Below are 72089 nucleotides of genomic sequence, written 5' to 3'. Positions count from 1 at the left end.
ACAGCTTTAGGAGGCAAAATTAACAAATGGATCTCTTTGATTTAGCATTTAATTAAAATTCTACATTTTTTTGGTATTTGTCTTTTTACAACCCCAATTCCAGTTAACTTGGGACGTTGTTTAAAACATAAATAAAAACAGAATACGATGATTTGCAAATCCTTTTCAACCTATATTCAATTGCATACACTACAAAGACAAGATATTTAATGTTCAAATGGATAAACTTTATTGTTTTTTGCAAATATTCACTCATTTTGAATTTGATGCCTGCAACACGTTCCAAAGAAGTTGGGACAGGAGCAACAAAAGACTTTCTACAACAAACATTCTACAGGTGAACAGTTTAACTGGAAACAGGTGAGTGTCATGATTGGGTATAAAGGGAGCATCCCTGAAAGGCTCAGTCGTTCACAAGCAAGGATGGGGCGAGGTTCACCACTTTGTGAACAACTGCGTGAGCAAATAGTCCAACAGTTTAAGAACAACGTTTCCCAATGTGCAATTCCAAGGAATTTAGGAATTTCATCATCTACAGTTCATAATATCATCAAAAGATTCAGAGAATCTGGAGAAATCTCTGCAAATAAGTGGCAAGGCAGAAAACCAACATTGAACGCCCGTGACCTTCGATCCCTCAGGCGGCACTGCATTAAAAACCGACATCATTCTGTAACAGATATTACCACATGGGCTCAGGAACACGTCAGAAAACCATTGTCAGTGAACACAGTTCGTCGCTCCATCTACAAGTGCAAGTTAAAACTCTGCCTTGCAAAGTGAAAGCCATATATCAACAACACACAGAAACACCGCTGGCTTCTCTGGGCCTGAGCGAATCTGAGATGGAGTGGAAAGTGTCCTGTGGTCTGACGAGTCCACATTTTAAATTGTTTTTGGAAATCATGGACGTCGTGTCCTCTGGGCCAAAGAGGAAAAGGACTGTCTGGATTGTTATCAGCGCAAAGTTCAAAAGCCAGCATCTCTGATGGTATGGGGGTGTGTTAGTGCCCATGGCGTGGGTAACCGGCACATCTGTGAAGGCACCATTAATGCTGAAAGGTATATGCAGGTTTTGGAGCAACATATGCTGCCATCCAAGCAACGTCTTTTTCAGGAACGTCCCTGCTTATTTCAGCAAGACAATGCCAAGCCACATTCTGCACGTTACAACAGCGTGGCTTCATAGTAAAAGAGTGCAGGTACTAGACTGGCCTGCCTGCAGTCCAGACCTGTCTCCCATTGAAAGTGTGTGGCGCATTATGAAGTGCAAAATATGACAACGGAGACCCCGGACTGTTGAGCAACTGAAGTTGTACATCAAGTAAGAATGGGAAAGAATTCCATGCCCCTGTCCCAACTTCTTTGGAACGTGTTGCAGGCATCAAATTCAAAATGAGTGAATATTTGCAAAAAACAATTGAACATTAAATATCTTGTCTTTGTAGTGTATTCAATTGAATATAGGTTGAAAAGGATTTGAAAATCATTGTATTCCATTTTTATTTATGTTTTACACAACGTCCCAACTTCATTGGAATTGGGGTTGTAATTTGATCTGTGCTATTGCCTTAAGTGATTTTAAATTAATACTGTTTCATCTATTACTGTTAAGATTTATCACCTGTACTCTGAGCTGCAACTGGTATGAGAAGTGTTCTATAAATAAAGATATTACTATTATCATTATTATTAGTAACAGAAGTATATTGTCACTGTCGCGCAACAACCTTGTATTTCCATTTTGGGCATTTTTTACTGTTTTGCATAATTTGAAAATGTCAAACATTTATCATTATCACACATTCATTCATGTTAAGAATGTTTCTTCTGCAAGGTTACAGTTTTGGAGGTTTTGTTCTGACAGTGACAATATGTATATGCACTCGATGTGACATTTTCAAGGCAATCACTAATCAAGGGAGAGAGCTATCATGTTTCAGAATAAACCAAATGTTGTGCTAAGACTTTCTCCCACGGCAGCCAAAGGCTTTACTGCTTGACCAGGGATTTGAACCTGAATGTACAGTGTATAAAGCTATAACATTACATATTGTGTAATCTAATGACTGTGAACTGGTGGGTTTTAACTTTAATAGCTCAGCAGAGCCTGACATAAATCCCCATTTTTTACAACAACATAAACTTGATTTAGCAGGTTATTAAGGTTGCTTGATGTTGACATTTTATCTGGATGCTAAACTCAACCACATAATGCAATGTGGCAGAATGTCCAGTACTGTGGTAACCCAGACTGACATATAACGTATAGTCATTAGGGGTGGGAATCTCTAGGCACCTCATGATTCAGTTCAATTACAATTCAGAGGGCTAATTCGATTCTAAAATGATTTTTGATGCATCTCGATGCATCTTTTTTTTTCTATACAGGATTTCTATTTTCTCACTGTGTAGTTTTAAAGCAAAGTATTTGTAATGATCCATTTTGAATTTACTTCCAATATATTTTATTAATAAATCAAATGTAAGTGATGTGGCAAGTGAACTAGAAGGCTCTCATTCACTACTATTGCTTGAAACACATGAGACTGCTGCTGCACATCTACGATAATGTGTGCAGTTATGGTGAAATAAGACCCAGTGGCGGTGGATGTCCACGCAGCACGTTATAGCCATCCTGCACATTTCCTTTTGTGACTTTGTAGCTTAGGTTTTGGTTGTAGAGAGTGGGGGAATCGCTGTGTCAGTGAAATGCATTCAAAACGGGACGTGTGCAACATAGCGCGAAAGCCCTGTTTTGCAATGACTGAGACTGAGATTGCAGTGGTTTCCTGGCAATTTAAATCTGCAATGAGAGACTGTCAAACACTAAAAAGTTGCGAAGAGGAAGTCAGCTTCTCTTTCAAATGGTCCTGTTCCATCTTAAATGGTGCTGCATTTACATTCAGCGCCTCAGTCAGAATTTAAGTTGGAGCGGGAAAATTCGAACAAGAAGCTGGAGAAACTACAGCCTCATAAAACAGTCAAAAGTTGAGAGACATTTTACAAGAAACTGTTCTACTTTAGAGGAAAAGTTTTCTGGTGGAGACAGGAGGAAAGCGGCTATAGCTAAAACTTAAACATTAGCACCAACTGAGACATACTGGACATAAATGTTGTGGATGCCAAGGTGATTTGATTTTTGTTCAAAAGGACAAAATGGCACTTCTTAACATTTAGGTTGTGGCTCCTGACCGAACGTGGCTTTAATGCAGAGGCTGCCAGTCGGATTTCTCACTCATCCAGTGGTGTTGTTGTTATGTGCATCTCACAAAGTGTCCGGGCGCTGCACTTTCGTACTTCCAGGTTCCGTCTTTTGTGTTTTGTCAACATTACGTTATAAATTAAATATTTAGAAAATCGATTTTTGACATTTGTGAATCAATTCAGAATCGTTCAGGTCCGCATCACGATGCATCTAAGAATCAAGCTTTTCTTGCACCCCTAATGGCCACATATGCCCATAAATCATAAATGAATAGACATATATTGTAAAATATATATGTATTGAATATGCATGTATGTTTTAAATATTCAATTGTTTAAACATGAAACGAAATAATAAATAAATAAATAAATAATAATAAATGACACAATAATTGCCTGGCCTGGAATGTACATGTTTTTAGAATTAGTAGTAGTAGGAAGTATGTGGGAAAACCAAAGAAGTGGCATAAAAGCTTATATTATAGAAGTAACAAATGCCATCCATATATGAATAATATTTTCTATCATATATTGTTAAACATATGCTTTACACATACATGCTTGTACATGCTGATATGACTGCAACATTTGCCCCATATTTAAAAAGGGGTGATTTTAAGTAAGTTGGAATATACAGTATTTCACATAGATGTCTATATGGAAATATAAACTGGATATAAGGGGAATCCATATATGCTTCCATACATGCTAATATAGGACATAGAGTTAAAGTCCATATATTGTCATATATCAGATTTCCTTATGGGGATCCTTGCACTGGTGTCAGGTTGGAGTTGACACAGGCAGTCAGTACCAAACCAGTGGAGGAGCCAAAGAACAATAAAACTTTTGGACCCCAAGCTGGCCAACCAGCTCTCTGTTCTTGGGATGGGATTGAGCTGATCCTCACAGAAACAGACCTTGAAGAATGACGACATAAAACAGAATTATTATAAAAGCTGACTGAGCTGGCACTACAGTCTGCTGGCACAAGATCAGAGGCTCAAGGACCCCCTGGATGCCTGATTGTGATATTACAAAAACATTCCATTTAGAATTTTCCCAATGTGGAGTGGGCAATAGAAACTTTAGCAGTGTTTACATTCTATATCAACCTCTCAGTATAAAATGAATGGAAATCCTGTTTTTTCATGATATGGGCCAATTAAAAGGGACTTCAATTGATACTTTAAACATTTCTGCATACCAACTGCAACATTTCTGTTGGTATGTAAATAAAAGGTTTGATGTGAAATAGTTAATTCTAGAGAAACTTAGCAACTCTGATTTATTTACAGTGGTCACTGAAACCAGAGGTCACACTGAATACATTGCTAATATAGCCACTGTACTTACATTCTCTAGAATGGAGCATTTCACATTAAACCAACTCTGAATGACTTTTTTACATCTTAACTATTAATTTTGCAGATATTTTGGAAAAACAAACAAAAAAAGATAAGAATTCCCCTTTAACTTCACAGATAAAAACCTTTTTACTTAGCTTTTACTACAAGTAAATGTCTGTAGAGGCGGAATTTGGCAGAGCTACACTGGTTGTGAATGAATTCATGTCACCTCTGTCTGTATACCCTTCTATTACACTGTGCTGTTTGATTAGCCGTAAGGAAAATATCTGGTTGTAACTGTGATTGTTGGAAGCTCTTGCTGAGAGAGGCTAATTACACTGCCAAACCAGGCGGCATAGAGAGTAATCATCTCCAGTTTTCACTTGACTGAGTGGGCCTCTATGATTTTCGGGCGGAACATGAGCCACGCTCTATTCGTGTGTTTTTCTCTCGGGAGCCCCAGTAAAGCCGTCAGCCGCCCGCAGTGAGGGAGAGTTTGACTCGGGCTCAGACATGCTACGTTGCACTGGTGACACTTCAGCACTCTTCTCGCTCATGCATATGGACACCTGAGGCAGGCACACTTCAACTGAAATGAGTCACAGGGTTTTAGGAAGATTTTTACCCTAATGCCATTTTTACTGCTATCCAGTAGTTCTAAACCTTCCAGTTTGAAGTTGCAACTAGAGACGTCTATGTTGTAGCTACTTTCTTTGGCCATTTTATCTGAAACACCTACCATAGAGGCTCACAATGACAGACTTTAGCACATTTGTTGCTGCACATTTTATCAGCCCACCCCCCCTTTGTCAATGGAAAGGCATCACAACAGGACCACCACTGAGTATATATATATATATATATATATATATATATATATATATATATATATATATTTGGTGCCTGTGCATTGTCATCACAGCAGTGACTCCAACTTGGTAGCAGTGCAGCTTTTATAATAATGACAAAAGAAAAAGTATTTTTCCCACCTGAAAATGAGATGAATGGATGAAAATAGATCACAGACTCACACTTTACTCTGGCTTCAATCCCACTGCCTGTTTTCTTTTTTTTAAGGCTGTGATGGCTCATTTTTCTCTTCTTTCACATTAGGATTGATTTTATCTAGTTAGAGTGACAGCGAGCATTCATTTCAATAGTAGCTGTCTGTTTAATTAGGTTTCTCCTTCAGCCTTGGCTCTGGCATGGCGGCTCAGCTGAATGTAATGATTTATATACTTCCTGTTGGAAAGGAGCAAGATTAGCACATGATGATGGGTCAGCACAGATAGTTAGGGTGAGTCACTTATTTGCACCATATTTCACTTGAAAATATGGCCAAAGAAGAATTCAGTAACCCATAGTATAGAGATATTACAGTAATGTTGCTATTCTATTTAAATGTAAAACATTTACAAAGTGTGTGAAATTATGAATTACATTTACTTTCATTATCTTCTTCTCCTTCTACCTGGCAGCTCCATCTCTAACATTCTTTGCCCAATATATCCACTATTCCTCCTCAACACATGTCCAAATCATCTCAGCCTGGCCTCTCTGGCTTTATCTCCAAACTGCTCCACCTTCACTGTCCCTCTGATCTGCTCATTTCTAATCTTGTCCATCCTTGTCACTCCCAACAAAAATCTCCGCCACCTCCAGCTCAGCCTCCTGTCTTTTATACAGAGCCACAGTCTCCAAACCATACATCATAGCAGGACGCACTACTGTCTTGTAAACCTTCCCTTTCACTCTTGCTGCTATCCTACTGTCACACATCAGCCCTGATACCCCTCTCCACCCACTCCATCCTGCCTGCATCCTCTTCTTCACCTCTTTTCTACACTGTCCATTGCTCTGGATGGTTGACCCAAGATATTTGAAGTCATCCACATTTACAACCTCTACTCCTTGCATCTTCCCCTTTCCACCTGCCTCCCTCTCATTCACACACATGTATTCCATCTTGTCTCTACTGACCTTCATTCCTCTCCTCTCCAGTGCAAACCTTCCACCTGCTCTCTACTCTCACCACAGATTACAATGTCATCTACAAACATCATGGTCCATGGAGCCTCCTGCCTGACCTCATCTGTCAACCTATCCATCACCATTGCAAACAAGAATGGGCTCAAAGCTGATCCCTGATGTAACCCTACATTCACCTTGAAACCATTTCTCACTCCAACTGCACACCTCACCACTATCTCACTATCCTCATACATGTCCTGCACCACCCTAACATACTTTTCAGCTACACCTGACTTCCTAATGCAGTACCACAGTTCCTCTCTTGGCACCCTATCATATGCCTTCTCTAGATCCACAAAGACACAATGTAGCTCCTTCTGACCTTCTCTGTACTTCTCTACCAACACTCTCAATGCAAAAATTGTATCTGTGGTACTCTTTCTGGGCATGAAACCAAACTGCTGCTCACTGATCTGAACCTCTCGCCTTAGCCTTGCTTCAACAACTCTTTCCCATACCTTCATGGTGTGGCTCATCAACTTTATACCTCTGTAGTTACTGCAGCTCTGCACATCACCCTTGTTCTTAAAAATGGGGACCAGTACACTACTTCTCCACTCATCAGGCGTCCTCTCACTCTCCAGGATTTGTTAAACAACCTGGTTAAAAAGTCCACTGCCTTCTCTCCTAAACATCTCCATACCTCCACAGGTATGTCATCTGGACCAACTGCCTTCATCCTTTTTAAAGCTGCTCTCACTTCCACCTTACCAATTCTCTGCCCTTCCTGATCCACTATCTCTCCCTCCATTGTCCTCCTCTCTCTCTCGTTTTCCTCATTCACTAGTTCTTCAAAGTACTCCTTCCATCTACTCAACACTCTCTGTTCACTCACTAGTACATTTCCCTCTCTATCCTTTATCAGCCTAACCTGCTGTAGGCTGATAAAGGATAGAGAGGGAAATGTACTAGTGAGTGAACAGAGTCACTAATTTGTACAAATTAATTTAAATTTGTTGTAAATTAATAAACACTAATTTACAAACAATTAACTGGTTTACCATTTGGTAAAAACTGTCCTAAAATCTGACTGGCTGTGCTTAAAGTCTTAGCAAAATATTGATATACATACACACACCTACTGCACCAAGTCATAAGAAATCCCTAATGCCTATGCTGTCAATGGAATAATGTTTGACTGTAATGCTGCTTACATGGTTCACTGAGTGTATTGCTTAAGTAAGAAATTAAGAGGGTCTGACAAGTTATTTAATTAACTAGAACTTGGCTAACAGGCTAAATAACACAGGCTTTAAAATTATTTCAATATGATTCATTGAAAAACTGCAATATGAAAGATTAACAAATATTTCACTTAAATACACTGCTCAAAAAAATAAAGGGAACACTTAAACAGCACAATATAACTCCAAGTAAATCAAACTTCTGTGAAATCAAACTGTCCACTTAGCAAGTAAAACTGACAATCAATTTCACATGCTGTTGCGCAAATGGAATAGACATTATTGGCAATTAGCAAGACACACTCAATAAAGGAGTGGTTCTGCAGGTGGGGACCACAGACCACTTCTCAGTACCTTTCTGCTTTCAGGCTGATGTTTTGGTCACTTTTGAATGTTGGTGGTGCTTTCACACTCGTGGTAGCATGAGACGAACTCACCAACCCACACAAGTGTGCATGTGCCTGCACAAACGGTTCGAAACCGACTCCATGAGGATGGTATGAGGGCCCGACGTTCACAGATGGGGGTTGTGCTCACAGCCCAACACCATGCAGGACGCTTGGCATTTGCCAGAGAACACCAGGATTGGCAAATTTGCCACTGGCGCCCTGTGCTCTTCACAGATGAAAGCAGGTTCACGCTGAGCACATGTGATAGATGTGACAGAGTCTGGAGGCGCTGTGGAGAGGGATCTGCTGCCTGCAACATCCTTCAGCATGACCAGTTTGGCAGTGGATCAGTAATGGTGTGGGGTGGCATTTCTTTGGAGGGCCGCACAGCCCTTCATGTGCTCGCCAGAGGTAGCCTGACTGCCATTAGGTACCGAGATGAGATCCTCAGACCCCTTGTGAGACCATATGCTGGTGCGGTTGGCCCTGGGTTCCTCCTAATGCAGGACAATGCTAGACCTCATGTGGCTGGAGTGTGTCAGCAGTTCATGCAAGATGAAGGTATTGAAGCTATGGACTGGCTCGCCCGTTCCGCAGACCTGAATCCAATTGAGCACATCTGGGACATCATGTCTCACTCCATCCACCAACGTCATGTTGCAGCACAGACTGTCCAGGAGTTGGCGGATACTTTAGTCCAGGTCTGGGAGGAGATCCCTCAGGAGACCATCCACCACCTCATCAGGGGCATGCCCAGGCGTTGTAGGGAGGTCATACAGGCACATGGAGGCCACACACAATACTGAGCCTCATTTTGACTTGTTTTAAGGACATTACATCAAAGTTGGATCAGCCTGTAGTGTGTTTTTCCACTTTAATTTTGTGTGTGACTCCAAATACAGACCTCCATTGGTTAATAATTTTGATTTCTAATGATTTCTATTTTTGTGTGATTTTGTTGTCAGCACATTCAACTTTGTACAGAACAAAGTATTCAATGAGAATATTTCATTCATTCAGGTCTAGAATGTGTTATTTGAGTGTTCCCTCTATTTTCTTGAGCAGTGTATATATACATGGCTCTCTCCTTCCTATATAGTGCACTGCACTATGCAATTCAATTTTGGCTATGTTTGTCCAGTATGAAATGTGCATAAGGCTAAATTCCCAATGGCTTTTTATTACATATATTATTCACTGTTTGGGTGCAGGAGCCAGTATTAAATGCTTACTTAGTTACTTAGGCCATTTGAGGCCTTAAACCAACGTGAGCTTGATGCTAAATAAGACTGGAAATTGAGCAAAAGCTACTTAAATGCAAAGCTTTTTGCATTCAACACTGCCGTATGTGGTGCACGGCAGGGTCAGGAAAATACATATGGGTGTGCAAAAGGATGTGGTGGATGGCAAACACTTTCAAAAGCTACTAAGACAAATAAAAGCATTCCATTGTGTTTAACACCTTAAAAACCCAAGCTTATTGCTCAATAAGTTGTATATTTCACCGAAAACAGTACAAAGCCAACAACATATTCCACAAAAGTTGGGACTGGGAAAACAAAAGGCTGAAAAAGTTGAAGTTGAAGTTGAAAAAAAAACAACACTTGGTGGTTGATTGAAAACAAGTCAGTAACATGATTAGGTATAAAAAAGCATCCCAGAGAGGCTGAGTCTTTCAGAAGTAAAGATGAGGAGGGGTTCACCATTCTGTGAAAGACTGCACGAGCAAACGGTGCAATTTAAGAATAACGTTTCTCAAAATAAAGTAGCAAAGAACTTTTGATTTTCATCATCTACAGTACACAATAACACTAAAAGATTTAGAGAATCTGGAGAAATCTCTGTATGCAAGGCCAAAAACCTGTATTTGCTGGCCGTGATCTTTGGGCCCTCAGGCAGCACTGCATTAAAAGCAGACATGATTCTGCAGTGGAAATCATTGCATGGGCTCAGGAACACTTCTGAAAATCACTGTCTATGAAAACAGTTCAATGGGCCTACATCCACAAATACAACTTAAAACTCTAAAATACAAAGAAGAAACCAAATTCAAACAGGATCAAGAAATGCAACCACCTTCTCTGGGCCTGAGCTCATTTAAAATGGACTGAGGGGAAGTGGAAAAGTGTCCTGTTGTGCGACAAATCAACATTTGAAATTCTTTTTGGAAATCATGGACACTCAGCTTGTAAACAGTGCACAGTTTAAAAGCCAGTATTCAAGATTGTATAGGGGTGCATTAGTCTGCATGGCATGGTTAATGTGCACATCTGTGAAGGCACTGTTAATGCTGAATGATATATACATGCTTTGGCAACATATTCTGCCATTCAGGTGACGTCTTTTTCAGGGAAGGCCTTGCATATTTCAGGAAGACCATGCCAAACCACATTCTGCATGTTTTACCATTGCTGCATATTAAAACAGTCTAGGTGCTAAAGTGTCTGCCTGCAGCCCAGACCAGTTACCACTGAAAACATTTGGTGCATTATGAAATGAAAAATATGACTTGAACTGTTGAACTTGAACTTTTGACCAGCTGAAATCCTATATCAAGCTACAAAATATTTCTCTTTCAAAACTACAGCAATACATTCTCCTCAGTTCCCAAACACTTACAGTGTGTTGTTAAAAGAAGAGATGATGAAACACAGTACTAAACATGCCCCCATCTTTTTGGAACGTGTTATTGACATCAAATTCAAAATGGACATATATTTTTCAAAAAACAATAACATTTCTCTGTTTCAACATTTGATATGTTGTCTTTTTAGTATTTTCCTTCAAAGTATGGTTAACATGATTTGCACATAATTGTATTCTTTTTTATTTACATTCACAGCATCATAGCATCCCAGTATTTCTGGAAATAAGGTTGCAGTTTTTGGTTTTATAATCATCAATACATTATAGTTCTCAGCCTCTCAGTGATGGAGTATGACAGAGTATGTTTATGATGTTGACTACATATTCCTGCTTATGCCTGGCCCTGCATATCAGTATTGCATTTCATGGTCCACACAAGAAACACTTTAATATACATTAATACAGAATTCACTTAATGTGTGTACTCATAACTGTGTATATTTCAAATATTTACGATGGCTTAAAATGGGGTTCAGCCATTCAGATTTCAGAACCGGTACTATCTGTCTTGTAATTGACAGCACGGTCTTGATTCCAGACTAGCCGATTAATGATTAAATGCTAATGACACTTTGTTAACAGTCCAAAGATTTGGCAAAAATTTGCATCCCTAGTGTGGACAAGTCCATATTCACTCCTGACTTTTTCACTTTTAAAAAATGCGGAAAATAAAAGGGATGTTTTTTCTTTATTCAAAAAAAGAGCACACACATAACAATAGCCTTTAGCAAATTTAATACATAATAAAACGACTCCTCTACTACTTACAAATGTAAACTGACAATTGATTGAATGCTTAGACTTTGCACTTTTAACTGGATGTCTTTTTTAAGTGAGCTACGAGTGAGAAAGTTCATATTTACAGTATGCCTCATCATGCATCATGCATTTTATTACCAGCGAGAATTGCAACTTTTAGTGATTAACTACTATTTTTCATTCCTAGTAGACCATTTCCTAATTACATTACAGATCCACCATCTATATCTGACACACAGCTCTTGTGGGTATAGAAGGGTAGATAGATTATAGTACCTGCAGTATGGACAGCCAGCACAACTGCAACTGTTGGCTAAATTTGAGAGGAACCACACCCCCCCCATGTAATCCCCCCCTACTCAGTGCTTTTATGGGCTATGTCCTCTGACGCATTACATTGGAGTTGTACTATATGACAGGGCAGGCTATACAAGGGCAGGTTACTTTGATTTCTATACAAGTCTGAAGCTGACCATGCACTTTCTCAATACAGGCAAAACTACAACACAGGCAGGCCACAAACAACTCTATTTTTCATACAAGACGCAGACATATAACCCCTTAAGTCTGTTAAAGGCATCTATATAAAGGAAGAAATTCAACTGATTTGATTTTGAAAAGTTAAATCAGTTTTTTTTTTAAATCTATATATTTGATTCTAATAATATTCAGTATACTGTAGCGACTGTGAGCTCTGTATGTCTAGTTCATTCACATGTCCCGTAAGCCTTTGCAGTAGCCTCCATTAGGGTCAGAAATGTCCATCCCAGCGGTCATTGGGTGGAAGGCAGAACACTCTGGACAAGTTACCAGTTCATTGCAGGGCCCTTATTAACTAATTAAGATGAATTGCATTAGTTTGTTAAAAATCAAAAGAACCAGGTGTTGATAAGTAGTTTTCACTGGGTGGAGCTTGAAAGGCAGTATTCAGAACCACGACAGGCAGCCAGACAAAGTGCAGGAAAACAATCAAACAGTCAACAAAGTAAGGTGAAAGTAAAAAAGTTGAACAACTAATGAAGCACACTTGGAAATAAAGCTATTATATTAAAAACCACCAGAAACAGGGACAAACAAGTAAAACAAGCAGCATGTCTAAGGATATTAAGGGGGTGGACCCATAATGTTCCAAGAAGGGGTCCTGTGATTTTCAGCTACAGCATCACAAGATCTACCAACAGTTTTGTCTTAATTTAAAAAAAATAAATGAACAAAAATAAAATAAATCAGCTCTTCAGTGCGAATCAGCACTGACATTTCCAACATTCATCTGAAAGAGCAGGACTGGCTTTAGCCTTCTGGGGGCTCTAAGCAGGATTCTGCTATCACTGCACCTGATGCATTGTAAAATTAGAGGCTAATGCCTACCACAAGCTGTCTAAATGATATTACAACTGGCTAATTTGTTTGCTGATAGCTGGATGCTTGTTTGGGCTGCTAATAAATTACAGTTTAAATGACAGAGAAGCTTCTCAGCTTCCTTAATTAAATTCTGTCTCACAAAGCAGTATTTATTGCTTAAACAGCTAACTGTAAGCTTAGTTTAACCTAACCGTCATGGCAGTTTTTCACCATGCTTTCCTTTCTATTTAGTCAGTGTGATTTCTTTGTTCTTCTTTGGTGGCTTCTCCTCATTAATGTCAAACTTTCATGTGCACATGCGTGAAGATTATTCACAGATTAACAGAGGAAGTTGTTTACTGCTGTTGCAAAACAAGTGGCTGTGTTTACTGGGTTTTGTGAAGCTGGAACTTTTTAGTCCATTGGTAAGACAGCAAACAAACACCACAAAAACATAGCTTTCTCTTTAAGCTTTTTCTCTGCACATTCTCATTTTCTCAGCTCCAGATATGTACATTCTTTACTGAGACAAAATTAACTCTTGCTCAGTTGCTCTTTTCCCCTCACTCAAGCATCTTAGACAATTAATAGTACAGCTGTACCCCCAAAGTTGTTAGGGGGCCCACTGTATGCCACAGGGCCCTAAGTAACTGCTTATGTCGCTTATTATGTAAAGCTGGTGCTGCTTATTTGCAAACAACATGTTCTGTTTGTATGTACTAATTTTTTGGTGGAAATAAAACCATATTTTAAAGTATGAAAATCAAACACAATATATAAAGAATGTTTTTTGTATAAATTCACTATTATCATGTTTGTTTACTGTATTTTAAAAATATGTTTAAAAATATTTAAAATTATAGAAAAATAATCAGTCAAATCAAAACCTGGTGCAATGTATTCTATTGTATTATTGTGAAGTCAGAGACTTACTCCTCTGTTAAAGACTGTATTCGGAGACGACTTACTTTAAGCTAAGGCAATATCTATCATGCTTCCTTTTAATATGAAAAAAGAACAGTTTGTGCATCCCCCCACTGTTACTGTCAGTTTGAGCAAGAAAAACAACACAGTGGTGTTTCTCCCTCAACATCTGTTGTGCTTGGAGAGACAGCAAAGAATGCAGGTAAACACAGTTCCCTGCTCTGTTGTGTGACGTACACCCCCACACACCCACCAGCTCCTGCTTGTTTCCAGGAAAAGCTACCTTCACAAGCCGGAATGCCAGTGTATTTGATCCTGAATGTTTGGTGTTCATTAGATATTTATGAGCATCTGGGCATCTGTTCTAAACAGCATGGTGAGCATGACTATGGGCATTTTGCCTTCTGCACATCATACAGGACCAGAACTCGACCTGACCAGTTGGACTGCCCTGAGCTTGCCAGTATCATACTTGCACACGTAAAGCATGTAATCATATGTCAACTTTGACACCCCCCTTAAGCCTACACTGGCAAAAATCTTACATTGCATTGACTTTACTATTAATGTATATATCATTTCCATATGAATAAGATATATTTTATAATTCAATACCTTTTATAATTCAGTTACTTTTGCAAAAATAATTATCACCATGAATGTAATAGTTCAGTTAGTTTCATGGTTCAACTGAAATCTGGCACTATTTCAGTCACACATTACTTGAACCTTAATTCTTTGACATGCCACAAACATGTTATGGCAGATGTCATGGACTGTCCAGTAATTAACTCTAGAGACAAAGTATGTGGACATTTGATCATCAAACCTATATGAGCTTGTCAAACAACCCATTCCCAACCATGGGCATTAACATGGAGTTGGCCCTGCTTTGTGGCTATTGTAGTCTCCAATCCTCTGGGAGAGCTTTCCACAAGATTTGGGAGTGTGTCAAAAGAGCACTTGTGAGGTCAGGGGCTGATGTTGGATAAGAAGGTCTATTCTCTAAAGGGGCCTTGCTCTGTGCACTGGGGCACAGTCATGTTGGAAAAGGAAAGGGTCTTCCCCGAACTGTTACCAAAAAGTTGGAAATGTATAACTGTTTAAAATGTCTTTGTATGCTGTAGCATTTACATTACCCTTCACTGGAACTAAGGGGGCAAGCCCAAACCCTGAAAACCAACCCTATACTATTATCCCTCCTCGACCAACCCTATTGTTGACACTGTGCATTCTGACAGGTAGTGTTCTCTTGGCATATGGTAAATCCAGATTCATATATCATAAAGTGCTTCATCACTCCATAGAACACGTTGAGTTCTGTGGTGGTTTCTGTAGTGAATGATGCAACAGAGAATAGGTGATTGTTACATGCTGCGTGCTTCAGCATTCACCAGCTCCCCTCTACAAGTTTGCATAGCCTACCACTTCATGGCGGAGCTGTTGCTGTTTCTAGATGCTTCCATTTAAGAATAATAGCACTTACAGCTGACGAGGGCAGATCTTGAAGGGCACATTTTCATGAAGTGATTTGTGGCAAAGGTGGCATCCTATGAAAGTGCCTTGTTTAAAATCAGTGAGGTCTTCCATGTCTCATTCTACAACAAACTGCAATGTTTGTTTATGGAGATTTCATGGCTATGTGCTTGATTTTATATACTTGTCAGCAATGATTGTGGCTTGCACAGGAGGGGTGTTCACATACTTTTGGCCATATAATGTGCAACAAGATCATGTTACCATTACTAGTAATTGTCATGGCAGATGTCATATTGTTTGATGTCATGATGGCTAACAGGAATGCATTTAATAAAACAGTCTGTGACATAAGCTGACACCAAATAGTATGCCATCTATCACGACAATTACAGGACACTGTTATATTACTGAACAATACCTGTCGTAGCATTTATGGCATGGCTATGCCAATTCTATGTAGCAGGGTTCAAGTTAAGTGTTATCTTTTTTAGTAAACCTCAGAATCAATCACACAAGAAAAGTCTAAATTACCACATTTGTCTTTCACAGAAAAGTCATACTGGTCAAAATCATTGTCTTTCAACACAGCAGTATACCCTTTAGGTACATCTGGACACCAGATAAAAACAAACTAAAATACATTACTTTTAGTAATAGTGTTGTGGAAAAATGTATTGATTCAAAGCAGGTAAATTAAGTGCATGAAGTTAGCTTCATAAAAGTAAAAAAGAATCAAAGAATAACTTGTCTTAAGATTAATAACTGAATAGTAATCCTAGCATTCAAGGAAGTAAAGTAGACGTTTTGAATTTCTTACTGGAAATTAGTAACAGATCCTGTAGACTCCTGAAACTGAATACTTCAATAGATTGCAATACCTACAGTAGACAATTGAAACCAGATAGACTCTTTCTTCATTCTCTAAGTCTTTTTATAATGCCATTCTTCCTCTGCACTTCTTTGGGTGCATTTTTGCTGTGGCACTGCAGTAGGCCAGCCAAGATTATTCAGATGTAACATTTGTCCCGGGGCATATGACGGCATCCAGAAATCGATATGATGTCTCAAAAGGGCCTTTATATGCAGGGAAATAACCTTGTCCTTCATGTTAGAGATAGCTACACCCCCTCCATAAAAAGAAAGCACTCTCTAACTCATCTGCTGGTCCAGAGTTGCAGGTCAGCGTATTCTGAATTTATGACCACTCTTGGCACGTTTTTAATTTTCTACATAGGAGTCTTGTTTTATATTCCCTGCTGGTGTAGTATTATAGGTGAAAATTACAGTTGCAAAGCTGTCACTCGGCAAGGAAATCACCAAATTTGTGCTGTTGGAGCAGTTGCATGTTTGTGCAAGGGCTAATGAGCATTCGTCCATGGAAAGACAACTCCTGGTGGGCTGCATGTCATGGATTTATTACAACACTGACTGAGTTATGGTGGCTTTGCTTCTATAGTCACATCATCAAAGCTCCCCAAACAGAAGAGCCAATGTGCTTGGCCTGTGTTCAAGGATGTTAAGAGCAGCGCTGCAGGCCGAACTGTTCCTAAGTGAGTCATACAGACCCTCTCTAGCCGAAACATACCAAACTGCTGTGGTAATGAATGTTGCAAGAGAAGTTCCTCCTTTTCAGACGCAATTAAGAGTAATGAAGTCACGTTCTGCATGGTAAATAGCCACTTGATTGATGTCCTGCTGGAGACAAACTGAATTACTTTCACTTCCACCCATGGCCTGAGGTGAGAGCCGCAGGGTTGCAACAGCGATAGTAATTGCTGATCTATCTGATGCCTATGTGTGGGTCACTCATCCATAAATACCGATGGCACCTAATGTAAATGTCCTATAGTCACTGCAATAAGCACCAGCTCAGATGTCATGTTTAATAAACCAATAAGATTGCCACTTCAGGACTCTATTCACTGATACAACTACACGCTGCAGGGTATACATGTACAAGTGGTGGGTATCAATTAACGTGACATGAAAACAGCACTCCCCAAATGATTTATTCGAATTTTAATTAGATGAAAATATTATTTAAATGATCTCCATGTAGAAGCAAATGCATATATTAAGTGTACAGTGTGCCAACATCCTGCGTCGTATATTGCAATATGTTCTATATCGCGAAGAAGCATTTCAAAGTCCTTATGCTCGCCTCATGAGGTCTGCTGGGTATAATTCACATCTTCAGACTAACGTCATAAGGACATTTAAGTAATCTTATTGAAAGACAATAGCACGTGACAAGAAACTTTTCACATTGTAAAGCCTTCACATACAAAAAGACATTTCTAAATAAGTCATTTCTAAAGAACTTATTGAAAGTATAGGTCTGTCAGAAACAAAAAGATAATATGCTTCAGTTTGATCAGTCAAGAGTGAATTAATAAATAGAATAATGTGATACATGTGAGAATTTTTGCACTACAGCAATAAAGGTGTGTATTTTCGTATTAGTACTGCAAATATGAAGCTTACTTGAATCTGAACAGAACACTTATGGTATCATTGTCATCAACAAAGAATTAATCAGTTTGATTCTTGAATAAAGCAGTGCAAGACATGGCTGTTTCCTTTGTGTAATTGCTTGAAACAGTGGATCCCAATCCTGGTCCTGGAATCCCCGGCCATGCACATTTAGTGTTTTCTCCGATTTAGCACACCCAATACAACTAATCGGCCAATGAACAAGCCCTTTCTGAGTTGAAGTGGGGGGTGTTAAAGCAGGAAAATACTAAAATGTGCAGAGCAGGGGTGTACTCTTATTTGTAGTGTTATGGACATATTTGGACATTGGCAGCATATTGGAGGTTTTTTTTTAAATATTGAATCTGAAAGTGCAGGCTTTCATTTGAAGGTATTTACATCCAAATTGTGTAATGGTGTAGGTTTCATGCACAGCCCCCATCATATCCTGTTTAGGACCGCAAAAGTAATTGCTTAATTATTAAGATGTTCCGTGGCCAGTGTGTGTTATTCCCTCATTATTTTGCTTACAGGTAAACAGATAAAGGGTGTTGATTTGAGCAACTGCATGTATGAAAATGGCTGTTATTGTGTGTGTGTGTGTGTGTGTGTGTGTGTGTGTGTGTGTGTATGTATATGTATGTATGTATGGATGGATGGATATATATGTATATATATACATATTACTGTGCAAAAGTAACCACCTTTCTTTTTAGAGTGCTTAATCTGCAGGAATATTTTCCAAACCTTTAGAGTTCAGAAGCTGGTTGCATTTTCTGCATCTCACAGTGCAAACAATCACACATTCAATGATGTTGAGGTCTGGACTCTGAGCAGGTCAATTTGCTTAAATGTGCTCTTGAGAAAGGTAGAAAAAGTCTTCATCAAATTCATGACGTGTTCTTAAACTGCAGAATTGTTCATACCTTTGTGCTCTTGAGTGTGTGTAGATTCTGTTCTTACCCAAGAACAAATCCCTAATAAGTAAACCTTGCTGTCTTGGTGAAAACTGTGTAAGTGGGTTTGAAAAAGAAAATTTTAAGATCAGTTGTTGAATGAGGCCCAGTGTTCAGAGAACACCAGCAAATTTCCTCTTTTATGTACTTCCTTTTCTCAGTAAAGGGATCTTGACAGTTACACATCCTTTCAGACACAAAGTGTTGACTTGTCTTCTCAGTATGATGGACAGAGGCACCCGTGGATATTTTCAGATCTGAGTCAAGAGTGGAGCTTGATTTTCTCCTCTCTCTCTCAAAGATGAAAGATTTAAGTGCTGTTTATCTGATAGGGAAAGACTTGGTCTGCCTGGTCTTGCACAGTTGTTAGGAACTCCATTTTCTCCATATCTTTTGGTATTTTTTAACTTTAGTAATTTTTATGAAACTTCATGTTTCCCTTTGACTTTCCCCTTCCTTATGCAAGTGGATTATCTTATATCTCCTCAGAAATGAAAAATTAATAGCTTGCACTGAATGGCTCATTTGACTGGAATTTAAATAAATGAAAAGTGGTCTTTTGCACAGTACTTTATAGCTTTTTCTTTTCTGTTTAATGTATGTGTGAGCTCCACCTGTGCTTGGGGGTTGGTGGTGAACTCTGTTAGACAGTTTTCATCAACATTGTCTACAATACCTTATAGTAACATATAATAGTAATCTTTATATCTTAACACTATATAAAGCAGCTATCCCCAGAGCACAGGGGCACAGTGGTCATGTTGATGCACGATTTAGAAAATAAATAAAAATATATAAAAGACAACAAAACACTTCTATCAACACCTATGCTCAAACTCAATTCTAGCAAAAGCTATTCAGGAAGCATGGGTGTCTTTAATCATACTTTAATCATACAAACTTAAATATCTTTGAATGCTATGATATCATTGTATTTGGTTATTTTACTCATGGTTTTGGAAAATATTGCAATATTGATGATATATTGTGATATTGATCAGTACCACCCAGCACTAGGCAGGGACACTCCGGGACCAAGTTGGGGAACCACTGAATTAAAAGAATCACAGTATAGTCCAGTTTAAGTACATGTTTTAAATGGTGCTTTAGAACAAGCTCTGGTCTCTTGAAGCCTCTTTGCTCAGTCTTGAGTCCATTGTACGAAGTCAATAGTGTCTTGGCTCATGCATCAGCGGTCCACGTTCATCCTGCGCAGTTTGGCAGGCAGATTGTCCTCTGGCCGGCTGCCGGCCACAGGCAGGGGGTTGAGATTTGGCCCTGGAATAGGCGGAGGCAGTAGAGTCAGTCTGTGGTGCTCTAATTCTCCGGCAGACTGGGTTTGGGCATCTGAGCCCACCTTCAGAGGCTTCAGCTGGAGCTGCTGGTTCCCCACTGGTTCCTCTGGGCTGGCAAAGGAGCCCAGGTGCTGAACCCTCAGTGGCAGGTCGCCTGTACTAGATGCTTTCTCACTGGCCTGCTGTGTTGCTGGACCACCTCCGGCTTTCAGGGCCTCTTTGCCATTTCTGGAGCTCATGCGCTGGAGCTTGCTGGGTAGCCTTGAGGCGGGCTCCTCCTGTGGGACGCCATCCAGGGAGAAGATGCGCTCCCTGCGGCTGATCCTGGGGTCACCTGGGGTGGGGGTGAGGGGAGGAGCCGGGGAAGGCAAGCAGGACGTCTCCTCTTGTTCCTTGACACTGTAGGGGGGTGTGGGAACCTCAAAGGTGCTGTGGAACTGGGAGTAGTCGACCCGAAAGAAGCCCTCCTCAAGAGACATGACGGGCAGGAAGCGGTGACCCCACAAAACCTCGTCTTCGGTGTAAGAAGTGCGAGCCTGGCAGGTCATACCTTGGAGAAACAGAGAGAGAAAGAGAGAGAAATGACAGAGTCAGAGGCAATGAGTAAATCTTGGAAAAAGAAATGTAAGGGGACATATTCCAAATTTCAAAACTTCAAAAATAATTTGTGAGTTTTTTTTTCATTCAAGTTCATTTTTAGATTCCCATTTTCCAATATGAATGTTACATATTTTTTTTAATTAAATTTAAATGAAGTTTTTTTTATTTAAAAATAACATTTATGATAAATCTAAAGCTTCAAAAATAAAAACTACCAATTTTATATGTATTTAGCAGATAATTACCTCAATTTAAATAGATCATAACATAAACTTTGTACATATCTAAGGTTTGAATACCTAATAGTTTTTTTTTATAATTTATTTTATTATGGTACTTAATGGAATTAAGCTTAAATTAATTCAGTAGAATGATCCACGTGCAGTATGTAGATGATGTTCCAACTAGCTGCTCTGTTTTGTGCCTCATTCAAACAGCAGTTTAGGCTAAAAATGGAACAAACTGTCAGTCATTCCTGTTGGATGCCTTGGCCTTTTGGAAGTACAGCAGAATTCTGCAAAATTTGTCATTTTAAATGTAATAGTAAAATGATGCATGAGCTTCTTGACTGCCATGAACAACCAGCCCAACAATTAACTATTTTATAAAAGTTTTTTCCCATTTTTTTGACATTTTTTTTTTTACTTTTCTTCTGACACCATAATGCTGCTAACAACACTTCTTATAACTTCAGTGTGAATAGGTGGACTAGACTGCTGTAGACTGAATGGCCGGCCAAACGTAAATGTGTCTATGGCTGTGATGTCACAACAATGTCATATATACATTTCTGTGAAGACAGCATCATCCCATCACGCTCCAGAATCACTTTTAATAATGATAAACCCTGGTTCACACCAAAACTCAGACAGCTTCGCCAGCAGAAAGAGGTTGCTTTCAGAGAGGGAGACAGAGTCAGCTACAGAGGTGCAAAGTATGAATTTAGCAGGGAGGTGTTAAAGGCTAAATCCAAGTACAATACTCGTCTGAAGCAGCGGTTCTATGCTAACGACTCTGCCACTGTATGGAGGGGGCTGAAAGAGATCACCAACTATAGGCCCAGAACACCTCATTATTCAGAAGATTTCAAACTGGCTAACGACCTTAACGACTTCTATTCACGTTTTGAAGTCATGGACTCACACCCCCCATCCTCCACCCCCCACACCACAATATACTCAACCACTTTGGATTGCCCCCTGGATTGCCCACACCACAATATACTCAACCACTTTGGATTGCCCCCTCTGCCCCCTCTGCCCTCTCAGTCCAGGAGGAGGATGTGAACAGGCTGTTTAAGAGGCTAAATCCACACAAGGCTTCGGGCCCTGACTCCGTGTCCTCTGCCACCTTGAGACACTGTGCTGATGAGCTGAGCCCCAGCCTTCACGGGAATCTTCAACTCTTCCCTGGAGTCATGCCATGACCCAGCCTGTTTCAAGTCCTCCATCATCGTCCCTGTCCCCAAGAAACCACGCGCCACAGGACTTAATGACTACAGGCCTGTGGCCCTGACGTCCGTAGTCATGAAGACCTTTGAACGTCTGGTTTTATCCCACCTCAAGTCCATCACCAACCCCCTTTCTCTACCTCCTGCAGTTTGCCTACAGAGCCAACAGGTCCGTAGATGATGCCATAAACCTGGCCCTCCACTTCATCCTGCAGCATCTGGACTCCCCAAGAACCTACGCTAGGATCCTGTTTGTGGACTTCAGCTCTGCATTCAATACTATCCTTCCCACTCTGCTCCAGGACAAGCTCTCTCTGCTCCATGTGCCCGACTCCACCTGCAGGTGGATCACAGACTTCCTCACGGACCGCAGTCAGCGAGTACGGCTGGGGAAGATTGTCTCGGATACACACTTTAAGCACAGGATCTCCTCAGGGCTGTGTACTTTCCCCTCTGCTCTTCTCCCTGTACACCAACTGCTGCACCTCCATCCATGACTCTGTCAAACTGATTAAGTTTGCGGACGACACCACCCTCATTGGACTCATCTCAGACGGTGATGAGTCTGCCTACAGGAAGGAGGTGGACCGGCTGGTGACCTGGTGCAGCAACAGCAACTTGGTGCTCAATGCCCAGAAGACAGTGGAGATGACTGTGGACTTCAGGAAAGCCACAAGCCCCCTGCCCCCCCTTATCCTTACCGACACCCCCATCACCTCTGTGGACTGTTACCGGTTCCTTGGCACCACCATCACCCATCATCATGTACATCAGCTCCCTCATCAAGAAGGCTCAGCAGAGGATGTACTTTCTGCGGCAGCTGAGGAAAGCAAACTGCCGGCCCAGCTGATGGTACAGTTCTACACAGCCATCATCGAGTCCATCCTCAGCTCCTCCATCACAGTGTGGTATACTGGGGCCACTGCCAGGGACAGACATAGGCTGCAGCGCATTGTGCGCTCCGCTGAGAAGGTGATAGGCTGCAGCCTCCCATCTCTCCAAGACCTGTACATCTCCAGGACTGTGGGGAGAGCGGATCGGATTATAGCAGACCCTTCTCACCCCGCACATGGACTATTTGATCCACTCCCCTCAGGCAGGAGGCTTCGGTCCATTCGGACCAGAACCTCCCGCCACAGGAACAGTTTCTTCCCCTCTGCCATTGGACTCAAGAACAATATATAATCACGTCACTTACCTCTTTATAACCCTGCCTTGGTCACTTTACTTGAATTGCACTACTCCACGTGCACTGTTGTATATAGTACTGTTGTTACATGCCTTTTGTATTTTTTATTAATTCTATCTATATTTTATATTTGCATAGAGTATTTATTTATGTGGACTTAATTTTGCATGCCTATTACTACTTGTTTTTATGTTGCACCTTCATGCCGAAGCAAATTCCTAGTCTGTGAATCCTGTCATTGACAATGGCAATAAAACTTCTTCTGATTCTGATGAATAATTCAGAAAGATTTTTGCAGTTTGACTCATGTGTGAATGACAGAGATGGAAAAAGTACAAAACCTCTCAAAGTCTTACTTTGTAGAAATGTGAAGCCAGAAATGCATTGAGTAAAAGCACAAAAGCATTAACTTACAAACATTTTCAAGTATCCAAAAGTTCAAAAGAAAATCTATTAAGAGAATTTTGTTGTTGTTGTTGTTTGGTGTGTGATGCAGTGGTGCAGGCCCTGATTGGTGGAACTAGTCCACACTCAAAAATTTATTACATAGGAGTCAACTTAAGAAAAAATGTTTACCCACATAAAATATGATTCTGTTGCTATTTTAGAGGCAAACAACCATAAAAGACCGGAATACAGGAAATCTAGTCTAGTATAGATTCCCCCTAAACATTCTCACAAATTCTGTTGCACTCCTATTTGTTTTGCTCCTATTTTGTTTTTTTAGACTTATTAGCCCAAAAGGTAATCTTATCAGACTGTGGTTGGTGAGTGTGAGCACACGCATACTGATTTATGTGCACACTCACAAAACAAATATGACCTCATGCGAGAAAAGAGCCAAGACAGAGTTACTTGCCAGAATTTAAAGTGTTCTGAAAAAACATTTGAAAAAGTTGTGTTTGGAGTGTAACTTACTTAAAAATGCATTAACAAAGAAACATTTGCACCTTGATCTCACCTTGCAGATGATTCTAAATCGTCAGAGACTTTTTGTTCTGTCAGTTCATCACAGAATGCAGCCTGACTCTGCTCTCTCTCACTCGCTCTTTCTCTGACTGCCTTGCCTTTGATTATGTATGTATCTTGTATGTATTATGTATGTATCTTTAGCTGTGAGAAGCTGTTTCATTGTGTCAAAAATAAATCTGTATGATCCTGTATGAAGCACCCCATATGTCCAAAAGTATGTGGACACCTGACCATTACACCTATATGAGCGTGTTGGACGTCTCAAACCCATGGACATTAATACGGAGTTGTACCTCTTTTGCAGCTAAAACAGCCTCCACTCTTTTGGGAAAGCTTTCCACAAGATTTTGGAGTGTCTGTAGGGCTGTGTGGCTGTTCAGGTAAAAGGGAAATTGTAAAGTTAGGCACTGATTATGACAAGAAGGCCTGGCTCACAATCAATGTTCCAATTCATCCTAAAGGTGTTCAAGGCCATCGACCCCCTAGAAGTGCCATCATGGCCCACGGGATTGAGAATCTCTGCCTTAGGGGAACCATAAGGAATTTTGGAGCAACAGCATTGCTTGGTGCTATAATATGCAAGAAAATGTTATCCAACCAAACACTGTCTAACTGACATGAAATTTCACATGCTATGTGCTATCCTGGCTCAGGTTCTATGAGGCTGATATCTGGAAAAAAAAAGGTTGCAGTCAGTGAATAAGATTAGAGGTAGGAGCAGGTATTTGACAGCCTTAGAACTGGCCAATCACCACAAAACTTACTTATACTACTATACTATACTACTAGTGGTATATACAAATACTACCACTGATTGAATTATGACAAGCATCAATCAGTGGGGTCATTACTCTAAAGAAGCAAGCCAAATTATGCAGGCAATCTAACATCATGATTTACAAACATTTCAATATAGTAGTGCGATGACAAGGGATTGTCAGATTGACTGACAATTGCAAAGATCAGTGGGCATGTGTTAATAGGGGGAGCTATTACAGTAATTCACATGTTGAACCTATTTGTAAGTTCATCAAATTATAAAACTATCACTTTCAATATATAATCCAAAAAAACCAACAGATATCATTTGAAAGTCTGTCATACCACACACATGTATGTGTACATTCATATAGTTCTAAAATTATACTTATTTTAAAGTACAAATGCTCAAGCATTATTCATCGATAATGCATGTTATGTTTTGACCCTTTAGCAATGTTTACACACATTACTTCAAACTCTTGTTTCATAAAAGCAAGGCAAATTTGTTTTTGATATGATACAGCTGCTTTATTATGCATAAGTCGTGAATCACTGTTGCAAGCTTTGAACTCAGCTATACTTCTTGTTTTCTCATAAACAACAAAATGGCTTTGTATGAATCATTTATAGCCCATTTGTTTATGTAGTGATCTCAGTGTGATGCTAACCTGTGGTTTCTACGATGCCCTCCAGAATGACAACAATTTCGAACTGCTCACTCATGAGAGAGCGCTGTGAGAGGTCGAAGAAGGGGCTCTTGGGGTTTATCTCGTGGCAGATGGTGAGAGGAGATACGAGAAAGAGCTGATCAGCGCCCGTCCCGAAGCCAACATCCAACTCCCTCTGGTCCAGAGGCAGAAACTCGCCCTCAGGAGTCTGACGAGACTACAGAGAGAGAGAGATAGAGAGAGGGAGCGAGAGAGAGAGGGAGGGAGAGAGGGAGAAAGGGAAGGGAGTTTACAATTGCAGAAAATCACAGAAAAACTGCCCTACATATTAGAAGAAAACTTCAAAAAGTTATATATATATATATATATATATATATATATATATATATATATATATGTACAACCCCAATTCCAATGAAGTTGGGACATTGTGTAAAACATAAATAAAAACAGAATACGATGATTTGCAAATCCTTTTCAACCTATATTCAATTGAATACACTACAAAGACAAGATATTTAATGTTCAAACAGATAAACTTTATTGTATTGTATTGTATAATATTCACTCATTTTGAATTTGATGCCTGCAACACGTTCCAAAGAAGTTGGGACAGGAGCATGTCTACCACTGTGTTACATCACCTTTCCTTTTAACAACACTCAATAAGCGTTTGGGAACTGAGGACACTAATAGTTGAAGCTTTGTAGGTGGAATTCTTTCCCATTCTTCCTTGATGTACAACTTCAGTTGTTCAACAGTCCGGGGTCTCCTTTGTATTTTGTGCTTCATAATGTGCCACACATTTTCAATGGGAGACAGGTCTGGACTGCAGGCAGGCCAGTCTAGTACCCACACTCTTTTATTATGAAGCCATGCTGTTGTAACACGTGCAGAATGTGGCTTGGCATTGTCTTGCTGAAATAAGCAGGGACGTCCCTGAAAAAGACGTTGCTTGGATGGCAGCATATGTTGCTCCAAATCCTGTATGTACCTTTCAGCATTAATGGTGCCTTCCCAGATGTGCAAGTTATCCATGCCATGGGCACTAACACACCCCCAAACCATCAGAGATGCTGGCTTTTGAACTTTGCGCTGACAACAATCCGGACAGTCCTTTTCCTCTTTGGCCCAGAGGACACGACGTCCATGATTTCCAAAAGCAATTTGAAATGTGGACTCGTCAGACCACAGGACACTTTTCCACTTTGCGTCAGTCCATCTCAGATGAGCTCGGGCCCAGAGAAGCCGGTGGTGTTTCTGGGTGTTGTTGATATTTGGCTTTCACTTTGCAATGCAGAGTTTTAACTTGCACTTGTAGATGGAGCGACGAACTGTGTTCGCTGACAGTGGTTTTCTGAAGTGTTCCTGAGCCCATGTGGTAATATCCGTTACAGAATGATGTCGGTTTTTAATGCAGTGCCGTCTGAGGGATTGAAGGTCACGGGCATTCAATGTTGGTTTTCTGCCTTGCCGCTTACTTGCAGAGATTTCTCCAGATTCTCTGAATCTTTTGGTGATATTATGGACTGTAGATGATGAAATCCCTAAATTCCTTGCAATTCTACATTGAGAAACGTTGTTCTTAAACTGTTGGACTATTTGCTTATGCAGTTGTTCACAAATATTGAATATAGGTTGAAAAGGATTTGCAAATCATCATATTCTTTTTTTATTTATGTCTTACACAATGTCCCAACTTCATTGGAATTGGGGTTGTATATATATGCTGTATATAAAATTTCTTCTCTTTATGTTCGTCATGAATCACTTTGCCAATAATGTCAGTAAGAGAAAGACATAGCGAGAGAGACTGAGAGCGACAGAGAAAGAGGTATATATAGTCAGAGAGAGTGTTTGATACAGAGATAACCAAACAATAAAGCAAGAGATGGATAGACAGACAAAGATTGGAAAAAACAGAGCATGACAGAGACAAAAGAGAACATGAGAAAGAGGGAGTCTCAAAGGGAGACTGGACTCATTCACCATCCGTTCTTAAAAAGAAATTTCTTTTAAAAACTCACTATGCAATATTCAAGGATATTCACCAATCTGTTCTTATTAGGGATTTGTTCTTAGGTAAGAACAGAATCTACACACACTCAAGAGCATAAAAGTCTATAGGAGCATGTTATGAATCTGACATAGACTTTTCCTTAGGACTTTTCTCGAGAAACAAACGTAGGAAGATATTGGTGAATGAGGCCCAATGGGAGCAAGACAGCATTTTAAAAAGACAGTCAGAGAAAGAGAGCAAGAGAAAGAGAAAGACAGAGAGAGTGTGTGTATGTGTGTGTGAGAGAGAGAGACAGAGAGACAGAGCGGGGAAACATGACAGAGACAGTGAGGGTGCTATGGTATCTCTCTCATTCGTCTGATCAGTGGCAGTTACACTGATAATGTGTTATAAACCAACTCTTGGTTTGTGAAATTCTGCTCTCTAATCTTATGAAAGTGCACGTCTCAGAGTGCACAGACAAAAACGTAAAATGAAGGTGTGCTCAGTGTATATCTCACTGCAGCTCTGGACTGATACATGAACCTCAAAGGTCAGAAATAAAGCAAACAACTGTTGGTTCATGTTCACAAGGAGCGTGAAAGTTGTTTGCCTCAGTGACTGCACATGAAGAAGCTCGTCTGATTAGTTAATTAACCATAAAGATGTAAAATCCATATAACATGCTGAAATTAGAATTTGGATTAGAGCTAGCAACATCCCACCATCTGCAGTCTATCCAGGCCTGGCTGTCATTCCAGACTGGCTGATGAACCTCTCTTAACTCAAGCAGAGAAACAGAGAAACCCTTTAATGCTCTGACAGTCTTTTGAATGATAGGACATGTACAGAGACCCCGTAAACTAAATGAAGGTGAGCTTCTTTATTAAAGCTCCAGGGAAGTTAAATGATGGCTGTGTAATCAGGATCATGTTGGTCTTGTGGGTAATACAATACACAATTTCAAAGCAGGACCTACAGCTGTGTGCAGAAGTTTGCATGCACCGGGTCTAAACAACCTAGAACCCACTCACATCACAGAACGCCTGTCTGTTTATGTTCCAACATGTAACCTTGGGTCTACAGACTGACCTTCTTCACATACTTTCTGTAAAATACAGAAAACATGAAGAGGCCTCGTGCAGTTATTACGCTTCTAAACTTTGGAGCTCATTTTCATGTTTTACTAGACAGTCAATCTCAGTCAAGTCTTTAAGAAATATGTACAATGCAGTACAGAAGTTTTTGACATTATTTAAAACAATTTATGTGATTAGTGTTTTTTTGTTTGTATTAGTTATTAATAATTATTACTATCTTGGTTAGAAGAATACATATAACACATACTTGGTTCCTGACTGACTCTCTCTGTGTGCCATTCATTGCCTGGATTTGTTAAATTCCTTCAGAAGCTAATCTGATTCAACTTTGTTAATGACTGATCAGCTGAACTAGACAGTGGATGGTAACTGTAAATTCTGGTTTCCCTTGAGAAGAGGCTTGGAAATAGTTAACACACTCGTGTATAAAATATATATTTTTTTCAAATAGATCAAATAGTTAAATACCTCATGGCCAGATGGCTTTACACATCATTTTTTCTGATAGCCTAAAAAGGAGGTGCTTAGTCCTGGTCCTAGAGACACTGGAGAGTTCAGAGCTGGAATTTGCTGCTCATTAGAACATCAGCTCAGGCCAGGACAGTTCTCACAAAATCAGTCTGTTTTTTGAGCAGTGATTTTTCAGATTTCTGTCAGGGTCATAGATGCAGGTGGGCCTGGTTGGGCCTGGGATTAATCAATCTCAGATTGATCCCTGGCTACTCAATTAAATGAGCAAAGTATATTTATTAAGACACATTTTTTTAAGATAATGAAATTTGGTTTCTATGCCTGCTGTCACTCTATTATGGCCAAGCTTTGCCTTGTTTTCTTAACCCTCCAATCTCTGCTTAGCAACCGTTGCTATTTACCACTGTCTCAAGCTTTCTGTTTATTACATGCATGGCAGTGTTTAAGCTCCCACTGTGGTCTAAAGATATACCTGTAGGATATATAAAAGTGGCATCCTGTGCTCAAGAATGTGGAGTATGTTGTTTTCTACCCACCCAAAGCCAAAACCAAATTTAAAAAACATTGTCTGCGAACTTGGTACTTACAATGCTCTTATAATACAACAGCTAAAATGGTGTCAAAACATCAAAGCTAATTGTCCTTATTTGTCCAGTGCCTGATTTTATGTTGTCTTCAGTGCAGACAGATTCTGCATATCCATATTTGTTTATCCATATTTGTCTTGCATTTTTTTCTGGCTTATATATATATATATATATATATATATATATTTTTTTTTTTTTTTTTTTTTTTTTTTTTTTTGCACAAAAGAAGTTGGAATTGTAATGCTGTGGAGCAATGATGAGGCAGACGCATATGCAAAAAAAGCGAGATTTAGTAAGGGCAAATCCATAATCAGGGTCAAAACTGTCCAGGGTCAACAAGCCAACACATAGAGATTGAGGTACAGACATGACAAAAAGGAAAACAGACTGAACACACAACAGAAGCCAGAAGATCAAACACCAAACAATACCTAACACTACAAAGAGCAAACAAAGGCCAGCCAACTAACAGGGGAAAACACAGGGCTTAAATACCAGAAAACAACGAGGGTTAACAATACACAGGTGGATAACACAGGTGAGAACAATCAAGGGTGGAGTCAAGAAACAAGGGGGTAGGACAGGGAAGAATCAAAACAAAGAAAGCACATGGACAAGACCAAAACAAAACAAAAGCACATGGAGGACAGGGAGGGACCAATCATGACAGCACCCCAACCCAACAAAAACGCAACACAGACCAGGCAAAAGACAGGAACCAGAACAGACAGAGGCACAGGAACTGACACACAGACAGACACCGGGACAGAAACAGAAGCAGAGACAAGAACAGGAACAACAACAGGAACGGGCACAGGCACAAACACAACAACAGGGAACAAGACCAAACCAGGAACAAAGGAGCAGGCCAAACAGGGCGTACAGTAGCAGACACAGGTGGAACAGTAGGCCCACGGGAAGCAACAGACACAGGCGGAACAGGAGGCCCACGGTGAGCAGCAGAGCAGCAGACACAGGTGAGGGCAGGACGGGTGGGAACAAAGGAGCTGCAACATCCTTGGAGGCAGGTAGGCCTGCAGCCACATCCTCGGAGGCAGGCGGGCCTGCAGCGATGTCCTCGGAGACAGACGGGCCTGCAGCAACTGGCGGCAGGTCCAGAGGCGTGAGCGTGGTGTGCCCATGGGAACAGGCTGATTGGGTGCAGGGTGCGGCAATGGGATCAGGAACTTGGGCGGCGAACTGCTGCACCAACCTGGAGGACCCTCTCGGCGTTCCCAAGGCTCACCCGAGCGATGGGAAGCTCGCAGTTTCACCTGAGAACGAGCCGAGTGCCATAGAAAGGGTTTCCTGCATGTTCCTTCCGTCTAACCTCGTCTTGTGCTACAGGTCACTCCTCCCTGCAGCGTTGCTCAAGACGGGTAGACCCAAGGCACTTACCTGGGATCTCGTCATCATAACACAAGGTGGGAACTTTCTTCCAAGTTCTATGGGAACAATGAGATCCCTGTGTACCCTCAGTGCTGTCTCTGGCTTGGTGGGGTTGGGACATGGCTAACATCATCTGCATCATCCCAATGGAATAACCACATACTGGAGTCTCGCTCTCTTGCTGTGGCCTTGGTTAGCTGGTCTTTCTGTACCGCCGTGTTGCTATGATGAGGCAAATGCATGTGCTGAGATAAGCAAGATTTATTAGGGGCAAATCCATGCTCAGGGTCAAGACAGTCCAGGGTCAAAGAGCTAACACGGATGGAACGAGGAATAGACATATCAAAAAGGAATACAAACTAAACACAATAACAGAGACTAGGAAATATAATGGAGACCAAAAGAACAAACACCAAACAATATCATACAAAGACCAAACAAAGACCAGCCAACTAACAGGGGAAAACACAGGGCTTAAATACCAGGAAACAACAAGGGTTAGCAATACACAGGTGGATAACACAGGTGAGAACAATCAAGGGTGGAGTCAAGAAACAAGGGGGCATTACAGGGAAGAATCAAAACAAAGAAAGCACATGGAGGACTGGGAGGGGCCAATCGTGACAGGAATGAATTTTTACATGACCATTTTCCAACTTTTTTTCTTTCAAAAGTTATAGGTACAGTGGGGAAAAAAAGTATTTAGTCAGACACCAATTGTGCAAGTTCTCCCACTTAAAAAGATGAGAGAGGCCTGAAATTGACATCATAGGTAGACCTCAACAATGAAAGACAACATGAGGAAAAAAAAATTCAGAAAATCACATTGTCTGATTTTTAAATAATTTAATTGCAAATAATGGTGGAAAATAAGTATTTGGTCAATAACAAAACTTAATCTCAATACTTTGTTATATGTCCTTTGTTGGCAATGACAGGTCAAACGTTTCCTGTAAGTCTTTACAAGGTTGGCACATACCGTTGCTGGTATGTTGGCCCATTCCTCCATGCAGATCTCCTCTAGAGCAGTGATGTTTTGGGGCAACACGGACTTTCAACTTTCAAATGGTTTTCTATGGGGTTGAGATCTGGAGACTGGCTAGGCCACTCCAGGACCTTGAAATGCTTCTTACGAAGCCACTCCTTTGTTGCCCTGGCAGTGTTCTTGGGATCATTGTCATGCTGAAAGACCCAGCCACGTTTCATCTTCAATGCCCTTGCTAATGGAAGGAGGTTTGCACTCAAAATCTCACAATACATGGCCCCATTCATTCTTTCATGTACACGGACCAGTTGTCCTGGTCCCTTTGCAGAGAAACAGCCCCAAAGCATGATGTTGCCACCCCCATGCTTCACAGTTGGTATGGTGTTCTTTGGATGCAACTCAGCATTCACTCTCCTCCAAACACGACGAGTTGTGTTTGTACCAAACAGTTCTACTTTGGTTTCATCTGACGATATGACATTCTCCCAATACTCTTCCGGAACATCCAAATGCTCTCTAGCAAACCTCAGACGCGCCCGGCTATGTACTGGCTTAAGCAGTGGGACACGTCTGGCACTGCAAGATCTGAGTCCCTGGCGGCGTAGTGTGTTACTGACAGTAGCCTTTGTAACGTTGGTCCCAGCTTTCTGCAGGTCATTCACTAGGTCCCCCCATGTGGTTCTGGGATTTCTGCTCACCGTTCTTGTGATCATTTTGACCCCACGGGCTGAGATCTGACGGAGCCCCTGATCAAGGGAGATTTAGCAGTGGTATTGTAGGTCTTCCATTTTCTGATTATTGATTATTGTGATTTCTTCACACCAAGCTGCTTGTCTATTGCAGAATCAGTCTTCCCAGCCTGGTGCAGGACTACAATCTTGTTTCTGGTGTCCTTCAACAGCTCTTTGGTCTTCACCATAGTGGAGTTTGGAGTGTGACTGTTTGAGGTTGTGGGCAGGTGTCTTTTATACAAATAACGAGGTCAAACAGGTGCCATTAATACAGGTAATGAGTGGAGGACAAAGGAGCCTCTTAAAGAAGAAGTTACAGGTCTGTGACAGCCAGAAATCTTGCTTGTTTGTAGGTGACCAAATACTTATTTTCTTACTTATCTTACTTATTTATTTGCAAATAAATTAATTTAAAAATCAGACATTTTCCCCATTTTGTCTCTCATAGTTGAGGTCTACCTATGATGTCAATTACAGGCCTCTCTCCTCTTTTTAAGTGGGAGAACTTGCACAATTGATGACTGATTAAATACTTTTTTCCCCACTGTACCTATGGTAATTGTTTAGAACCATTTACCTGGGTGATAATTGTGCTGTTGATTGTAAAATCACACACAGCATTAAAAAAATGTAAATTAATACTAACAGTGTACAAAGTAACAATTTTTTTACAAGCTGGTTAGAAGAACACAAGTTTGGCTCCAGATTTCTCTTTGGCACCCTCAGCCACTGCGTAGGTTAAATTCCAGTAGCAGCACAAATGACTAAACATAATGAAGGACTGATTCAGCAAAACCAGGTGTTGGATGATAACTACATATAATGCTGCGCTTCTTCAAGAAGAGGTTTGGAAATGCAAAATCCAAGATGGCGCCACGAACGGCTGCCCTGGTGTTCGGGTGCTCTTTGTTTTGTTTGTTTTTGTGCGTTATTCGTGTGTCTTCGGGCTCCTACAGCCGCGAGGAGCTACTAAACATCAGAACAACAACCCCTACAGACATTTCACCAGTTTTTCTAGTGCCTGCTGCATTATTAGTGCACTTTATAAACAAAAAAGTGAGACGCCGCGAAGAAGAGCGAAGCGAGCTGGTGTACTCGTGCGCCTTGGCACAAGGGGGATGCACACGCCCCTACCTGGGATTTTCCTCTCCAACGTCCGCTCACTCTCCAATAAAATGGACGAGATAGCGCTGCTGATGAGAAGAAATAGCGACTTTTCCTCCTCTAGTGTGTTGTGCTTCACCGAGACGTGGTTGAACACACAGACCCCGGAGTGTGCGCTCCATCTTGAGGGATTCCAGCTCCTCCGCGCGGACAGACAACGGGAACTTGCCGGAGGTAAAACGAAAGGTGGAGGAGTCTGTTTCTATATCAACAACGCCTGGTGCTCCGATGTAACAGTGATTTCCCAACACTGCTCTCCTTCTCTGGAATACATTTTCATTAATTGTAAACCGTTCTACTCTCCACATGAGTTTTCCTCATTTATTCTGGCCGCTATTTACATTCCACCGAGCGCCGATGTGCACGAAGCAGAGCGTGCTCTGACGGACCAGATTATGAACGTGGAGTGGTTTTTACCGGACTCCCTTGTCATAATCCTCTGAGATTTTAACAAAGGGAAACTTAGTCATGAACTACCGAAATATAAACAGTTTGTCACATGCCCGACAAGAGAGGGGAACACGTTGGATCACTTTTACACTACAGTGAGTGGTGCTTACCATGCTGTGCCCCGTGCGGCTTTAGGTCTCTCAGATCATGTCATGGTTCACCTGATCCCTGCGTACAGACAGAGACTAAAGCTCTCTAAACCTGTCGTGAGGACATATAAAAAGTGGACCAGTGAAGCTGTGGAGGAGCTACGCACATGTTTGGACACCACAGACTGGGACATGTTCAAGGCTTCTACAGACAGCTTAGATGAATACACAGATACCGTGACGTCATATATACATTTCTGTGAAGACAGCATCATCCCATCACGCTCCAGAATCACTTTTAATAATGATAAACCCTGGTTCACACCAAAACTCAGACAGCTTCGCCAGCAGAAAGAGGTTGCTTTCAGAGAGGGAGACAGAGTCAGCTACAGAGGTGCAAAGTATGAATTTAGCAGGGAGGTGTTAAAGACTAAATCCAAGTACAATGCTTGTCTGAAGCAGCGGTTCTATGCTAACGACTCTGCCACTGTATGGAGGGGGCTGAAAGAGATCACCAACTATAGGCCCAGAGCACCTCATTGTTCAGAAGATTTCAAACTGGCTAACGACCTTAACGACTTCTATTCACGTTTTGAAGTCATGAGACTCACACCCCCCATCCTCCACCCCCCACACCACAATACACTCAACCACTTTGGATTGCCCATCTGCCCCCTCTGCCCTCTCAGTCCAGGAGGAGGATGTGAACAGGCTGTTTAAGAGGCTAAATCCACACAAGGCTTCGGGCCCTGACTCCGTGTCCTCTGCCACCTTGAGACACTGTGCTGATGAGCTGGCCCCAGTCTTCACGGGAATCTTCAACTCTTCCCTGGAGTCATGCCATGTCCCAGCCTGTTTCAAGTCCTCCATCATCGTCCCTGTCCCCAAGAAACCACGCGCCACAGGACTTAATGACTACAGGCCTGTGGCCCTGACGTCCGTAGTCATGAAGACCTTTGAACGTCTGGTTTTATCCCACCTCAAGTCCATCACCAACCCCCTTTCTCTACCCCCTGCAGTTTGCCTACAGAGCCAACAGGTCCATAGATGATGCCATAAACCTGGCCCTCCACTTCATCCTGCAGCATCTGGACTCCCCAAGAACCTACGCTAGGATCCTGTTCATGGACTTCAGCTCTGCATTCAATACTATCCTTCCCACTCTGCTCCAGGACAAGCTCTCTCTGCTCCATGTGCCCGACTCCACCTGCAGGTGGATCACAGACTTCCTCACGGACCGCAGTCAGCGAGTACGGCTGGGGAAGATTGTCTCGGATACACACTTTAAGCACAGGATCTCCTCAGGGCTGTGAGGGGAAACTCTGCTCTTCTCCCTGTACACCAACTGCTGCACCTCCATCCATGACTCTGTCAAACTGATTAAGTTTGCGGACGACACCACCCTCATTGGACTCATCTCAGACGGTGATGAGTCTGCCTACAGGAAGGAGGTGGACCGGCTGGTGACCTGGTGCAGCAACAGCAACTTGGTGCTCAATGCCCAGAAGACAGTGGAGATGACTGTGGACTTCAGGAAAGCCACAAGCCCCCTGCCCCCCCTTATCCTTACCAACACCCCCATCACCACTGTGGACTGTTACCGGTTCCTTGGCACCACCATCACCCAGGACCTCAAGTGGGAGCTAAACATCAGCTCCCTCATCAAGAAGGCCCAGCAGAGGATGTACTTTCTGTGGCAGCTGAGGAAAGCCAAACTGCCGGCCCAGCTGATGGTACAGTTCTATACGGCCATCATCGAGTCCATCCTCAGCTCCTCCATCACAGTGTGGTATACCGGGGCCACTGCCAGGGACAGACAAAGGCTGCAGCGCATTGTGCGCTCCGCTGAGAAGGTGATAGGCTGCAGCCTCCAATCTCTCCAAGACCTGTACGTCTCCAGGACTGTGGGGAGAGCGGATCGGATTATAGCAGACCCTTCTCACCCCGCACGCGGACTATTTGATCCACTCCCCTCGGGCAGGAGGCTTCGGTCCATTCGGACCAGAACCTCCCGCCACAGGAACAGTTTCTTCCCCTCTGCCATTGGACTCAAGAACAATATATAACCACGTCACTTACCTCTTTATAACCCTGCCTTGGTCACTTTACTTAGCGGAAGAATTGCCCTACTCCATGTGCACTGTTGTATATAGTACTGTTGTACATGCCTTTTGTATTTTTATTTTTATTCATTCTATCTATATTTTATATTTGCATATTTATTTATGTGGACTTAATTTTGCATGCCTATTACTACTTGTTTTTATGTTGCACCTTCATGCCGAAGCAAATTCCTAGTCTGTGAATCCTGTTCATTGACAATGACAATAAAACTTCTTCTGATTCTTCTTCTGATTCTTCTTCTGAAATGGTTAAGCAAACACACTGAAACATAAAATTACTACTTACTGTATTAATATAATGTGTTCATATTTCATATTTGTTCTAATGTAGTGCTAAGCAAATAAATGCTTGCTCTAAGTTAAACAGCTTTTTAACACAATTTTTTCAGGTGCTTATGATGTTTGCATAGTGCTGTGTGTATATATGATGGTTTTTGTAAGGTCACATAAACAATGAATTCAGAATGGGCTCTTTTGCAGGTTGCTTTCCATATATAGACTGTATGGACTCTGGAGTGAATGGTACATTTTGAAATTTTTGGATCTCAAAAAAAGTCAGGAAATTTAGATTTTCCTAATGTGGCCATTAAGCCTGCCAACGTGAGCAAAACTGTTGACCAGACCAAAAGAAACTGCATGTCCTGTTTGACTGACATCGTGAGAGCATGCAATTATTTTCAAAAATACACTTTCCACACTGTTCCTGCCATCAGCCTACAGGACCCCCGTTTTACATCCCACGTACAGCACCAGGTTCAGATTGCATAAGAGCTTATGGGAAAACATGACAAATGTTTGCTAAGAGTTCCTGTATGCTATAAAACTCTTCACACACACATACACACACATTTTCTAAGCCGCTTCTCCCTCAGGGTCACAGGGAGTGCTGGAACCTATCCCAGCGGTCATTGGGCGGAAGGCTAATACTCTTCAGGCTGGAGTTTCTTTTACACGGAGCTCATCATCAGTTTATGAAGTGCATGAGTAAGCACTGCTGGGCATGGGGCATGTGGAGTGATGGGGGTCAAGCCCCTGCCCCTTCTGTCTCAAAATTTCTAGTGTCCTTTTTGATGAGCTCTCAAAGGTTAACATATGTCATATGACAGTGATAGTTCTGTGTGACTTCAAAATACTCAGCCATGTTATCTCAACTTTCCCAATGCATGAAACTGTAAGTATGTCACGCCTATTTGTTATGTATGGCAATAAAGACATAATAACAAAACACCTACATTATAATAGCAATGTTGTTTATAAGTTTGGCCAAAGCTTTCCTGGCCAGCTAACTAATTGCATCACAGTGTTTATGCACAAGCTGGCTTTTGGAGTATGTCACTATTTGTATGTTTTCACAGCACAAGGAGTGAAAAAGGAGTGAAACAGCATTTATTGTCTATGATAGCCACTGAGCCACAGTGTTATACTTTGGCAAATGCTTATGGTGTTTAAATGATTCACCAGATTTCTACTTGTGTTAGTCACGAACATGTTAACCCCTAACATCCCAGACTTATTACATGCTAAGGCTTATCATTCATTAGCTTATCTGTAGTTGCAAACTGGCTGAGCTGTTCTTAGGTTATAGAAGTGTATAATATTACTTTGGGCCAGTGAATCCTGACCATTCAAGGGGTAATTATTTGTCACTAAAGCTTTCTATTTGACAGCATCTTGTTTAAATGTTCAATTCCACCTTAATTGGTGCATCATCTGTACGGGCCGCAGAATGTAACTGCTGCTTTTCACCATTTAAGATGAAATGAAGCTGGTGAATAAGCTAACTTCAGCTTTGTCATTGTTACTGTAGCCACTCCAGTTTGAACAAATTACTTCAGCAATCTGTTATCTTATATGAATTTAAGTTAGACCCCAGCTAGAAAATATGTTCAGTTAATGATCATGATGCCACATATATTTAGGATTATTAAGATAACATATCAATATACACAGCACTTTTAACAAGCTGCCTATAAAAGTATGAAACAGACAGAAAGTATGAAGATAGCGTGCAAAGTTTTCTGTTTCTAGGTAATAATAATGATGATGATGATAATAATAATAATAATAATAATAATAATAATAATACATTTCATAGATGAGCTTAATGATCATCATGGTTTAAGTAAAGAGTTGAATAATATAACATTGTCACTGTAATTACTTAAAGGGCATTTAATAGGATTACATCTGTTCTTGGTTCTTGCAACAAATATAGACTTGAAGATACATTACATTTGCATATACCACAACATTAAAATAACTTATAAAATAAGTTAAAATAATATAAAATAACCAAAAATCCTGAAATGAACAGCCCCCAGAAGTGCCCCCACAAAAAATGCCCTTTGGAAACACTTCTGCCCCTGTCCACACCAACGTCTGCGCAGTGAGTAAGCATGGATTCCTTTGTTAATTCCAATATGCGTTCTTCAGACTTGTATCGTTTGCATGTGAACATAAGGGACTGGCTAGAGAGCTGCCCGCCTGTGCTGAAAGCTCCAGATGGTGAACAGACTGAGCTCCACTCATGGTGGTGTACCCGGAGCAAAGGGTGAGACTTTTCACAGGATAGATGCAGTACCCACACGTCTCCCTCAGCGTTTTCAAAGGAACACTTCCAGCGAATACACATAGACACATACACACATGCACATGTAAGCATGTCACGAATCCAGACAAACACAACTTTCAATATATGATTGCGCCAGAAACAACAACAACAACAACAACAAAAAATACCCACCAAGCAACAAAGTGGATATCAACCATTGGAGAGACCAAAACAGAAAGATTTCTGCTGTCATCTCTGATTATTACTGTCTAAATGATTGCGTTCCTGAGGCTCTACACCCGCAAATCAAAGCAAACTTGACTTTGATGTTTGTACCTCTGAAGAGTGAAAAGGCCTCTATTTCCTCTACTTTCTGCATATTATCTTGAAAACCAAAGAAAAAACAACATTCCAAATACAATCAGTGCATTTTTTAAACACACTCTTTGCCTCATATTCACAGCACAAATCCTGTCAATTCCTCTACACTGCACTACTGTTGGACTGTTATAGATAAGAGAAGCGTAAAATAAATGGTTATCTACAGCCCGCCTGGCACATTTCACACATTTCTTTTGAAGGGAAGTCCATGGAGGGAGCTGAGACATCCCTGAGGTTTGGGTTCCCTGGAGTTGGGAGGTGATGTGATGAGAGGAGCTGCAGCAGGGGGGATGTTTAGCAGGAATGCTAATGTTTAGGCCTGCAGTCCACATTCACAGTGTGGTGTCCCAGGTGAGGTTTAATAATGGCAGTGTTGGAGGCACTCGCCTGTCTGATCCATCGCTCAGGAGAGGCAGCACTAAAGCCCTGCTAAGTGTGTATGTGTATTTTTGGGGGGAGGGACTTAATTTTTCTATACCATTCAGGGAACACGAGAACTTTTGTAGCAGGGTCCATCCATGATTGTCCATCTGTCCATCATTTTCACATAAACAAAATATTATATCAACTCAATTAAACTAAACTGTAAAAAGCAAAGTAAACTGAAAGATTAACCTGTGTTGATGTAGTGTACTGTAGCATTGACAGAAGGAGAAACACAGGGGGCTATGATTCTGCTGCTAATTGGCCACAGGTTCACCCCCCTCAACACACACCCACACACACACACACACAAAACTCGCCCATTCCCAACACCAAATAACACTGATAATATGTACATATAATTTAAACTGAAAGAGGACATCATAAATAACAACATTTAATCCCTTTGTTGGAGGGCCTTTGTGTGTGGCCATCTGCCTAGACACACCTCAGCTGCCAGCATTACCCAGCAACAGAACACTACAGGATTTCAGTCGTTCTTGAGGAAATTATGACTTTGCATCAAGTAAAATATATTAAATTAAATCACTTTTTAGTGCACAACATTAAAAAGCATTTCATATAGACAGGCCACAGAATTGTTGATTTTGGCTAACGATGCTACAGGTTATACTTAATTACAATGATCAGAAAGCTAGCCACACAGCACTGTATAGGGTAAACTTCAACATGTGCATTCAACTGTAAAGAGAAATTGGTTAGCATGATATAACCAATCATGATATATGGTTAGCAAAGGATTATAGCTGACCAATTTTTGATAGCTCGCTAATCTTTGCTATTGCATAGCTTCATAATGTAGCTCACAGAGCAGCACTGCTGAAGGACCCAGTGCACACTGACCCGTTTGCTAAGTAAATTATCACAGCAAGATACACTAATTATTAAATTCAGTGTCACCATACTCTTATACCTAATTTATAAATACCTCAATGGTAGATTTTCACCTTAAGCAAACCTGATGATAAGCTAACTTTCAATTTTCACTAAATACATGCTTCATTCTAGGCTGGCACTGGCACCCCTTGGCTCAAATAAGTACCTACATATAATGTCCATCCATCCATTTTCTAAGCCGCTTCTCTGTCAGGGTCGCGGGGGGGAGCTGGAGCCTATCCCAGCAGTCTTCGGGCAGAAGGCAGGATACACCCTGGACAGGTTGCCAGTCCATCGCAGCTACATATAATGTCCCATATATATATATATATATATATATATATGGGACATTATATGTATATATATACAAAGCCATTTCTAAGGCTCCAGGACTCCAGCTAACCACAGTGACAGCCATTATCACCAAACTGAGAAAACTTGTAACAGTGGTGAATCTTTTGTAAAACGTTCTGTGGACTTATGAGTCAGAACTTTTTGGAAGACAAGGGTCCCACTACATCTGATGCAAAGAAAAGGGAGCCTGAACTCCTCCATAGCGATGTGAAAGACTGATTGACTATTACAGGAAGCTAAAAGTGGCACAACCAGTTATCAAGTTAAAGTGGGGAAATCACTTTTTCACATGGGTGATATAGGTCTTGATAAACATTTTGCCTAAATGAAATGATTATTTAAAATCTGTGTTTTTTGTTTTCTCATATCCCCCTTGTCTTATAACCTAACCTAACCATTTCTGAGGTAGACGGGATGATAAGGATTAAAAGCCTAACCCTAAACCTAATCTTAGTTATCACAAAGGAATTGATTTTATTTAATGAACTATTTTTAAAACAAAACAAATCAAAATGACAAAACACTTTACAAAGTCAGGATAACTTTGCTGGTTAGAACCCTGTGCCAGTAATTGAGTTCTATTATTCAAGTAACCAAGAGGAAAATCACAGTAAACAGTATAATGGATACTGGATCTTTTACACTGAAACAGCTATGGAAGAAAATCTTTTGAAATCTTTGTTAAGGAAAAGAACAAAATTGCAGTTTAGTGAAAGATTGTGGTTGTAGTATACTGTCAATTTGGTCAAAAGTGTAATTATTGTAGTATGAAAGAACAGAACTACAAATGTCACACCAATGTTACCATTTGACAGTTTATGGCAGCTTCAGGTCATTCAAGCCCAGAACCATTTTGTCTGATAAATGAGAGCTGAGACAAGTTTTTTCTTGAGTTTTTCGCAGACCTATGTCGTTTTCAGTTCGAAGTTGATGCTGTGGTGTGAGGATGTCCTAAAATGTGCACTAATTCATAGGGCTGGCTTTTTGTGCAGGCATAATATCATGTTCACATGTTCAACCAGCAGCGAAGTCTGTAGAACAATCACCTCTATGCTAGGTACAAATGATGTGGTATTAACATACAAAATCACATCACCTAATTTTTAAAAGTTCATGATCAGTGTAGGATCAGTGGTCTTTTGCTATGGTTTGCTTGAAATAAATATACATATTAACTTTTTAAAAAGGTGATACATGATTTTTGATCAGTACTGGGGGGCTGTTACCATGTTAGCTCAACAAGAGGTATTTGTAATGTTGCCTCTGTACACTTCAACAATGGATTTGAAATGAAGCGGTGGAGATTTGACTGAAATGTAGACCTTCACCTTTAATTCAATGGGTTTGACAAAATGTTGTTAAGCTTACAGTTAATTTATCACAGTAACAATAAATATTGTCATATTGCCACTCCCCAGTTTACTGGTTCTCAGTTCTTTTATTTTCTATTGTGAAGATGGTTCTTTTGTGTGATGTCAGTGGTTAAAAAGGAATTCTGCTGATTTTTCAAACTGTTTACTTAATTAAGTGCTTAAAATCTAAACACAATCATTCAGAGTGGGTTGATGTGAAATGCTGTGTTCTAGATAATCTTCTAGAGTCAGAATTGTTCACAGTGGTGGTGATAGGAACCAGATATCTGAAGATTTGATGCCTCCAAGAGAATGTTATCACAAAAAATACGCTGCCTGATGCCTAAGACATTGTTTTATGATCATTTTGTAATAATTTTTTTATGGTGGAGAGGCACTTGCAGGGTGTTATAAGGCAAACTAGGACCCAAAGAAGTTTTTCAGATTTTATTTAGCACTATTGGAAATCAAATGGCTATATGTGTGTTACAGATTATAGGGTTCCTACATTCACCACTGTAAAGACATTTGAGTCAGTAATCTTAATGATGCAATTAAATAGAAATAAGTAAGAACGTGGAAGTCCCCTTTAAAGTGGTTAATAAACAATTATCCCTGCTTATGAAATTGCCTCAAAGTTATAGTGACTGACTGAATAACCTCTGCTATGGTGGTGTGATCAAACCTGAAACAAGTACAGTTTGTTTTCACGCCTGTTGTAGCTCAGGGGTGATAGAGAAGGGTAGTAACAGTGTAAATCTCTGAAGTGGGACAGAGTGCTTACACTGCACACTGATGCGGTGGAGAGATGTGCTGCTACCACTGGACATTTTCTCAATCTATTGCTCTGTGTTGGACTACACCAGATGGAGAGAGATAGAGAGAGACAGAGAGGGGAAAGACGAAAAGTCAGGCCAGTGAAGTCAGCCATCCGTCACCCCGGCCTCTCCGCAATGCGCCTGCTCACATCTAGTGCTCTCAGCACAAGGCAAGACATCGACTGTCAATCAATTCCTCCTTTTCTCAAACCCTGGAGTACAACCCCCACTACCCCCTACCCCACCAACACCCCACCCCCGCACACGAGTGTTCTAGTCCTTCTCGCTCTGATCAAGTCTGCCCTTCATGTCTTTACTTTTCTTTTTCTTCTCCCCTCATGTTTTCCTCTTCTTTTCCTCTAATCCTGTCTCACCTCTCTTTCCCCTCTCCCCAGCTCTAACTTCTCCTCGCTCTCTCTGCCGAAAAGATGATTAGGAAGCCACCAAAGTATATCACAGAGAATATTCCAGCCCAAACTGGTGCTGTATTCCTCTGATAAAAAATGTAAAAAAAAATGAAAAAGAAAGACGGATCTTAGGGAGGGCTTGGGATCATATAATTCAGAGAAATGTTCAGCAGCTCCATCTCATAGAAAATTAATCGGAGAGCATAGCAGAAAAGAAAGGCCAGAGGCAAGAGAGATAAATAAAACTGGCAATTATTAGAACTGAGTGTAAACAGCACATGCATTTGTTCTAGCTGCTGGTGAATATTAAATGCCATGTCGCCCGATGAGTCTGCGAATCTATGTGTGTTTTAATAAACAAAAAGACTTCTTCCGCCCAGGTGACCTTGGGCAGAGAGCTTGATGCAATATTACGTCTCTTTCTCCCTGTCACTCAGCCTCTTTCTCTAGGGTACATTTCAAAAGTGTAATGATCCACTGCCTTGGCTTTTAAACCGCAGCCCTCCAGCATTCTCTGACAGCTAGCCAAGAGCAGACGCAAAATCTGCTACACGTCAGAGACGTATGGGCTGCAATGCAATGCTTCTGAGGGGAAATAGATGCCTAGAATGAGATTTGAGTAGCTCCTTTATCTTTTGTCCTTAAGGGCAAAAGCAAGCACTCAGGAAACGAGTGACTGTTCTTAAACTTCCTTTGATTAGTATAATCCAATTGAGCGGCAGTCATGTAGTGTTTAACCTTGCAGCCAACCGTGAGTTCTGATCAAGATCAATAAAGGTGGCCAGTGTATAATTCTGCCTTCTAGTGTCCTGTTCTGTCCAGTAGTGATGTTACTAAAGTCATTAAAGAGAGCATCAGGATAAACACAATAGTTTTTATTACATGAATCATTCAAAATTCAAATTCAGTCAAATTTCACTACTGAATCTGGAGCTAAAGTCCATATGAGTGACAAAGACTATTTGATGGCCACTGTAAGTATAACTGGTGGTCAGCATTACGCTGGCCCAAAATATTGACCTTTCTTTCCTTTTTTTCATTCATATTAATAAGGTCTGAAAGTGTGGACACCCCTAGTCAAATTTTAAAGCACAATTGCTTTTCTTTCTGAATTCAAGATATTGAAAAAAAAACTATAAAAAGTGGCCTGTGTAAAAGTTATGGTATGTTTTATATATTTTTCCAGTATGGTAATAGAAATAAGATTTGCTGAAAAAATGCCTGTTTTGTACGACTATATATGCACAGTACATAGTCTGAGCTTAAAGCACATTTCAGAATTTTAACGGACTTAGACTAAAATCTTTTTTTGCTTTAGGTGACCTAAAGTGACCTTTAAGTGGCCTCAATTATGTTTATTTTATTTTTATCACTAACAAGACAATCATAACACTACCAAAACTTTACCAAATCTATCAGTAGCAACTGTTTCTGTATTTTTTAGCCAACTTTGAGCAGAACTCAAAAATGCTTGCCAATACATGACTAGTAAACAGACTAATATACACATAAAACCATAATATTCCTCATTAAAGCACAAAACGTTTACTTAACTACAGAAAATCTGTTTTGGTAGTCATAATTCTTAAATGTTAAATTGATAAAATTCACTGATTTTTAGTCTTTGGGAAATCTAACTGCTCACCCTGTGGCCGTGATGAACAGGGATTCAGTCTCACTTCCTCCTCTAAAATCCACATCTGGATTTTGTAATCTATTAATTAATTTGAGCACATCATAATATATAAATAACAGCTTTGAATATTTATGCAAATGAATTAGCCACATACAGCATTTATTGTGTTTTAGACAAATAGATCGGAAAATTTAAATAGGACTTTACAATGAAGTCCTTATAGTGGTGACCCTGTTCTCTTTGCCGTGGTTCTATCAGAGAGGTTACTTAAATTCACTTCATTGGAACACATGGGATTAATCCCAAAAATCACTAAAGCCATCTGTAAGTTTCTCTAGAATGGAAAAACTTTTCACATCATTTACATCTTAACTGTTTCATTATTTTTGAGTACAGGTTCAGTTCCCGTAATAATGTGAGAACAGTACCAGTACTGTAGTGGTCAGTGCCAGTTTGAAATGTTTCTCCGCTGCACTTCTGGACTCTAGAGAGAAGTGTCATTATTTTAGCTTTACTGAAGCCAAAAAATACTCTATGACTCTAAATGACTAAAAGGGGGAATTCCACCAATTTGACAAACATTTCTACATAATTTAAATAAATTGATGAGATGTAAACAAAGTCATTCAGAGTGGTGTGAAATGGCAGAGAAACTAAGTGACTCTTCTGAGATTCTGTGAGGGAGCTTTTAAATGCATTAAACACTTCAGACGTCTGGTTCCTATCAGCACCACTGTGAACAGGTCTGACTCGTTACATTTCTTTAGAACATAGCAATTCACATGAAACTACTCTGATAGACTTTACATCTTAAAGAGGATGATTTAGCAAAATGTCTGTACAATTTAATCATTGAAAAACAAAGTCATTCAGAATGGTCTGATGTGGGAAACTTACTGACTTTTCTTTACAGTGGTGGTGATAGGAACCAGGGGTCACAATGTCCACAAATACAGCCACTTTATTTACTATTGAAAACCACCAGTGAACCTACACATGTCTTCTGAGTTTGTATGTGTGATGTTCATGATGGTAAAATAGTGGTGAATGAGAAAAACAATCCTTGTCAAAACCATAAAACAATGTCTCAGACTTCAGGCAGAGTATTATTGATCTCTTCATGCACTAACCTTCTGTTAGGGAGCTTTTAGAGGCATCAAACTCTTGAGCTGTCTGGTTACTATCACCATCACTGTGAACAGTTCTTTCTCTGGAATGTAACCTTTCACATCAACTCATTCGTAATGGCTTTGATTACATCTTGACCCAATTATGCAACTGATTATACGTCACCCAAACATTTTGAAACCTTACAGCAAAATTTCAGGAACACTAAGTGCATACATGTTCAGTATTCCATATGTGGCACAAGCCCACCACAAACAGGCAGAATAGCCACTCTAGGTGTCTATGAACATTATTTAGCCCCACTCCAATAAATGTTTATTATTAGTCCAAATCATCAGCAGTATGTTGCATGTCACCTAGACTATTAAATGTAAGCACAACTACACGCTCTGACTAAGCTGTGCATTTGAAGAACATATTTAGGACCTGCAGCCTCTTTAAGAGAGAGGAGACAGCACTGCTTGACTTTTGTACCTTGGCTTGTTCTATGCCTGTTGTAAGTGGATGAATGCAGTTTTCAAGTCATGCTAGATCCTTACTCAATAAAAACTATGAAGTGACAGATCAACTGTGTGCCAACTTGACCAAATAGCCATTGTCTATCATTTTCCAGCTATTGCTAATCTAAAAGTTGACAGTCAACAGGGAGATCCCCTTAGTAAAGACTTTCCCTCCATCGATTCTCATCTCATAAATCTCAAGTGACGCCTCTGAGGTCAACTTCTGAGTAACTGTCTACATTTTGATCTTTTGCTCCGCTTGCGCCCAAGCGCGCGTGGTTTTTCGGAGTCGTTGCGCTCGAGCACGACCCCAGAGAGGAGATGAAGCCCACCGCAGGTGACCGCTGCCTACCTTGATGAGTTTGCACCTGATCTGCGCCGACACCATGTGGCTGTTCCTCAGGTTGCCCACGCGGAACATGAGGCACAGCTTGCCGTCCCGCTGCGAGATGACCGCGTCCTGGCTGAACATGAGGGTCTCCGCGCGCTTCTTGGGCTGCGACATCTTGATGAACATGCAGCCGATCAGGAAGGCGTCCACGATGGAGCCCAGCAGGGACTGGAAGAGGAAGAGGATGATGCCCTCGGGGCACTTCTCCGTGATGTAGCGGTAGCCGTAGCCGATGGTGGCCTCGGTCTCGATGAAGAAGAGGAAGGCGGAGGGGAAGTTGTAGACGTTGGCCACGCAGGGGGTGTACGAGTCGTCGTGGCCTCGGCCGAGGTCCCCTCGGATGTAGGCGATCACCCACCACATGGATGCCATGATGAGCCACGCCACCGTGTAGGTGAGCAGGAAGATCAGCAGGTTCCAGCGCCACTTCAGGTCCACCAGCGTGGTGAAGAGGTCCGACAGGTAGCGGCTGGTCTCTCCGCCCAGGTTGCCGTGCTGGACGTTGCAGCGTCCGTTCTTCTCCACGAAGCGCTGCCGCTTCCTTTTGGTAGGCGCCGGGAAAGAAGATCCCTGTCCGGTGTTGACCACTTGATAATCGTCGCCGAATTTCCTCCTGATCGCTGACATGGTCAAGCTGGGATGCTGAGAGAGCACGCGCACAAGTCTCGCTAAAGTTTAGCGTGGGACGCCTCCTTTACGCACGGCATGGGCACGGGGTCACGCGCCTCAGCCGGACTCCATCGCGAGCGGTCCACAGTTTTCCTGGAAGGGTCTTTCAACAGCAGTCCACAGACGGGGACATGTGCCAGGAGAGGTGTCCATAACTTCAGACCGCCATCCTCGAAGGAACGAAGCCCGTAGGTCTCTTAGAAGTTAATACAGCTGTGAGAACAGCAGCCGTACTCAACGCTTTGTTACAGGAATGAGTGCCGCATCTTGTTTTTCAGCTTCTTCTCATTCAAACTCTCTCCTGTCACTCTGCTGTCCTGCTTGGCACCTGAGGGCTTTGGGTGTGTAGTAATAATGACTGACCTACTGCACAGACAAACTGCGGCACTTGTGCTTGTGATGCCTACGTTGAGAAGAGAGGGAGGCTGGGCGAGTGTGCATATGCGTCCAAACCAATCGCCTATCTTTTGGAGGAAATGGGCTTTATAGTGGAGGCTCCACAGGACCTAGAAAGCAAGATCTAGAGTCGCCATCTGCTGTTCGAAGGGTGAATGTTGCTGGAAAACTGAAGAATTCAGAGGGTTCTTTATTAAAGATGATGGTCTCTCTGTATATACATGTGTATATATATATATATATATATATATATATATATATATATATATATATATATATATATATATATATATATAGTGTGTGTGTATGTATTTTTCAGAACCCTGTTTGGTGCCATATAGAACTATACACAACAGACCATGCAAAGTATTTAAGCATGCAAACGGTTCTTTGAGTGTTCATCTTCTTTTGATATAGAACCACTGTCTTTTCTGTAGGGCTATGTGAAAATAGTATTAAAAACAACTAAAAATGAGCCTGTTTCATGATACTTCCCAAATGAACCCATGTGTAATTTGGTCAGTATGTCCTCTGAGCTCACCTGAGCAGCAATCTGAAGACTGATTTCCCCAAATTTATCCAATTATATTACATATAACAAGAGTTTTAAATACTTAATTTATGATACATTTCAGTTAATTGGTCACAACACTACTGCTTTTTCACAAAACAATAGAAAATCCTAATCCAGTTACAAATAAAAGTATCAAAATGCCTTGCAGTTGAAAAATTCAGAGGTTCACCCGAGGTTTAACTATAAAAATGTCATTACTTTAGATGAGGGCCTCCCAGTCCTGGCCCTGGAGAGCTACCACACATGAGAGTTCAGATCCAACACACCTGACTCTAATAGTCAGATGCCCTAAAAAGCCTTTAAAAACCTGGACCAGATGTGAAGCTAAACTCTGAGGATGGTAGATCGCCAGGACCACAGCTCATGCAAATGAAAATTTTTTATTTTATTGCCAGCCTAATGCTGAAATAAAGCAAATCTAAGTAGGTTAAACAAATAAAACTAATTAAAAAAGACCCAGCGCTATGGAAATGACCCAACAAAATGACCCACCAGGCTGAACCCACAGAAAACTTCAGTTAACACATATGAGCTGTACAAAAGTTGATTCTAAACTGTGATAGGGTTAGAGTTAAACACCAAATTAGCACTTAGAATTGACACGAAAGCTAGGGGTAGTATTAGGCTATGGTCATCCAAATGAATTGTTACAGTCTTTTACATGGCAAGCTGATGAAACCGGATCTTAGACAAACATTCCTACTCTGACATATTCCAAATATATTACACTAAGAAGATAAGTGAAAACTTGACAATTTATATGATAGAAATATGGATCGCCTATTCACAGAGCACACTCATTTTCCCTTTTATTGGCATCAGCATATAGCGTACTAGAGAATGGATCCTCAAACAAAAGGCTTGAGATTGGCTGCTGCACACTATTCATGCTATATTAAACATTAAAATGATACCAGGTCTGAAGGATAATGATTAGACCAAACCATGAAATGGGTCTCAATTGAATTTAGGCCTGTAATAATCTACTGTGTAATAGTCCACTTAGTAAAAGGAGGAGCCAGCAAAACAGATGACATTCATACATCTGGGAGATCTTATATGACTTTTTTGCTTTTGCAGGACTGTGCAAAACTTAGAGACTACCTTTTACTCCCAGTCAAAACAGCCATTAAGATAACTTATATTTTCTTGGACTGGTCATTGGTCACTGTGTCTGGGCAAGTTCATAAACAGATACAGCAGGTAGCTGCCATTTTAAAGCTGGACAGAGGTCCTTGAGAAACTCTGGCAATAATCAGGATGTCTAGATTGATATAGATTCCACATGCCATGCTTATATGGAGGGCACGCTGTCAGATTCATCACTGCTATATCCAGTGATGTGATTCCTTTGCTGGGCAGTGCATAACTGGTCTTGCCATGTTTAGGCCAGGCTACACTTCCCTCTCTAACCACCGACCTTGTGTTTTTCTTCTCTTTGTTCAATTCAATTCAGGTTTATTTGTATAGCATTTTTTACAACTATGTTGTCACAAAGCAGCTTTACAGAAGTTTGAAAACATGCGGTTACAACATATATCCCTAGTGAGCAAGCCAGAGGCGACGGTGGCAAGGAAAAACTCCCTCAGACTGGAGGAAGAAACCTTGGGAGGAACCAAGACTCACAAGGGGAGACCCATCCTCCTCTGATCAAACAGTATTTACAATTTAATAAGCTAAATACCAAATAAAAGCTAAGAGGATCTCTGTTTGAAGTCTGGATGGTAAAAGCCTTAGAAACAGCACTGGTAGAGGCAGTCTCTGACTGAGTCTTGAGTGAGCTAAAACAGTCCCATCCTATCTCAATGCTGGTACATCTGAATGGCACAGTGATGTAACAGTGATGTTGGCACAGTGATGGCACAGTGGTGTTTGTTCTTGCAGTCTCTTAAGTTGCCAGCCCAGTAGGATTATCTGGAGCTCTCTGGTGCCTTTGAGTCTTCCTTTTTATGCTTATTTTGAAGCCCAATGGCAAAAGGGTAGTGACCATCCAGAGTGCTCATGGTCTAGAAAACATGCCCACTAGGGAATCTGCAAGGCTTCTCTGAGGTTTTCCCCATATCAGATATATTACACTGTCCTGCACTGCACAGGTACATAGTGCAGATTAACAGAGGAGGTTCACAACATTTCTTGGAGCTAAAATTATTAAGATAGTCAGACTGAACTTGAAATCGACATTTGGCCAGTTTATTCTTTTTATTTTGGCAGATCTTTGTAGCAGTTTGATAATGTAAATAATGTGAGCCAGTTAAGTGCTGTATGTGAATGCTGTTGCTGCAACATTCCTACTTTCGATGTAGCACATTATTTAATTCATGTTATTTAAATAGGCAACTAATTTAAAATTGAAAAATGTCAAATGTCAGTTCGGCATAAATATAGATATAACTAAAATAAAAACACTGGAAATGTGGCAAAGTGTTCGTTTAGCCCAAACATTCTTAGCTTCAGATTTAAAAAGACATCCCAAAAATTAACCATTGTAAAGAAATCAGAATCAGCCATAAAAATCACAGTTGGTGCATCCCCACATATTTTCCTTCCATAATATAGTGTATTTCTGAGTGACACAGTATTAAAGAGGGTCTATGAACTAGCTTAGCATATTTGCTTCATAATGGATGATGGGAAAGGAAGGTTAAACCTTTCTGCCTGTTTGTGCATGCTGATGTGATCTGAACTTTTTTATGTCGAGGAAAAGGTCATTACATTATTATCCATGTTCATGGGAAAAGACAAACTTGCAAACTATATAACATGATGGACCATGTTCAATATGTTCAGTGGGGCATGAATTAACAAAACAGGTTCACTTTAAGCTATTTGGATATGTTGTCTGAGTCTGTTACAAGTTTTTAGTTGCTTAGTTTATTGCCAAATATGTCTAAATTAAGGCTGTGATCACTGAACGTAAGTCACAACTGACGGCCCAGGAGACTCTGCAGCATGTCAGTGACTTGTCAACACAGTCCATGTATGACGGAAAGTGTTTTCTGACTTGTGTGTGGATGATCAGTGTGACCTGGCAATGCTCCTGATGCTACATTTCCTATAGACCCTCCTGAATAAAGCTGCTCTCCATCCATGCTTTAAGCTTACACGACTGCAATATCTGCTTATCACAAGTACAGGTTTCAATACTTCCACCGTCACTCCTGGATGTTTCCAACGAGACTCACCTTTTTTTGTACGATTCACCCTTTAAGCCACTGACAAAAAGGCCTCAAGTGGCTTTCACTGGAGGTTGACTTTCAACTCAGCTAGATGTGTTGAAGAGTCCTGGCCCTATTGCCCGCAGATGGTAAAAGTGCCCTCTTGGTTGGCGTCTATAATAATTGTGTTTTATATTGCCTCCACCGTTCCTCAAGATCCATTTCAAGATCTGCAAGAATGAAACTCGTGGGTCTGCTTGGATTCTACAGCATTCATTGTTTTTAAGTGCACCCTCTGGTGTAGTACTGACTGCCTGTGGAGATTTCTCTCGTAACGCTAACGCATCATGCATAACAGCACTGTTGGAAATCCCACCAATAAAACACTAATCTCTTTAAGAAAGCATCACATTCCATAATGTAGTTATTTTGAACAACAACCGCATATATTGTGTTAATATCTACCTACACCAAATGTTCATTGTTTTATTACAACAGGGATTTATATGAGACTCTGTGGAGCGCTTAAACAGAGTTAGAACTAAATGCTAGATGGTGATTAAATAATGTAGCGAGTGACTCTCCAGCTTTGCAAACTGATTACTGGGGTTCAAATCCCCACATAGATAGTAATGTTATTGCTTGTGGCTAACTTTGGTAAAAATCTTTATACCTTCTTTGCCTTTTTTCTGAAAAATCATTACAGTGTCTCATTTGATAAGAGTGCCTGCAATATATTTTAAATTCAATTAAGTTTAATTCATGGTCATGGTGGCCCTTTTTACCCTTCAGCTCCCACCCTCCAAAATGTCTCTTCACAGGGCTGTTGGGTATTGCTGTCAGAAAACAATGATGGAAAAAAACAAAAAAGTATGCTGTGTCAATCCAGTGAGGCTGAAGGATGCAATTCTGCGCTACAAAATACTATAACATGACAAATAATACAGTAAATGCTAATTTTAGACAGGACTGCCCCTTTAATGGAGTGCTACTCAGTATGCTTTGTCTCTGGTGATCAGTATGAACAAAACAGAACTTCCTCATCTCCCTTTTTTGGTATGTCCTGTTCTTATCAGTCAGCTGAAAGCTGAAAGATCTTTAATGCGCTGTATAGACAGGTTGATATTCACTACTGCATGCAATTTTGACTTAATTCCTGAGATGGTAAAATATATGTAAAAGCTAAGCTTAAAGAGCATTTCCTCAAAATGTCTGTATAATTTAGTCATTGATATGTAAACAAAGTCTTTTAATGTGATTTGATTTAAAATGAGTAATTGTAGAGAAAACTCAGATTTCTTTACAGTGGTGGTGATAGGAACCAGGCTTCGCAGTGTCTACAACTCAAAAATAGCCTTTTTCTATTCAAATTGCCCAATAAACATATTTTCCTTCCAGGTTTTCATACAGTCTTAAAAAACCAAGTGTTTCTCAGGGGTTCTTTTAAAAAATGCAAGTGTTTAGAATCAAGAATTCTTTGTAGAACCACTTCATGCCTAAATGGTTTGTTGCATGGTGAAATGGTTCATCAGATTGATGGAGAATATGTTGTATGTGGTTCTACATAGAAACTTTTTGAAAATTGTTCCATACTTACCTGGCAGGGGCGATACCATGATCATGAAGGTGGTTCACCCAGGGCGAGGCTCTGCCATTGCACTTGGGTGGTGCTGACCCTTGCGAATTCCCTAAATGCGGGAATCTCGACTGCATAATTTCTAGTAGTTGGGGGACTGGGTTTGTGCTCTCCCCTGATTTTTGTGGCAATCGTGGGCTGGAGATTAGGGAACTGGCCCTGTGACCAGAAGGTTGCTGGTTCAATCCCCAGCGCCGACAGTCCATGACTGAGGTGTCCTTGAGCAAGACACCTAACCACCAATTGCTGCCCAGGCGCCATGGATAGGGCTGCCCACCACTCCAGGCAAGTGTGCTCACTGCCCCCTAGTGTGTGTGTATGTGGTGTTTCACTTCACGGATGGGTTAAATGCAGAGGTGAAATTTCCCCGTTTGTGGGCCTAAAAAGTGTCTCTTAATCTTAATAGCACCAGAAAAGGGTTCTTCAATTGTTACAAGCTTCACATTAGCTTGACTATTTGGTTAGAGAACCACACACAACACTTTCAATATCCAACAATATGAAGAACCATTTCACCACACTAAGAACAATATAAGCATGAAAAGAAAGACACAAAGAACTCATGGCTCAGTGGACCATTACCTTTACTAAAAAACCCTTGAAGAACATCTTTTTTAAAGTGAATGTAATCTTGATAATGGAAAAATAAACTATTTTACTTTACAACTCTCCACCATGACTGTATTTTTCAGGAATGCATTTTAAGCCACAAGCTTTTCATAAAAACTATCATAAATCACTGTATCGGTGTGTATTGATAGACATTTAATGTAGTAGCTTTCTGCAGTGTAGATTTTAGCAGCAGGAAATACTTCAGATGGCTGGTTCCTACACTCTCTTGTTCTGATTTAAAGCATTTGGTTATGAAAAGGTACAAATATCTACTTGTCCAACTCATGTAAGGTACACCATTGTACCTTAAAACCACTGTTGTACCTTTGAGGGTACACTTACATTGTTTGTAACTTGATGAACGAACCATGTACCTGCATAGTATGTTTATTTCTAACAATGTATAACCATAACTCATTGTGAACAATTAATACAAGGCATGTTTTTGTAGAATGGAGCATTTCACATCAGACCTCTCTGAATGACATTATTTATGCCTAAATTATTTAACTTTAGAATATTTAGACTGAAATCTGATGCTGAAACCATTGATGCAATATTAATACACTTATTTGTTGTTTAATATGTTACAGTGCTTTCACACCAGCAATTTAGATTCAGTGTTTGTGACTTACTTATCTTTGCAGAATAATACAGTCACAATATAAAAAACATTAAATATCTCATTTAGCCTGTAGAAAACGAGAATAAATGACGTCTGTGTGATCAGAAGACTCCCTCTGTGTGTGTGTGTGTGTGTGTGTGTGCTGCACAGTCAGCGTGTAGTCGGCTATTATACACCTTATAGTAGTAGTAGTAGTAGTAGTAGCAGTAGTATACATAGAAAGGAAAGAAAAGGAACAAATCCTAGAATAATTAAAAATCAACTCTATTCTAGGGCGAAACAAATCAATACTGGAACGCATAGCGTCCCTGGCGCCCCACTGTCCTGTCCTGACCACGACTCGTCTGTGACTCTTCTCACGACCCGTCCGGTAGACCCACAATTCCCCGCGTCGAGACAAGATGGAAGAGGGCAACAACAGCTGCGAGAGAACAATGTTTTGGCAGTAAGGCGCTGAAAGGAGCGAGTGCTGGGCTTCACTGAGACGGACAGTATCGGCCGTGGACATGCACAGGTACGCGCTACTGCGTTAGTTTCTTTGTGTGGCCGCGATCGACCCGTGGAAATATTTAAAAACGCGTAATAATGGAGCTCGGAGCCGCTCGGCGCTGCTGGGGCGAGAGATGCTGCGGGCAGCATTGTTTCCATTTAACGCGCACGCACACACGGGGCTCAATGATGCTGACTGATTAGCTCAGTGAACGCGAAAAAATATCCTACTGGAAATTTGGTTCAGTCCTTCTTCAGATAAATAATACAATTCGTTTCGTTCTGAAAGTGGTGCTGAAAATTCTCAAATGGTTTGTTTCTCTTAGCTTCAGACACATTTTAAAATCTGGACTGAGCCCAGAGCTGGTTTTCATTTGGCTAAGTTAACTGAATGTTACTCGCACACTGTTTAATCATTTAGCTAACCTAGTTATCTAACGTTTGTTACAAAGGCAGCTACCAAATCCTCCAGCAAGCTAGCTGTAAATTGGGATTGTAGCTGTTATTATTCGTTGATGTTATAATACATTTGGCATAACAGGCTATAATTAGCTAGTTGTTGCTAGCATGCTTGCTAACGCTAGTCTGCGGCTGTGTCCCAAACCCCGCACATGTACGCTTTACATGTTATTCTAATGAACGCGCTCCGACCGGTGGTGCACTATTTTTACACGTTTTTTAGGGCTGTAGCTTGCGGGTTGGGACGTAGCCGCAGTATCATCGTTGAGATTTAAACTAGCTAGCATGCTATTTGGTTAGCTTCGTCGGTAGCTGGTATCAGTTCACGTACACAGCCAGTTAGCCGAGCAGGCTTTTTAATGTGCTGCATGCTAATGCTGTCTGAACCTCAGGACAATGTTGTTTGGCTAACGCTGGTGAGATGGATGCCTCCATGTTTGATTGAGCTCCTCTGGAGCATTCGCTAGCTAACGTTAGCAAGGCCGGGGGGGAAACACTCAATTTGCTCGCTTTTTTACTTTTTTGGTTAATCTAAGCCAACTTGCGTTAGCTCTCTTAAATTATTAAGATTTGAGCGGAGCTAATCTCTGGTCGTATTTGGGTCGTTGGCTAACGTTATGGTAAACCGCTAACGGCAGCTAACACAAAGCCAGCTAAAGCTGCCTGGCTAGTTATTCAGATGGTGATTTATTTGTTCACTAACAAGTAACGTTAGCTACTTAGCTGTATTGAAAGGCTTTATCGCGCATTTTTGCCAGATCTCTGTAATTGTAGTTGCCCTGTAACCCCATTAAGAGCTCAGAGGCAGACTATTTTTTTTTTGTATATTTTTGCTCGGTTAACTAGTTCAGCATCGACTATGATACGTGCACATTATAATTTATGTTAAAGAACATTAAGCTTGCTAAGCTCAATCAAATGGGAAGGCTAACATGGAGAGCTAGCTGTTCAACAGAGCGAAACAGATTAGCTGCTCGGTTATCTTAGCTTAACGTTATCTGCACCACAATAGATGTAGTGTCGGGGAAATCAGTTAATCGACAGACATGATAAACAGGGCAGTTTATTTGATTTGAAAACGAAGAAGATGAATTTAAATTACATTTAGAGATTAAATGCCAGCTGCTAACCGGTTCCATCCTATTTCCAAAGGCAGCGTGAAAAGAGTACTGAGACATCTCTGCTGCGAAGGTACTTTCTATTCAAGGCCTTTTGTACGACTTCGAATACGAATGTGGCTTTAACTCTTATTTGGTGACATTTCTAATAAGTATAGCATAATGATGACTACCGTAAGTAGGCTTTAACCTTCACTGACCTGTAGTGAGAAATGTTAAGCACCATCATCTATGGCCTTGTCAGTATTTATGTCCCAGTTCATTTAGTCCTTTCACACACCATCATCTGTGGTCTTTTATTTTATAATCTGATTATTCAAGTGCCACCCTTTTCCATGGGCAAATGCTTCAGTAAATAGTGAAGTAGATATGCCTTATACCACTGAAATGCTGGTGTAAAGACCTAATGCTGTTTTCAAATCAGATCAGAAAGCATAATATTACTGTTCTGTAAAGCTTAATTAATCTAAACCAGCAGTTAAAATGTTGGTACCTCATCAAGGTGAACTAGAAACAATCAAAATTGAATTAAGATGTGTGATTTTTTTTTTTTTTTTTTTTTTTTTTGTTTGTTTTGAAGTTAGCCAAGCAGTAATAGTATCAAATTGTATGTAAAATCATTGTACAGAAGTAATTATATGGATTGTATTGGATATAGTTGTATGCATAAATGCAGAAGTACCTAATTTGATTACTTATATTTTGACAGTGTATACCATCCTCTGTGCTGAATGAACTTTGTCCTCTTGAGAAGCCAACCATGAGTATTATCCAGGACAAGCTAGGCAATGAGTTTCTGCGTAACGGCGGTATGGATCCCAACTTCCCCACCAGCATGATCATGTTCAGCCATTTACCTCCAGTTACCAGCTTTACACGGCTCACTTCCCAGCCAATGGTGACAGACCTGCCACAGGAGATGATCCTGAAGAAGGAGAGGGATTCGCCAGAGCATGGCGGTGGCTTTCTCCACAGCATGGGTATAAAACAAGAGAAAGTGAATGAACTGGACTACCGCCTCCCACTGTATGGAACCAGCCTAGGAGTAGGAGCAGGAGGAAAAAGTACAGATATGCTGGACATTTCAACTGGCAACCACCAGAACATGCTTCTACAAGACATCAGCCTTAGTAATGTAAGCTTTGAAGGGAGTGGATGGGATTACAATTGTACATTAGCAAGCATGTAGTTATTGTGTGTGTCTGCGTCTTCTAAAGTTTATCTGAATACAGTGTAGAGCGTGGGAAATTTGTCCATTGCTCTGTCTAGTGTCCTGGTACATGTGTTGAGGAATTTGTCAACCCTTGTCAATGTTCTTTGTGTTTCAGTCCATTTAGTCTTTTTGTACCCCATCAGACTTTAATTTGTCCAACTTTGCTTTGACAGCAGTACTCTGGAAGATTAGGAAAAGACCCAAAAGACTCCACGCATAGAAGAGGAAGGAGGACAAATGGAGATGGACTAGAGGGCAAAGGCAGAAGAAAGCGGGGGGATTCTACAAAGGTGCTCATGTTATTCTCATTCATTTTCTCCCTGTCTGTCCTCAGGCTGAAAGATGACGAAATTGCTTTTATATTAAAATGCAGTTTGAAAAACTAGTTTTCAAACTGCAGTAGCTGTGGTTCAAGTGGAGAAAAGTAACCATATATCACAGAGCCTGTGAAACGCTGTTAGACCAATCAGAAGCAATCAAACACTCTTGTGCTGTGGCTAACTAAGCCTCAACTGGCAGTCTGGCACACTATGTTCATTGTTCAAACTCCCAAAAAAGTGGATATGCTGCTTTTCTTGGCAAAAAAAGCAGGCCTACTTAATCAGAAATTAAATAGTGATCACTATTTGTAAGGAAAAAAAATATCAAAATGAAATGTTTGTCCCAAATCGTTCAGCCCTAGTTTTTGCCACTTGGAGGTCCTGTAAGTTTCAATGGTTGTTAACAACATAGGAAATATAAAAATATAGCTTACCAGCAATGGCAATAATTGATCACTTTCCTTTTGTTCCCTCTTTTGCATAGTCACTGATGCTGGATGGAGAAGGAGGGCCCCTCTCTCCTAGCTCTAAACCGCATATATGTGAACACTGCAATGCTGCCTTCCGTAGCTCATACCACCTGCGGAGACATGTGCTTATCCACACAGGTGAGAGATTTTCACTGCCATCTCCAGACGCGGGTTCTTCTTGCAAAGACTATTTTACTGGTATGTTTAATGGTGTATTTCATTAATGTGGAAGGTGGACCATTTGCATTTCTGATTGCACAGGTGAGAGGCCTTTCAGGTGCAGTCAGTGTAACATGAGCTTCATCCAGAAATATTTGCTGCAGAGACATGAGAAAATTCACAGTGGTGAGTCCCACATTGGCACGTATTTATTAAGGGTCTGCTGGTTCTTTGGAAGAAACAAAATTAAAATTTGTTAAGAAATGTGCTGAGTGAGGTGGCTAATATTTTGGAGGGATATTTATTAATGTTTACTGACTCCAAAGAGATGTACTAAACTATATGTGCTTTTTAACAGGGGAAAAGCCATTCAGCTGTGATCAGTGTAATATGCGCTTCATTCAGAAGTACCACATGGAGCGTCACAAGAGGACACATAGTGGAGAAAAGCCATATAAATGTGATACCTGCCAACAGGTGCGAATTACCTAGTGTTTGCCAACTCAGAAAACATTTTTTCTAGCCTTGTATTTATTTCATACTGAGCATTGAAGATTTTTGTTAGTTTATTTTGATTATTTCAAAATAATAACTGTTCTAGCCTATTTAAAGGTCCTTGTTGATGAAATGTAGTGCGGTGGAGAAACTTCAGAATAGTAAATAAACAAATATTAATGTACAGAGCAAATACACAAAAATAATATAAAATTATTTTTAAAAATTACACTGTAAAATTATTCTGGCCAGTCCTAATTTTTACATAACTTTCTCCATTTTCATCTCTTTATGCAGGAAACATTGTTGCGTACTTACTTTTATCATGTCACTTCTCAAACTGATTCTGCTTCTCTCCCCTACCTGCAGTATTTCTCTCGTACGGATCGTTTATTGAAGCACAAGAGAACCTGTGGAGAAGCCATAAAGAAGGGTCTGGATCCAGGGATGCTGGACCTTGGAGAGGAGGACCTGGGACACGGCAGCTACTTACACTCTCAGGGAAATGCCAGTGCGCCACCACGTAAGAGGGGTAAATCCAAGAGCAGCGGGGAGGGGGGAGAACGCCGTAGGAAAAAGGCGGCAGGAGCTGGGGTTGGACAGATGCTTGGCCTGCAGGACTATGCTGTTGACATCCCGACTGGCTCTGGCACGTCCTCTTCAGGTGTTGGGGACCTGACCAACACCAGCATGCAGAACCAGCACATTCGCACTCCCAAGCTTGTCTTTAAAAAAGGTGGGCGCAAGGGTGGAGACAAGAATCTGTTGTCTATGGATGAAGCTAGCTCCAGCTCAGGTCTCCATGAGCAGAAGCTGCTGGCTCCCAAGTCCATGGACCTGCCTGGTGCAGAAAGTATGGACAGTCTGGGACTTCTCCAGAGTTCCACAGGGTCAAAGCAGGGTGGGACCAGCAGCAACTATGATGATGCCATGCAGTTCCTGAAGAAGAGAAGGTACTTGCATGCTGCCAACAGCGGTGGTGGTGGTCATGACTATGGATCTGCCCACCTAGTGCCTCAGCAGACTGTCATCCAGGGTGGTTTAGGAGAGCCCACATTGGCTTTGTTGGACACCTCCCCTCTAGTCAGTGTTGATAGCAAGCATGACAAGTCTGGCATCCCAGATGAGGTACTGCAGAGCTTACTGGACCACTACTCCCACAAATCTGATGGTTCCCATCACGATGTGACCTTTGACCTCTCAGACCAGCATCACGTGGAGCTGCACCCTGCCTCCACCACTCCGGAGCTGGGAGCGGATGGTAACGCCTCAAATGGTTCCGGGGACAAGAGCGGGGTAATGAACGAGTACTCAAAGTTCCTCCTGCAGACGCTGGAGAGAACCAGCCACAGTGGCAGCTTTGCTCTAGGTCCCACTGGTCCCTTCCCCACTCTGCTGTCGTCCAGCAGCAGCCCAGCCAGCAGCCTCTTCCCCGACAAACACGTCTACACTTCTTCCCCACTGGAGTGTAGTTTCGGGCAGACCGTCAATTCGCCTCTTGCTCCTTCGTCCTCCTCGGCTCTACCAAAGTCCCACTTCAGCATGCTGGTGGGCTCCCCCTCACCCTCCCATGCCTCACCCTCCTCCCAGCAGGGCTTTCATCTGAGCAGCCTTGAGCCCCCTTCCCACCAGCAGCTTACCCCATCTCAAGAGCTCACTGAACAGCTAGACAAACCACACTCACCTCCCTACCCACTCACCACCCAGGAACTCACCAATGGTAGTGGGCAAAAAGAGCAGGTAAAGAATAGCAACGCCACGTCCAACGGCAGCAGTGGCACAAACGGCACTGGCAACAACTCTTCCGCCAGTTCCGTCTACCCCCTGGCGTCGGCTCCTGACCTGGCAGCCTTGGAGCCCTCCAAGGAAGTGGAAATGCGTTCCACATACCAGATCGAGAACTTCGCCCAGGCCTTCGGTTCCCAGTTCAAATCTGGTCGCAGGACCCCCCTGGCTTACAGTGCTGACCCCCAGGTAGGGGTCAGAGAGGTCGACCACCGAATATCGCGGACTCCCGTGTCGGAATTCTCAGGGTATACTAGTCTGTTAGCTGACGTTAGCGAGCCGGCTAGCTCAGGAACCAAAACCCCCACAAGCCAAAGCTACAGGTAAAGGTTTTGGTGGCCAGCTCAAGCCCGTAGTTTGGGACGAGAACTCTCCCCAGTGTCCCCTTAATTCCTTATTATTATTATTATTTTTTTTTTTTTTAAACCAGATAAAATATTAATTATTACACTGCCAGTTAAATGTTAATACAAGACTCTACCAGGGAAGGTCTTCAAGACTTCAAATGCAATTTTTGATATTCTCTTTTTAAATATGTATTTTAGTCATTCGTTTTTATTAGCATAGAGGATTTCTGTGAGTAGGTTTCAATGTAATTTTCAACAGAGATAGATGGTAGATAATGACTGGCTTGACTTTTCATGAGCCCTGTGTTTTAGCAATCAAGATAGAATTGTAAAATAAGTGATTTATAGTAATAACAATTGTCAGGGTGTGGCCCAGTATTCAGTGGCAAAAATGTCGGCCTATTGTCTGTTACAATAATTGAAAGTATTACTCAGGAAAAAGGATTTTAAAAAAAATAATTAGGTGCAACTAGCGCACTGACTTTTTTTTTTTTTTTTTTTTATAAGCATACTTTAAAACTACAGTGAATCTTTGTTTCTGAAATTCCTTGAGGAGAGAAAGACGACCCCATTTTAAGTCTACCTGTTCATCTGATCACACTGGTGACTCTTTCCACTACTTGTACATATGCAGAGATTATGGTACTTTTGATGTCAATGTGAAAACACTCGCAAACTTCAGTCACTAAGGGCCGGATGTAAGACGCAGACACGTTTGTAAACATACATGGACACACATACGCATTCACATATGAATTCTCATGGAAACCTACGTGCATGCATGTAAATATTTATAAGTAGCATCTTTGCAGCTACTGAGATATGGCCTCAGGGTGTGTTGAACACTGATTCATACCCCCTTTGTTAAACTTCATCAGCCGTCATCCATTTTTATTTTATTTCTCAAGGAATCAAATTAGCACTTTTAACCATTGAAGACAAACTGTTGGATTACAGATACAGACATGCTTTTTTGGTGAAAAAGCTGTGATTTTTTTTTTTTTTTTTTTTTTTTTATTATTAAGTGGAGAATGGTGTTTGTTGTTGGGGCATTTGAATTTTTTATGGATAGGTGGGTGGGGAGGGTTATTAGCATGGTTAATTTGGGTTAGTAATACTGTTGAAACAGATGCCATACCAATTTATTTGTGCTGTGGAACCTTGGGTGTAAGCTCAGGGCCTCTTCGTATTGAAAGTGTATTTAAGTATTAAATATGTTTTGATTTGAGTGAATAGCTGCAATTGGAGTTCTACCTCTCAGCAAAATTACGAATCTGATGCCTGATGGACAAATCTAGACTTCCCTTTCAAGTTCCTGCTTGGAGACCTTTTGAAAAGATGCAAATCTTGAACATGTTTATTTTTTAATGAGTGCGAATTCAGGAGCAACACCGAGTAAGGAGAGACTTTCATGTCCGAGACGAGGTTAAATGGTGTCTTTCTCCATAAATGCAATTTTTGAGGTGCCCTTGAACGGAGCAGTGGGCCGCTGTGTCTTCCTCTATTCCACTTCCACTGCTCTCATCCATCTCGAATCGGACCCAGCTGTGGCCTCGGTTCCCTCTCCCTGACCTTTCGGGGGACTAGTGTCACACACCAGTGTTAGGGGTCAAAGCCTAAACGCTGCACTCCAAACGCCCCATGCTTTTAAAGGAAAAAAAAGCATAAAATGGAAAAAAAAAGTGGCAAAAAAGAATAGAATTGACCTAAATATACCTCATATCACTGTACAAATGAGAAAACCAGGGACATGTTTCATGTAGCCTACGTAGTGGTAATGTAGTATGTCAACCATTGTATAATCATATATTGCCACCTGTGTTTACAATTAGAATTCATGTTGGTCTGTTTAAAACTTTTTTTTTTTTTTTTGTTTTCCCCCTCTTGTTCAGCATCCATGCCAAGCAGTGTTTCATTCTAGATTTCTCCCTCCCCTTAGGATTTCATGAATTTGTTTCCTATATTTTCCACCTTGTTTTTGTTACTTGCCATAAGGTGTTTTGATATGATCTCTAGAAAGACTTTGTTTACAGAAATGTACAAAACACTAAAAATGTGTTTTTTTTTTTTGTTTTTTTTTCTACTTTGATTTTGTTGTCTGAAATGCATGATATGAAGTTTTTTCTTTTTTTTTATGTATGGCTTTTTTCTGATCACAATTGCACCAAATTTTTTGTAGCAGATGCGTCCTCATCTTCAGTCTTTTTTTTGTGACTCTACAGGGCTGTACATGTCAGATGACTTTATATATGATTAGATAAGCCAATAAAACCTTTTGTTATGAAAACCTGTCAGATTAAATGTCTGTTTTACAGGCTGATGTGTGAGCACTGCTCATCCTTGATGTGTTGGTTTAGCTTTAGTTGTTGGTGAACGCTAGGCTTCATGTTTGAAGACAATGAAGTTCGTGGTAATAATACAAGCGTATGCACAAGTTTGAGCATCTCGGTTGAATTACATATTATGCTGATTTGTGAAGAAAAATGACTGACCTGCAGTCATTTAAAATATGATTTTCCTGCATGTTAACGTATAGTGACTAATACAACCAATTATTTTTGTAAACTTTTAAACTTTTTTTTTTAATTATTATAAACTTTATTCAGTGTTAGGCTTTAATTTACTTGTGAGGATTTGGTAAGGCAGGTCAAGAAGAGTCCTCTGGGTGTTATTTTGAAAGCTGAAAGCAATTCCAGAGCATGATAAATTCCCAAAGTCCTTTGCACCAAATTTTGCACCAACAGCCCACTACTGTGGGCTTCAGCTCACCGAGGATCTGAAATTGGAGCTAACTGATGCCTACAAAGTAGGACAAGGCTATAAAAACATGAAGCACTTCACAGTTTCCACTGCCTGAAATGTCAGTAAGATGTGGCAGTTAAGGGGAACTGTCAAGGCAAGAGCTGGAAAACCAAGTAAGCTCTCGGATAAAGCTGTTATTCTGGCAAGAAAGTCAAAGCAAACCCCATTATGGCAGCAAAGGACCTGCAGGAAGGTTCAGTTGACTCGAATACACTGTTCTACTGTGCAGTGTTGCTTGCACAAACAGTGTCAACAGAAGGAAGTCTTACCTGTGACCTTGTCACAGAAGTAAAAGTCTGAAGTATGAAAAAACATCGAAATAAGCCAGAGGCATTATGGAAACGATGAAGGAAACATGGAACTCTGGCCACAATCACCACCCAAAGTATTTTTGGAGAAAAAAAAGCAGCATTTGATGACAAGAATGTTAAGCCTGGGGTTGGACCTGTACACCTTGGGGATGTGTGTCTCAGGAAACATTACATGTATAGATGGAAAAACAGATTCCATTCCAAGATATTCCAATATCAGCAAATTCTGGAAGAAAATGGCAGTCGAGGAACTTCAAATGCCATGATAACTATATTAAGTTAGTCAAATATAAAGTAACTTTGCATTAACATTGGTAGACAAGCAACCACTAAATACTGTTTATTTGTTTTCACCTCAAAAATCATAAAATCTGGAATTTGGCTGGGGTGCCCAAACATTTGCTTACAACTGTAGTTTAGTGGATGTTTGTTTATTCTTATTATTAATATTATTTAGTGCTTGTAGTACCAGTTACAATGTATTGATAAGGAACTTTACATTTGAAAATTGAATTTAGAAGAAAAATACAGATTAAGGGCTAAAGTAATCTGATGCCACTGTGCCTTGGGAAAAAGTATTCAACCACCTTGAAAGTAAATGATGACAATGTTTTTCTTCTAGTCATTACTTTATAATAAAGCCCTATGTATCGCAGTAGATTTATGCCACTAGAAATGTTAATGTTATGTTGAAACTGTATCATGTCATCTGAAACTGAATTCAAATGAAATCAAATTTTAAGATCTGTATGAATTTTATAATTGATGTACATTTGAATGTCTGATATTCAGTTTCTAAAAGGTATTTTTTTTGTTATTGTTAATCCTCATCCAAGTGTCCTGCAGTCAAAAGCAATCAAACACTGAATCTCATCTCAATATCTTGTACATGCCCCTAGCAGCAGGCCTTATGCACTTGTACCACTACTATATCACTATTACAGCATCACCTGAATAATGTCATGTGGTCCTTTGGTGGTCCATTTGCACTGATCGATGGGCTAGAGAAAGAGGGGGTTAACAAATGGCAGCAACAGATGGGCTACGATCAGTAATTGCAAGTGTGCCTGAATGGTAGGTGTTTTGAGGAAATGGCCAGTAAATGTAGGTACCCCCCGTACCGGGGGGGTACAGAGGAGATTCAGTGTTCAACTGCTTTTGCCTGATAGACACCTGGATGTTATTTTGAAAGTGCAATTAAAAATATGACATATAATAGAAAAACTGAATGCTTATAGAAGTTGAGACAATCCAGTTTTACCAGTTTCAAATTTTCTATTGTCTAACAAAACCTTAAAATTCTATTTCCCCTCAGAGTGTAATTTCAGATTGTATCATATAGATTTCAAATATTAACATTCAAATTCAGTTTTTAAATTGAAGTTCCATTTCTAATGGCATGAATCTAATGCGACATATGCGCCAACACAAAATGTGCAAGATATTTTCAAGAATATAGAAAAGAAAGTAGAAAATTACCAGCAAGGATATAATTGGTGTCTACCTGTGAACCATCAAAGTACCTGACCTCTTAAGACATTGCATCATTTTTGCTTTTCTTTGTGGGAAAAAAATATAATGGATGTTCTTGTAAAAATGCCTTGATTATTCCCTGTGGTGTACAAGACATTTAGTCCCATGTATGTTTTTTGTGCAAACATCACAAGATACTCTTAAAAAGTTATTAATTAGCCAAAATGTGAATATCTCTACATGCAAGTTAACACTGCACTGCAATGAATTGACATCAAACAGTCACCCACACCATATTCCCCACACAAACCAGCAAGCTTTGATAAGTTAAGCTGCTTCGGCAGAAGTACAGTTTGAGTAGCTGTTAGTGTTGAGTAGTAGTGTTGAAGTTTAACAGTGGGCTTATTTTCATGTAACTTCAATTTCAATGTGCACAGCTGTAACATTGCTTATAGAATCAATGTAGCAAAATTTTGACACAGGACAAAATGAGCCATTAAAAGAATTGCCAGTCCTTTTCTATAGAGAAAAAAAATAGCTTAAACCCACATTTCATTGTATGAGCATGACACTGACTACAAAACAGGACCGATTCAGAGGTTGTGCTGTGGGGATAGTTTTCCTCTGCAAACATGGGACGTCTTGTTAACATTAATGGAAGAATGACTGAGAAAGTTCAGACTGGTAAGAAACTAAAACTTGAGAGGAAGTTGACCCTTTAACACTGGAGTGTCTAAAAATCAAGTAGTGAATGTCCTACAATGGCCCAGTCAGTCACATTGACAACCTCTAGTAGTACTAATTAAATTAAAATGACAGTTTGCAGGTGTTATCCAACCAACCTGAATTTGGTGAATGGGGATAAAATCACTCCAAGAGTGTCAAAAATACCCCAGAAGACAAAGGGTGGCACTGTGAAAACGTAATGTGTTGGAGCTGAATACTAAAGCAACCAGCATAATTCAGATTCCCATTTCCTTTATAATATCTGTGGATAAATAGCTTATTGTAGCTTTGAAAAAAATAGTGTTAGAGCATGAGTCCAAAAAAATACTGATAGGGAAAATGTGTATCACTGGCATTCCAGAAATGGTGGGGTTACTTTCAAAAATATTGCACACTCATGCAATTTTTTAATAATGTCATGGATACGTCATTAAAAATAACTCAGAACACAGCCAATTTCATTACTGAACCTTTTGGTCTTGTGTAGCCCAAATTATCCCTGGAAATCACTGCAGTGTTGTCCTCTTTACAGGCATCATGCTAATAAGAAACCTGCCCCTAATCTCCAGCAGGTGGCATTAAATATCCATTGGAACCTCACAGTTTAGGATATTTTTGCGAAGGTGAGCTCAGCCTGAACTGTGTTTAAAGATGAGAGTAATGCAATGACTCACTGTGACCTCTCGATCTGACCCACTGGACAGTCCAGGTTGGTCATTTCACAGGTGTGGACCAGTAGAAGATTGTGTTTTCCAGCCAATTCAGAAGGCATATTTCACAAAATCCATTTGTTTAAAAAAATCCACATTGCATTGTTTGGTAAATTAAAGGGAAATAGTTCCGAGTGGTGGCTATAGGAACCAGACAGATTGTAATGATAAATGCCTTTTAAGCTACATCACAGAAAGCTGTAATGAGATTGAATATAGCTTAAATATGCTGACCAGATGTTGTCCCAAAACATTCTTTAATGGCTTGTAGGTACATTCAGGGTGTTGTAATGGCAAAATAACAACCAGATCATTTTACTACCGTGAACATTACATATAAAAACTCAGAAGACACATGTAGGTTCACTGGTCATTGGATAACAAATAAAAAGGCTAAATGTGCTGTAGACAGGATATCAGCTGTCATCACTTTGTCTGTTTCTCTATAATGCACATTTTCACATTCGCTCTAAAACAGTTGGCTTACATCTCAAAGACTCAAAAACATTATGTACGTAAACATTTTCACTGCTAGAAAATATTCTCCCAACTGTGTTTTAAATTTGAAGTCACATCTGTGTGAATACTAAGATAAAAACAAGTCTATTTGTTTGTACACAGATTCATTTTTTGGTCTACAATCACAAATTCGAGCCCACAACCTCTTAAACATGACCGCACAACTTCAAATCTGCTCGCCTCAACTATTGCAACACTTCTCTCTGTAGACTTGCTGCAAAACCGATTTGTGCACTTGTAGCTGCTTCATTGAGGGAGCAGAGCTTGGAAGGGGTGGCGCGGTGGGGATGAGACGTTATTCATGACCAATCAAATGAGCTTATTTAGCTCAACAAAAAAAAAAAAGCTGAACGCCAACGGACGAAGCGACCCAAGTTATTCAACGCCAAATAAATAACGCTAGCTAAGAAAGCGTCCCTGTCGGTAAGATTATTCCTATTTTTGGTAACGTTAATACTAATGTAAAAATTATTAACATGAACCTGGGTCTTATTTTTCGTAATTGTGTTGCCATGGAGATAATGGTAGATGGTGCCTGCACGCAAATTAGCGTAGCTTTTTAGTTAATGTGTTTACATGGAAACATATTGATAACATTAACCCAGTTAACTGTAAAAACCAACTATGATGGTTTTCACATTCAGTGTTAGATCGCTCTAACCAATATCCAGGATTGGTATAGGTATGTTTCTGGAATGATCTGTGACGAGGTGGTGGGGCTAGCTTTTTACATTCAGAATTGGATGTAATTTAATGTTAACCTAGCTAAGCTAGCTAGAAAAGAATGTCATTTATTTTGTATGTCCACTATAACCTAGGAGTGATTAGGTGCTGTAGTATTCAAAAATCTGTATAATCTGGGCTAGTATTAATTAACCTATTTTACTTTGTTTTAGGAACTGTTCCTCAGCCATTTATTGGAAAGGCTCCATACTTGACTTGAGTTGGCTTGACCGTGTTCCTCTTGATATAGATTACTTACAATTTGTGTGTTCACAGGAGCTGGTACTCCTTAGTTCAGTTTCAACATCAAGTAGATGTTTATAACGCACTTGCAGACGTCCACCAGATGGCATGCAATCTAAATAACAAGGAGACCTGCATCACTATTGAGCATGAGAAGGGAATGAATGGTCGTCCCAAGATAAGGCTTTCTGAGGACTATACATCCCAGCTTCTTTCCTTGGGATTGCCTGTAACATGTATAGCCAGACTGTTGGGTCTGTCAAGATTTACAGTACACAGGCATATGGCAGAGTGGGGGTTATCTGTGAGGGCAAGCTACAGCATCTTGACTGATGAGGAACTGGACTCCCTAGTGTCAACAATCCATGCTAGAAACCCAAATGCAGGCTACAGAATGATGATGGGTTTGCTGATGGCGCAAGGACATTGGATGCAGTGGGAGAGAGTCTGTTCTTCAGTGCACCGAGTAGACACCATTGGCATCGTTTCCAGAATGTCAGAGTTGGGCTGTGATCACAAGAACATATTCTGTACCAGCCTTGAAGTCACTGATGCACATCGATACAAATCATTATACAAGGTTTGTATAATGAATATAAAATAAATAGTAATATAGTCTGTCAATTTATCTTGGGCATCAACTGTAGTAAATTTAACATATAATTCATTAACCAAGGTACAACATGGTGATCTTTGGAGGCATAGATGGCTTCTCCAGGAAGGTACTAAATATAATTATTTGGTGTTCTCATGAGCCTTTGTTTGTCTATTTTCCTTATTTGTATTCTTCATGTAGATAATGTATCTTGGTGTGTCAAATAACAATGTGGACTTCCACAGAGGCAAAAAAAAAAAAAACACCTTGTTCTTGTGATCTCCAGCTTTGTTGAAATAAAAAAACCTGCGGCCACACAGGCTTTTTGTGGATAAGGTTGGACACCCCCTGATGTAGGGTTATGTCAGTTGTCATGATAAATGTATGTGTCACGTAGCCTTATAAACAGTATACTAAAGTGTTACCAAAAGTTGTTGTATTTAATCTCCTGGAAACTACCCTGCATAGAGCCTTAGTCTGTATAGGTGAAACATGAAGAGCAGGGAGTCACCAATCTTGTCAGGGCCAGTATTGCAGTAGGTGTTCCAATCAAGCAGAAGCATATCTGATTTTACTTGGTTTAATCAGTTAGTCTCAATATTCAAATAAGGGACCAGTTATATGAGGTGTGCTCCTGCCTGGTTGCAGTGAAAAGGCACATTAGCATTTGTACCCAGGATTGGTGACCCCATTCCAGAAAATCATTCAATCAAAAATATTCAATCATAAGTTTTGTTGCCAAGTTTGGTTTAACAGGGTGCGGGGCTATCATGGAGCAGAGAATGTTGATGTGGCTTGTGTTATGTTCTCTGTTCGGGGACCGGGAAAGAGTAGCTTCATTGCAAGCAAAAGCGTCCACAATCAAAGGTAATTATGAATAAACCCATATGAGTATCTACAACTCCTACATAACCAGTCTGTCTCTGATGGCTTTTTAATTTTTTTTTTGTAATCAGAATTGAGCCCTTGTGGCATGATGTGTTCACAGCAGTCACCAGCCATTTGTAGAACATCCTGCATCAGCTTGAGGATGAGGGTCATCTTGATCTGTCCAACAGCCTGCACATCTTTTGCTGCCACTATGCCTTCATTCCATGCCTGCAAGCCCACCTTGACATATTCAGAGATGGCTGGGATAATCATCCTATTTGCACAGAGGGCAACCTCTCTCCCAATCAGCTGTGGCACCTGGGACAACATCACTCTCAAGAGGGTGATGAAGTAAGCATGACTTTAAACTTGAATGCTTTTCCCCCATTTATGTATACATTTGTTTTTCCATTCACTGAACTGAAAATTTTATTTAACAGAATCTGAGCATTCCACAAATAGATGGGGAAAGCAGTGGACTTATGCCCAGTGAATCCAACTCTGGCATCCACCAAGGTCCCTGAAATTGAATGCCCACTGACAGCTGATGAATTTGCTGGACTAAAGTCTACTGTAGAGCCAATAAGAGAGTCAAGTTTTGACTAACCAAATCTGTGATTAATCCACTTTGCAATTTGTGCATTACATGGCTGAAGCGGGTTCTCAAAAGCTTCAAGGGTGAAGTGGTTAAAAATTAGCTCAAAAGACAAATTGTCAATTATTACGTCCAGGGTTAGGCTCAAGGCCATAACAGGCTGTGTGTGTGTGTGTGTGTGTGTAACGGCAAAACCAATGTATAATGAAGAAACCAGCAAGCTTAGGTCTTATAAGGGCTTTGTATTCAATATGTACATGATATAAAGTGAGACAATGTGCAACACTGGGATACCCTTCAGAAGTGGCCCAGGCCAACATAACAACTAAAACCCCACACTGAAAACAAAAAGGGACACAAACTATCTTACCTCCAAAAATAAAAGTACATCAAGCTACACT

At 40.6% G+C, this 72089-nt stretch overlaps 2 protein-coding genes and 1 non-coding gene across 5 annotated transcripts; 2 read left to right on the top strand and 1 right to left on the bottom strand.

The window, feature by feature from the left end:
* Positions 1-17307: 17307 nt before the first annotated feature.
* Positions 17308-48710, bottom strand: kcnj19b (potassium inwardly rectifying channel subfamily J member 19b). Its single transcript, XM_017693187.2, has 3 exons — positions 47561-48710; positions 25674-25890; positions 17308-20582 (listed from the first exon to the last, which is right to left on the bottom strand). Exons 1-3 carry the CDS (start codon positions 48224-48226, stop codon positions 19927-19929), a joined length of 1539 nt encoding a protein of 512 aa, XP_017548676.1. The 5' UTR covers positions 48227-48710; the 3' UTR covers positions 17308-19926.
* Positions 48711-53982: 5272 nt separating this feature from the next.
* On the top strand, positions 53983-54147 carry LOC119265055. The gene has a single exon (XR_005131376.1). It is a non-coding gene; the product is annotated as a U1 spliceosomal RNA (small nuclear RNA).
* Positions 54148-55576: 1429 nt separating this feature from the next.
* On the top strand, positions 55577-63152 carry znf281b (zinc finger protein 281b). Of its 3 annotated transcripts, none has more exons than XM_017693191.2 (7): positions 55577-55780; positions 58042-58467; positions 58722-58835; positions 59350-59473; positions 59597-59680; positions 59853-59971; positions 60359-63152. In XM_017693191.2, exons 2-7 carry the CDS (start codon positions 58093-58095, stop codon positions 62099-62101), a joined length of 2559 nt encoding a protein of 852 aa, XP_017548680.1. In that variant the 5' UTR covers positions 55577-55780; positions 58042-58092; the 3' UTR covers positions 62102-63152. The 3 variants fall into 3 exon arrangements, with proteins under 3 accessions (XP_017548680.1, XP_017548678.1, XP_017548679.1); XM_017693189.2 differs by having other exon boundaries at positions 55578-55780; positions 58719-58835; XM_017693190.2 differs by lacking the exon at positions 55577-55780 and adding an exon at positions 57066-57405 and having other exon boundaries at positions 58719-58835.
* Positions 63153-72089: the final 8937 nt, after the last annotated feature.

The sequence above is a fragment of the Pygocentrus nattereri genome, chromosome 13 (genome assembly GCF_015220715.1).
Source record: "Pygocentrus nattereri isolate fPygNat1 chromosome 13, fPygNat1.pri, whole genome shotgun sequence".
In the NCBI taxonomy this organism is placed as follows: domain Eukaryota; kingdom Metazoa; phylum Chordata; class Actinopteri; order Characiformes; family Serrasalmidae; genus Pygocentrus; species Pygocentrus nattereri.
Note: the sequence above shows the minus strand (reverse complement) of the source record. Positions and strands in the feature narration are given on the sequence as shown.

Bases quoted from the DNA above. Each gene is read 5' to 3' on its own strand.
- kcnj19b (XM_017693187.2), bottom strand. From the start codon at position 48,226: ATGTCAGCGATCAGGAGGAAATTCGGCGACGATTATCAAGTGGTCAAC. The intron at 25,891-47,560 runs GTAGGCAGCGGT...CTCTCTCTGTAG, and splicing joins TCAGGTGCAAACTCATCAAG to TCTCGTCAGACTCCTGAGGG. The intron at 20,583-25,673 runs GTTAGCATCACA...TGTTTCTCCAAG, and splicing joins GGGCATCGTAGAAACCACAG to GTATGACCTGCCAGGCTCGC.
- znf281b (XM_017693189.2), top strand. From the start codon at position 58,093: ATGAGTATTATCCAGGACAAGCTAGGCAATGAGTTTCTGCGTAACGGC. The intron at 58,468-58,718 runs GTAAGCTTTGAA...TTGCTTTGACAG, and splicing joins AAGACATCAGCCTTAGTAAT to CAGTACTCTGGAAGATTAGG. The intron at 59,681-59,852 runs GTGAGTCCCACA...GCTTTTTAACAG, and splicing joins ACATGAGAAAATTCACAGTG to GGGAAAAGCCATTCAGCTGT.